The following is a 72,089-nucleotide window of genomic DNA, read 5'->3' as shown; positions in this document are numbered from 1 at the left end:
ACCTTTTATTTATCCCATTTGGAAACGGAAGTGACAATGTCCCTAACTGACGGAAAAATTCGAACTCGAATTTAGATAAAACTCGTGTCAGTGAGGTATGTGGTAAAATCTTTAGTGAGCATGTAATTAACATTGCATTATGTAATATAAAGGAAATGTTTAGTTTCATCATTTCCCGTTTTTCACTCACCCGTAATTTATTTTTATACATCTTTCATCAATGTTATTTTTGTTTTTCCAAGCATATTGATGAGTGGCTTTAAAATGCCATAAAGACTTTTATATTAGTCATTTATCTTCACAAAAAAATCAAATGCATTTGACTTCTAGGTTCCTTTTAAGCCAAAGTGGCAATGTTACTTGACGTACAAGAAAAGAAAGTACAAAATTTATATAAGATACTTTAAAACACATTCAGTAAATGTTCGGCTGAAAATCTAATCAGCATTTTAAAGACAGAATATTATTAAAAAAAATCAAAATAGATGAACAAATTTTGAAAAATCGTCTTTAAAGGGCAATACAACTCCTAATGGGGTAAATTGACAATTTTGGCCATATAATGAAATTGAGAATGGAAATGGAGAACATGTCAAAGAGAAAAAAAACCACTAAAGAGCAGAAAATAGCCGAAGGCCTTCAACACAGCGAGAAAATCCCCGAACAAGACACTATCTCTACACAGTCAATGTAACCTCGCTGGTTGATATGTATGGCGGATGTGAGAAGGTCGTAATTCCACGTGTTTTCGGCAAAGGAATTATTGTATATAATTTTAACCTACATGTGCATTGGTTGAAACATTATATGGAAAATACTAGCATTTCTGCTTTAAAACCTCGGTGCTCATTTTATATTTGCCTTAGTGAGTTTCATAAAAGACCTAAGTTGTCATTCTTTCATTCGTTTTTTAACATTTGCCTCAGTGGCAACTTTAAATGGAAAACTCTGGTATTGATGGCTTTAAGACCTTGGTAGACTTTGGTGGACCGAAGATGACAAAGGTAAAGAAATGGCAACAGAGACAGTGTAGGAATATGTAATATAACATAAGGGAAGAGTTCTGCACGAATAAGAGCTACACCTTTTATTTATCCCATTTGGAAACGGAAGTGACAATGTCCAAAACTGACGGAAAAATTCGAACTCGAATTTAGATAAAACTCGTGTCAGTGAGGTATGTGGTCAAATCTTTAGTTAGCATGTAATTGACATTGCATTATGTAATATAAAGGAAGTGTTGAGTTTCAACATTTCCCTTTTTGCACTCATCCGTATTTTATTTTTATACATCTTTCATCAATGTTATTTTTGTTTTTCCAAGCATATTGATGAGTGGCTTTAAAATGCCATAAAGACTTTTATATTAGTCATTTATCTTCACAAAAAAAAATCAAATGCATTTGACTCCTAGGTTCCATTTAAGCCAAAGTGGCAATGTTACTTGACGTACAAGAAAAGAAAGTATAAAATTTATATAAGATACTTTAAAACACATTCAGTAAATGTTCGGCTGAAAATCTAATCAGCATTTTAAAGACAGAATATTATTAAAAAAAATAAAAAATAGATCAATAAATTTTGAAAAATCGTCTTTAAAGGGCAATACAACTCCTAATGGGGTAAATTGACAATTTTGGCCAAATAATGAAATTAAGAATGGAAATGGAGAACATGTCAAAGAGAAAAAAAAACACTAAAGAGCAGAAAATAGCCGAAGGCCTTCAACACAGCGAGAAAATCCCCGAACAAGGCACTATCTCTACACAGTCAATGTAACCTCGCTGGTTGATATGTATGGCGGATGTGAGAAGGTCGTTCCCCACGTGTTTTCGGCAAAGGAATTATTGTATATAACTTTAACCTACATTTGCATTGGTTGCAACATTATATGGAAAATACTAGCATTTCTGCTTTAAAACCTCGGTGCTCATTCTATATTTGCCTTAGTGAGTTTCATAAAAAAAACCTAGGTGGTCATTCTTTCATTCGTTTTTTAACATTTGCCTCAGTGGCAACTTTAAATGGAAAACTCTGGTCTTGATGGCTTTAAGACCTTGGTAATCTTTGGTGGACCGAAGATGACAAAGGTAAAGAAATGGCAACAGAGACAGTGTAGGAAAATGTAATATAACATAAGGGAAGAGTTCTGCACGAATAAGAGCTACACCTTTTATTTATCCCATTTGGAAACGGAAGTGACAATGTCCCTAACTGACGGAAAAATTCGAACTCGAATTTAGATAAAACTCGTGTCAGTGAGGTATGTGGTAAAATCTTTAGTGAGCATGTAATTAACATTGCATTATGTAATATAAAGGAAATGTTTAGTTTCATCATTTCCCTTTTTTCACTCACCCGTAATTTATTTTTATACATCTTTCATCAATGTTATTTTTGTTTTTCCAAGCATATTGATGAGTGGCTTTAAAATGCCATAAAGACTTTAATATTAGTCATTTATCTTCACAAAAAAATCAAATGCATTTGACTCCTAGGTTCCTTTTAAGCCAAAGTGGCAATGTTACTTGACGTACAAGAAAAGAAAGTACAAAATTTATATAAGATACTTTAAAACACATTCAGTAAATGTTCGGCTGAAAATCTAATCAGCATTTTAAAGACAGAATATTATTAAAAAAAATCAAAATAGATGAACAAATTTTGAAAAATCGTCTTTAAAGGGCAATACAACTCCTAATGGGGTAAATTGACAATTTTGGCCATATAATGAAATTGAGAATGGAAATGGAGAACATGTCAAAGAGAAAAAAACCCACTAAAGAGCAGAAAATAGCCGAAGGCCTTCAACACAGCGAGAAAATCCCAGAACAAGACACTATCTCTACACAGTCAATGTAACCTCGCTGGTTGATATGTATGGCGGATGTGAGAAGGTCGTTCTCCACGTGTTTTCGGCAAAGGAATTATTGTATATAATTTTAACCTACATGTGCATTGGTTGCAACATTATATGGAAAATACTAGCATTTCTGCTTTAAAACCTCGGTGCTCATTTTATATTTGCCTTAGTGAGTTTATAAAAGACCTAAGTTGTCATTCTTTCATTCGTTTTTTAACATTTGCCTCAGTGGCAACTTTAAATGGAAAACTCTGGTATTGATGGCTTTAAGACCTTGGTAGACTTTGGTGGACCGAAGATGACAAAGGTAAAGAAATGGCAACAGAGACAGTGTAGGAATATGTAATATAACATAAGGGAAGAGTTCTGCACGAATAAGAGCTACACCTTTTATTTATCCCATTTGGAAACGGAAGTGACAATGTCCAAAACTGACGGAAAAATTCGAACTCGAATTTAGATAAAACTCGTGTCAGTGAGGTATGTGGTCAAATCTTTAGTTAGCATGTAATTGACATTGCATTATGTAATATAAAGGAAGTGTTGAGTTTCAACATTTCCCTTTTTGCACTCATCCGTATTTTATTTTTATACATCTTTCATCAATGTTATTTTTGTTTTTCCAAGCATATTGATGAGTGGCTTTAAAATGCCATAAAGACTTTTATATTAGTCATTTATCTTCACAAAAAAAAATCAAATGCATTTGACTCCTAGGTTCCATTTAAGCCAAAGTGGCAATGTTACTTGACGTACAAGAAAAGAAAGTATAAAATTTATATAAGATACTTTAAAACACATTCAGTAAATGTTCGGCTGAAAATCTAATCAGCATTTTAAAGACAGAATATTATTAAATAAAATAAAAAATAGATCAATAAATTTTGAAAAATCGTCTTTAAAGGGCAATACAACTCCTAATGGGGTAAATTGACAATTTTGGCCATATAATGAAATTAAGAATGGAAATGGAGAACATGTCAAAGAGAAAAAAAACACTAAAGAGCAGAAAATAGCCGAAGGCCTTCAACACAGCGAGAAAATCCCCGAACAAGGCACTATCTCTACACAGTCAATGTAACCTCGCTGGTTGATATGTATGGCGGATGTGAGAAGGTCGTTCCCCACGTGTTTTCGGCAAAGGAATTATTGTATATAACTTTAACCTACATTTGCATTGGTTGCAACATTATATGGAAAATACTAGCATTTCTGCTTTAAAACCTCGGTGCTCATTCTATATTTGCCTTAGTGAGTTTCATAAAAAAAACCTAGGTGGTCATTCTTTCATTCGTTTTTTAACATTTGCCTCAGTGGCAACTTTAAATGGAAAACTCTGGTCTTGATGGCTTTAAGACCTTGGTAATCTTTGGTGGACCGAAGATGACAAAGGTAAAGAAATGGCAACAGAGACAGTGTAGGAATATGTAATAAAACATAAGGGACGAGTTCTGCACGAATAAGAGCTACACCTTTTATTTATCCCATTTGAAAACGGAAGTGACAATGTTCCTAACTGACGGAAAAATTCGAACTCGAATTTAGATAAAACTCATGTCAGTGAGGTATGTGGTAAAATCTTTAGTGAGCATGTAATTAACATTGCATTATGTAATATAAAGGAAATGTTTAGTTTCAACATTTCCCTTTTTTCACAAACCCGTATTTTATTTTTATACATCTTTCATCAATGTTATTTTTGTTTTTTCCAAATATATTGATGAGTGGCTTTAAAATGCCATAAAGACTTTTATATTAGTCATTTATCTTCACAAAAAAAATCAAATGCATTTGACTCCTAGGTTCAATTTAAGCCAAAGTGGCAATGTTACTTGACATACAAGAAAAGAAAGTACAAAAATTATATAAGATACTTTAAAACACATTCAGTAAATGTTCGGCTGAAAATCTAATCAGCATTTTAAAGACAGAATATAATTTTTAAAAATCAAAATAGATGAACAAATTGTGAAAAATCGTCTTTAAAGGGCAATACAACTCCTAATGGGGTAAATTGACAATTTTGGCCATATAATGAAATTGAGAATGGAAATTCAGAACATGTCAAAGAGAAAAAAAAACCACTTAAGAGCAGAAAATAGCCGAAGGCCTTCGATGGGTCTTCAACACAGCGAGACAATCCCCGAACAAGGCACTATCTCTACACAGTCAAGGTAACCTCGTTGGTTGATATGTATGGCGGATGTACATGTGATACATCCTAATTCTGTCAACATCCAAGCTGTGAGAAGGTCGCTCTCCACGTGTTTTCGCCAAAGGAATTCTTTAATATAACTTTAACCTACATTTGCATTGATGGCAACATTATATGGACAATACTAGCATTTCTGCTTTAAACCTCGGTGCTCATTTTATATTTGCCTGAGTGATTTTCATAAAAGACCTAGGTGGTCATTCTTTCATTCGTTTTTTAACATTTGCCTCAGTGGCAACCTTAAATGGAAAACACTGGTCTTGGTGACTTTAAGACCATACTATGATAAATTTCAATAATGACTTAAGATTATATAGCTACATTCAACAGAGATTGCAGATACTTCAAATCAAAATAGTAATGTGCAATATGACCTGGTGCAATTCTAAAATTTCAAAGATGACGTCAGTTAATTTGTTGAAACATATTGACTGAAGTGCGTGGAAATTTGCACTGACCATTTTAAGCTGATATAATATTTCAAATTTGACAAGGTTAAAGTTATAAGATACGACGCTGTTTATTTAGACATCCCGAATAAAAAGCAGTTTGATAGTGTTTAAATAATAGATTTTGACAAAGGTGAAGTAATTGAACGTGGCTGCGTACTTGTACATCACAAATGAGTATAGCCTTGCGATTTTTAACTGATACAAACAGGTCATCAAAATCAAGAGGAGATGACAAAGGTAAAGCAATAGCAGCAGAGACAGTATAGTAATATGCAATATAACCTATGGGTAAAGCACTACGCGAATAAGAACTACACCTTTTATTTATCCCATTTGGGAACGGAAGTGACGATGTCCCTAACTGACGGGGAAAAATCGAACTCGAATTGGGATACGTGTCATGTCTGTAATGTATGTGGTATCAGATTTAATCAGCATGTAATAAACATTGCATTATGAAATATAAAGGAAATGTTTAGTTTCAATAATTCCCATTTTTCGTGCTAAGAATCACTCATACATATTTTTAATTAATAAATCGTTCATCAATGTTATTTTTGCTTTTCAAAACATCTTGACGAGTGGCTTTAAAATGCGATTTATAATTACTTTTATATTGGTCATTTTTCTTCAAAAATCAAAAAAAATAAATCAAATGCATTTGACTCCTATGGTCCATTTAAGCCATATTGGCAATGTTACTTGACGTACAAGTAAAGAAAATACAAAATTTATATAAGATACTTTAAAAATTATTTAGTAAATGTTTGGCTGTAAATTTAATCAGCATTTTCGACAAAATATTAAAAAAAATATCAAAATAGATGAACAAATTGTGAAAAAGTTTCTTTAAAGGGCAATACAACTTCTAGTGGGATAAATTGACAATTTTGGCCGTATAATGAAATTGAGAATGGAAATGGGGAACATGTCAAAGAGACAAAAAAGAAACCAAAGAGCAGAAAGTAGTCCAAGGCCTTCAATGGGTCTTCAACACAGTGAGAAAATCCCCGTACGAGGCACTATCTCTATACACAGTCAAGGTAACCTCGTTGGTTGATATGTATGGCGGATGTACATGTGATGCATCCTAATTCTGTCAACATCCAAGCTGTGAGAAGGTCGCTCTCCACGTGTTTTCGCCAAAGGAATTATTTAATATAACTTTAACCTACATTTGCATTGATGGCAACATTATATTGAAAAAAATAGCATTTCTGCTTTAAGACCTCGGTGCTCATTTTATATATGCCTTAGTGAGTGAGTTTCATAAAAGACCTAGGTGGTCATTTCTTTTATTTAATTTTGAACATTTGCCGTAGTGGCAACTTTAAATGGAAAACATTGGTCTTGGTGGCTTTAAGATCTTAGTGGACTTTGGTGGACCGAACACAAAGACGCTTGTACTATAATAAAATTTCAATAATGACATAGATTATATAGCTACATTCAACAGAGATTGCAGAGATGCTTCATTTTAAAATAGTTATGTGCAATATGACCTGGTACACTGCTTTTTCAAAGATTACGACAGTTAATTTGTTGAAACATATTGACTGGAGTGCGTGGAAATAAGCACTGACCATTTTAAGCTGATATAATATTTCAAATTTGAAAAGGCTCAAGTAATAAGATAAGAGGCTGCGTATTTAGACATCCCAAATAAAAAGCAGTTTGATAGTGGTTAAATAAGAGATTTTGACAAAGGTGAAGTATTGAAAGTGGCTGCGTACTTGTACATCCCAAATAAGTATAGCCTTGCGATTTTAACTGATACGAACAGGTCATCAAAATGACAAAGGTAAAGCAATAGCAGCAGAGACAGTATAGTAATATGCAAAATAACCTACGAGAAAAGCACTACGCGAATAAGAGCTGTCCCTAACTGACGGGGAAAAAATCGAACTCGAATTTAGATAAAACCCGCGTCAGTGAGGTTTGTGGTAAAATCTTTAGTTAGCATGTAATTAACATTGCATTATGTTATATAAAGGAAATGTTTAGTTTCAACATTTCCCTTTTTTCACAAACCCGTATTTTATTTTTATACATGTTTCATCAATGTTATTTGTGTTTTTTCCAAATATATTGATGAGTGGCTTTAAAATGCCATAAAGACTTTTATATTAGTCATTTATCTTCACAAAAAAAATCAAATGCATTTGACTCCTAGGTTCCATTTAAGCCAAAGTGGCAATGTTACTTGACATACAAGAAAAGAAAGTACAAAAATTATATAAGATACTTTAAAACACATTCAGTAAATGTTCGGCTGAAAATCTAATCAGCATTTTAAAGACAGAATATAATTTTAAAATATCAAAATAGATGAACAAATTGTGAAAAATCGTCTTTAAAGGGCAATACAACTCCTTATGGGGTAAATTGACAATTTTGGCCATATAATGAAATTGAGAATGGAAATGGAGAACATGTCAAAGAGAGAAAAAAAACACTAAAGAGCAGAAAATAGCCGAAGGCCTTCAACACAGCGAGAAAATCCCAGAACAAGGCACTATCTCTACACAGTCAAGGTAACCTCGCTGGTTGATATGTATGGCGGATGTGAGAAGGTCGTTCTCCACGTGTTTTCGGCAAAGGAATTATTTTATATAACTTTAACCTACATTTGCATTGGTTGCAACATTTTTTGGAAAATACTAGCATTTCTGCTTTAAAACCTCGGTGCTCATTCTATATTTGCCTTAGTGAGTTTCATAAAAAAACCTAGGTGGTCATTCTTTCATTCGTTTTTTAACATTTGCCTCAGTGGCAACTTTAAATGGAAAACTCTGGTCTTGATGGCTTTAAGACCTTAGTAGACTTTGGTGGACCGAAGATGACAAAGGTAAAGAAATGGCAACAGAGACAGTGTAGGAATATGTAATAAAACATAAGGGAAGAGTTCTGCACGAATAAGAGCTACACCTTTTATTTATCCCATTTGGAAACGGAAGTGACAATGTTCCTAACTGACGGAAAAATTTAATCTCGAATTTAGATAAAACTCATGTAAGTGAGGTATGTGGTAAATCTTTAGTGAGCATGTAATTAACATTGCATTATGTAATATAAAGGAAATGTTTAGTTTCATCATTTCCCTTTTTTCACTCACCCGTAATTTATTTTTATACATCTTTCATCAATGTTATTTTTGTTTTTCCAAACAAATTGATGAGTGGCTTTAAAATGCCATAAAGACTTTTATATTAGTCATTTATCTTCACAAAAAAAATCAAATGCATTTGACTCCTAGGTTCCATTTAAGCCAAAGTGGCAATGTTACTTGACGTACAAGAAAAGAAAGTACAAAATGTATATAAGATGCTTTAAAACACTTTCAGTAAATGTTCGGCTGAAAATCTAATCAGCATTTTAAAGACAGAATATTATAAAAAAAAATCAAAATAGATGAACAAATTGTGAAAAATCGTCTTTAAAGGGCAATACAACTCCTAATGGGGTAAATTGACAATTTTGGCCATATAATGAAATTGAGAATGGAAATGGAGAACATGTCAAAGAGAAAAAAACCCACTAAAGAACAGAAAATAGCCGAAGGCCTTCAACACAGCGAGAAAATCCCAGAACAAGGCACTATCTCTACACAGTCAAGGTAACCTCGCTGGTTGATATGTATGGCGGATGTGAGAAGGTCGTTCTCCACGTGTTTTCGGCAAAGGAATTATTTTATATAACTTTAACCTACATTTGCATTGGTTGCAACATTTTTTGGAAAATACTAGCATTTCTGCTTTAAAACCTCGGTGCTCATTCTATATTTGCCTTAGTGAGTTTCATAAAAAAACCTAGGTGGTCATTCTTTCATTCGTTTTTTAACATTTGCCTCAGTGGCAACTTTAAATTGAAAACTCTGGTCTTGATGGCTTTAAGACCTTAGTAGACTTTGGTGGACCGAAGATGACAAAGGTAAAGAAATGGCAACAGAGACAGTGTAGTAATATGTAATATAACATAAGGGAAGAGTTCTGCACGAATAAGAGCTACACCTTTTATTTATCCCATTTGGAAACGGAAGTGAAAATGTTCCTAACTGACGGAAAAATTCGAACTCGAATTTAGATAAAACTCATGTAAGTGAGGTATGTGGTAAATCTTTAGTGAGCATGTTATTAACATTGCATTATGTAATATAAAGGAAATGTTTAGTTTCAACATTTCCCTTTTTTCACTCACCCGTTATTTATTTTTATACATCTTTCATCAATGTTATTTTTGTTTTTCCAAACAAATTGATGAGTGGCTTTAAAATGCCATAAAGACTTTTATATTAGTCATTTATCTTCACAAAAAAAATCAAATGCATTTGACTCCTAGGTTCCATTTAAGCCAAAGTGGCAATGTTACTTGACGTACAAGAAAAGAAAGTACAAAATTTATATAAGATGCTTTAAAACACTTTCAGTAAATGTTCGGCTGAAAATCTAATCAGCATTTTAAAGACAGAATATTATAAAAAAAAATCAAAATAGATGAACAAATTGTGAAAAATCGTCTTTAAAGGGCAATACAACTCCTAATGGGGTAAATTGACAATTTTGGCCATATAATGAAATTGAGAATGGAAATTGAGAACATGTCAAAGAGAAAAAAAAACACTTAAGAGCAGAAAATAGCCGAAGGCCTTCGATGGGTCTTCAACACAGCGAGACAATCCCCGAACAAGGCACTATCTCTACACAGTCAAGGTAACCTCGTTGGTTGATATGTATGGCGGATGTACATGTGATACATCCTAATTCTGTCAACATCCAAGCTGTGGGAAGGTCGCTCTCCACGTGTTTTCGCCAAAGGAATTATTTAATATAACTTTAACCTACATTTGCATTGATGGCAACATTATATGGACAATACTAGCATTTCTGCTTTAAACCTCGGTGCTCATTTTATATTTGCCTTAGTGATTTTCATAAAAGACCTAGGTGGTCATTCTTTCATTCGTTTTTTAACATTTGCCTCAGTGGCAACCTTAAATGGAAAACACTGGTCTTGGTGACTTTAAGACCATACTATGATAAATTTCAATAATGACTTAAGATTATATAGCTACATTCAACAGAGATTGCAGATACTTCAAATGAAAATAGTAATGTGCAATATGACCTGGTACAATTCTAAAATTTCAAAGATGGCGTCAGTTAATTTGTTGAAACATATTGACTGAAGTGCGTAGAAATTTGCACTGACCATTTTAAGCTGATATAATATTTCAAATTTGACAAGGCTCAAGTAATAAGATAAGAGGCTGCGTATTTAGACATTCCGAATAAAAAGCAGTTTGATAGTGTTTAAATAATAGATGTTGACAAAGGTGAAGTAATTGAACGTGGCTGCGTACTTGTACATCACAAATGAGTATAGCCTTGCGATTTTAACTGATACAAACAGGTCATCAAAATCAAGAGGAGATGACAAAGGCAAAGCAATAGCAGCAGAGACAGTATAGTAATATGCAATATAACCTATGGGTAAAGCACTACGCGAATAAGAACTACACCTTTTATTTATCCCATTTGGGAACGGAAGTGACGATGTCCCTAACTGACGGGGAAAAATCGAACTCGAATTGGGATACATGTCATGTCTGTAATGTATGTGGTATCAGATTTAATCAGCATGTAATAAACATTGCATTATGAAATATAAAGGAAATTTTTAGTTTCAATAATTCCCATTTTTCGTGCTAAGAATCACTCATACATATTTTTAATTAATAAATCTTTCATCAATGTTATTTTTGCTTTTCAAAACATCTTGACGAGTGGCTTTAAAATGCGATTTATAAATACTTTTATATTGGTAATTTTTCGTCAAAAATCAAAAAAAAAAATCAAATGCATTTGACTCCTATGGTCCATTTAAGCCATATTGGCAATGTTACTTGACGAACAAGTAAAGAAAATACAAAATTCATATAAGATACTTTGAAAATTATTTAGTAAATGTTTGGCTGTAAATTTAATCAGCATTTTCGACAAAATATTAAAAAAAATATCAAAATAGATGAACAAATTGTGAAAAAGTTTCTTTAAAGGGCAATACAACTTCTAATGGGATAAATTGACAATTTTGGCCGTATAATGAAATTGAGAATGGAAATGGGGAACATGTCAAAGAGACAAAAAAGAAACCAAAGAGCAGAAAATAGTCCAAGGCCTTCAATGGTCTTCAACACAGTGAGAAAATCCCCGTACGAGGCACTATCTCTACACAGTCAAGGTAACCTCGTTGGTTGATATGTATGGCGGATGTACATGTGATACATCCTAATTCTGTCAACATCCAAGCTGTGAGAAGGTCGCTCTCCACGTGTTTTCGCCAAAGGAATTATTTAATATAACTTTAACCTACATTTGCATTGATGGCAACATTATATGGAAAAAAATAGCATTTCTGCTTTAAGACCTCGGTGCTCATTTTATATATGCCTTAGTGAGTGAGTTTCATAAAAGACCTAGGTGGTCATTTCTTTTATTCAATTTTGAACATTTGCCTTAGTGGCAACTTTTATTGGAAAACATTGGTCTTGGTGGCTTTAAGACCTTAGTGGACTTTGGTGGACCGAACACAAAGACGCTTGTACTATAATAAAATTTCAATAATGACATAGATTATATAGCTACATTCAACAGATTGCAGAGATGCTTCATTTTAAAATAGTAATGTGCAATATGACCTGGTACACTTCATAAATATCAAAGATTACGACAGTTAATTTGTTACAACATATTGACTGGAGTGCGTGGAAATAAGCACTGACCATTTTAAGCTGATAAAATATTTCAAATTTGATAAGGCTCAAGTAATACGATAAGAGGCTGCGTATTTAGACATCCCAAATAAAAAGCAGTTTGATAGTGTTTAAATAAGAGATTTTGACAAAGGTGAAGTAATTGAACGTGGCTGCGTACTTGTACATCCCAAATGAGTATAGCCTTGAGATTTTAACTGATACAAACAGGTCATCAAAATCAAGAGAAGACAAAGGTAAAGCAATAGCAGCAGAGACAGTATAGTAATATGCAATATAACCTAAGGGAAAAGCACTACGCGAATAAGAGCTGTCCCTAACTGACGGGAAAAAAACGAACTCGAATTGGGATACGTGTCATGTCTGTAATGTATGTGGTATCAGTTTTAATCAGTATGTAATAAACATTTAATTATGTAATACAAAGGAAATTTTAAGTTTCAATAATTCCCATTATCGTGCTAAGAATCACTCATACATATTTTTTATTAATAAATCTTTCATCAATGTTATTTTTGCTTTTCAAAACATCTTGATGAGTGGCTTTAAAATGCCATTTATAAATACTTTTATATTGGTCATTTTCTTCAAAAAGCAAAAACAAAATCAAATGCATTTGACTCCTATGGTCCATTTAAGCCATATTGGCAATGTTACTTGACGTACAAGAAAAGAAAATACAAAATTAATATAAGATACTTTGTACTTATTTAGCAAATGTTCGGCTGTAAATTTAATCAGCATTTTCGACAAAATATTAAAAAAAATATCAAAATAGATGAACAAATTGTGAAAAATCTTCTTTAAAGGGCAATACAACTTCTAATGGGATAAATTGACAATTTTGGCCATATAATGAAATTGAGAATGGAAATGGGGAACATGTCAAAGAGACAAAAAAAACAAAGAGCAGAAAATAATCGAAGGCCTTCAATGGGTCTTCAACACAGTGAGAAAATCCCCGTACGAGGCACTATCTCTACACAGTCAAGGTAACCTCGTTGGTTGATATGTATGGCGGATGTACATGTGATACATCCTAATTCTGTCAACATCCAAGATGTGAGAAGGTCGCTCTTCACGTGTTTTCGGCAATGGAATTATTTAATATAACTTTAACCTACATTTGCATTGATGGCAAAATCATATGGAAAATACTAGCATTTCTGCTTTAAGACATCGGTGCTCATTTTATATATGCCTTAGTGAGTGAGTTTCATAAAAGACCTAGGTAGTCATTTCTTTTATTCGTTTTTTAACATTTGCCTAAGTGGCAACTTTAAATGGAAAACATTGGTCTTGGTGGCTTTAAGACCTTGGTGGACCGAACACAAAGACGTACGCTTGTACTATAACAAAATTTAAATAATGACATAGATTATATAGCTACATTCAACAGAGATTGCAGAGATGCTTCATATAAAAATAGTAATGTGCAATATGACCTGGTACAATTCTAAAATTTCAAAGATTACGACAGTTAATTTGTTACAACATATTGACTGGAGTGTGTGGAAATAAGCACTGACCATTTTAAGCTGATATAATATTTCAAATTTGAAAAGGCTCAAGTAATAAGATAAGAGGCTGCGTATTTAGACATCCCAAATAAAAAGCAGTTTGATAGTGTTTAAATAAGAGATTTTGACAAAAGTGAAGTAATTGAACGTGGCTGCGTACTTGTACATCCCAAATGGGTGTAGCCTTGCGAATATAAACTGGAACAAGTCGAGAAAATCAAGAGATGAAAAATGTTTAGAAATAGCAACAGAGACAGTGTAGTTGTGTAATATAACCTTAAGGAAGAGCACTGTGCGAATAAAAGCTACACCTTTTATTTATCCCATTTGGGAATGGAAGTGACGATGTCCCTAACTGACGGGAAAATTCAAACTCGAATTATTATAAATTTTATGAGAGGGGGTATGAGGGAATAGCTTTAGTCGGCATGTGATAACATGGTAAATCACGTAACTGTGATGTAAGTTGTATATCACAAAGATTATTTCTTTATCGTGCACACATATACAAATTAAAATAAGGGCTTACTTACAAATAAAAGTATTCAATAGTTAGTTTGTAAACATATTTCACTGTACCCTGTCTTATACAGCTTTGTTATATGGGTTTTCCCCCGGTGTATAATTCTTTATTATGATCACCTAGTATTTAAAACCACCATGATTACGCACTGTTTATTAAGGTCAATCATAAATTTATAATAATAATATGTTTGCAAGCATACTAAACGTGGAAAGCCTAAATGTAATCAAATATACTAGATCCGGACTTTGCTGCATAACCTATGCCCGTATGATTTTGTTGATAATACACTTACAATTTAAACAAATAAACACCAACTAAAATAAGTTTGGAGTTAATATTCAGGACGTCCTAGACTCCATGAAGGTAATCTCTTATGATGTATTTTCCCTCAAAGTATTACATATATGTGTAGCTTAAACTAAATTCACGTCATAAAATGACAACTATTATTTAAATAAAAGTGTTATATCGTAAAGTAAATTCAAGGTCATCAACCTTGATATATAAATGTTCTATCAAATGTATACACATCACGTTTGCGCGCATTAGTAATTATATCATTTGAGTGCCATTCAGTTTAAAAGTAAACACACGTATATTATAAAAAGTGTACTTTTCAGTTTCCGTTATTTACAATTATTTATTTTACAAAATTCGTTTAGCATCAATTATGGAACGCCGCAACAGCCTTATGGTACTACTTTTCATTTGAAAAAAATAGCACTCTAGAACAATTCTCACTTTATAGGTGCTCTAAATGATAAACGGAAAAAACTTTCCTAGAGCTGAAAAAATCATCTGACACTCTGTGGAATACACAAATGGAATAAAATATGCAAAGGGAACCTTAATTATCCAAATTATTATATAGACTGCACAACATTAGCCCAATACATGAACTTTCGTCATGATACATTAGAGCTCAAATAGAAAACTCCATACTCAGAGAATTAGATGCAAACGATGCTTAAGACTTATAGTAAGTGATCTTAACCTGAAGGACATAAATTCCACTGGCTGTATTTTTACATTTTATTTTAAATTATATTTACTATTAAAACTGAATAATTAAATTGCATATCAAATAAGGATTTCGAATCTAAATTAAGATTAGGATCACAGGTTGGGGACACTACCACATGTATCATGTATAAACCTTTAAAAGCTAATAAAGCCCCAGTCACAATGTCACGTTTCGACAGCTAGGTTTTAAGTAGGTATAGGAAGATGTGGTATGAGTGCCAATGAGACGAATCACAATTTATAAAAGTAACCATTATAAGTCAATGTGCGGCCTCCAACACGGAGCCTTGGCTCACACCGAACAACAAGATATAAAGGGCCCCAAAATTACAAGTGTAAAACCATTCAAACGGGAACAGCAATGGTCTAATATATGTAAAAAAAAAAAAAAGAGAAACACGTTAAAATTACATAAACAAACGACAATTTCTGTACATCAGATTCCCGACTTACGACAGGTGCAAAAATTTGCAGCGGATTAATGTTATCAAACCTCCCCCCCCCCCTTTTCAATGAGACAAAAAAACATAGAAAAACACACGATCGAATATCAATTGGAAGGCTTACGCCTCGGCGGTCACACCTTAACGGATAGCACGAACGGACGCCTAACTGATGAAAATAAAAGTTGTCCGTTGACAAAATTGTTATCCGTTGGGAGTCCGTTGATGTACTGACCGAATAAACTGGACGTGTAACGGATGCATAACGGACACACACCGGATACGCAACGTACGAGAAACGGACACGTACCGGACAGAACGGATGTCGAACGTACATCCAACGGACGAGTAACGCATTAAACGGACACCTAACGTAAGCGTACCGGATAAAACGGATGTACAAGATATACGGAAAAATCAAAGGCGACAATAATAATACATGTAAATCGCATAAGTATTCAAAATGTTTCTGTGTAACTGGTTTTGGTTTGTTCTTCAAAATTCCGACAAAGGGCAGTGTCTGGCCTGAATAAAAACTGCTTGATTGTGAAGACGTGCCTATACTCTAAGATCGATTATAAATATAAAGAATTCATGAACCTTAATTATGAAATCTGACATACCAATAATTGGCATTTCTGGCGCGAAATTTTCAATAGGCATTTATCCGTTTCAGATCCGTTCATCGTCCGTTTTATCCGTTATACGTCCGGTAGAAGTCCGTTTCTCATCCGATTTATCCGTTAAACGTCCGTTGGTGAATTTATCTTCCAGACCTCCAACGGATGTATAACGGACACGTAACGTATCCTACCGTAGTCTAAGATCGTTCATCTTGTCAGTTCGTTAGGTATTTGTGTTTGAACTTAACACACGGGGAAACTCCGCATTGATGTCACTACGGTACTTCTGGCGTAGAAAAACAGTGCAAAATACGTTTTTTCTGCACTTTTGAATAAAAAAAACATTTTTAAAGGTAAGTTTTCATTGTTGTTCTCAATTATTGCCAAAAAATGCCAATTTTCTAATGCCCGTTTCAATCCCAACTTCCGAATATTTAAAAACATTCTAGAACTTCACAAAATCCCATTTCCGGCCTCCATTGCTTTGTGTACATTCCATTCAGCGTCATCAATCTTGTGGCAGGCAATACAGGTCAAGCAAATCGTATTTTTAGGAATTTAAAAATGACATGCTCCTTACCTCTTTCTCGATTTTCCCGCGAAAAAAGCCCAACCAAAATGAAAGGAAGACTATATGAAAAAACGATGTCCATGCCATAATTTTGAACAGGCATATGGAGTTGGTTAATAAGAAACAATTTACATTTATTTTTCATAGAATTTTCTTTTTATTCATTATAAAAATATCGATATTCTGACCATCTTGACTGTAGGTAAATATTCATACAAAATTCCCTTGATGTCAAAAGGGATGGCAAAAAAAGAGTTTTCCTGTTGAATAAAACCTAGAACTATTGCAAAATATTTTGAAGCAATATCCCAGAAAAAAATAACGTAATTGCCGTAGACTGAAAAATCCCCTAATTGACAGTAGAGCAATTTGATTGGATATAACGAATTGACATCACGTGATTTTGACGCCATTGAAATTTTAATGTAAACAAACAAGGTCAGAAGGTTCCGTATGTGACATCATCGTACATTTAGTTACTGACAAACAATTACGAGTTATCAAGCTTGCCAATGCATGGTTATAAAAAATTAAAGCTAAGTCTACAGAAAAAATAAGAAAAAAATAGCCTTAGTATAACGACTTATCATTACACCTGGATTAGTCCAAATAATTATGACGTCTGGCCTACGTAGGAAGGCGTCCCAGAAAAAAATTAAAATAGCCTTGCCAGACGTCATAATTATTTGGACTACACCTGGATATACAAATGGAAACGAAACGGATGAGTACCGTACAAAACGGACGCCTAACGGACGTTCAACGGACATTTTAACCGTTGCGCGTCCGTTCAAAGTTTAGAACATGCTCAAAATTTTCCACCGGACAAAACGGACGTCGACGGATAAAACGTACGCTTCACGGACATGCAGCGGATACAGACGGACGTCTAACGGATATGAACGAATTGAAAAAAGTTGTCCGTTCGAGCTATCCGGTAAGGTGTGACCGAGGCTTTAACTCAATCAAAAAACGTAAATTAACACACTGTGAACGAACACATTTGAGATTCGATACCTGAATGCATAAACAAAGTTAATAAAGATATTAGGGATAAATATTTAAGGTCAAAAGTAAATAAACAAGTTTAAACAAAGCTATGGTAAGATATCACTGTGAAATATTTAACAATTTAAACAAAATCCACACTTTTGAAAGAAAAAAACGTTTTTCAATTTCTACACAGGTAAATAAAAATGATTTTGTCGTTAAGTATACTAAAACTTCCTATTAGGAATACCAAGGATTTGTATAGTAAGAGGGGAAGATCAAGAAAGTTCTGTAATCTAAATAAACATACTCTAACATTTGGTACATATTGGGTGAATATCAACAATAAAACTATACAATTAAAGCTAGATAAAACTTCCTGTACTGATTTAAGGTGATATGGAATAATTTTGATGTTCATAGTACGAAGTGAAAATTCAAAAAAATCAGAACGGTTATATTGACAAGATCAATAGTAAAAAAAATTACATAAAAGCATTACACATAGTATCAATAGGTCAAATTAACAAGAAAATACGATATGAGAGTACTCGCAGTTACTGACAGCTAGTTAACAGCCAAAACAAATAATAATAAAACATCATGCATCTGAGACTAATATCAACTAAAAATACATCCCAGGGATTTAGTATTTTAACGTCATGAACAGTCAAGAGAAGACATGACTTTTGCATACCAAAAATAAATGTAGCGACAGCTCTAGGATAGTGTAGAGCGAATTATTTTGATTAAAATCAACGTGTGTGTGTCTCTGTGCATCCCGCTTGAAATGAAAATGCAATTTAGTTATGTTTTAATTTGCTAATGACAAAATCGATATCAGTGCCAATTAAACTATATTCAGAGAGTTAATCACAATATTGGTACGATAACACTTACTTATAAGTTTATTTACAGCTAATTTCCTAAAGCCTGTAGAGCAAGACTTTAGTTAGCTTGCTTGCCATGTTTGTTTTTATAGTGTACAATCATTAGAATAACACCCAATTAAATTCAAATATTATATATACAGGTTAAACTTTGCCTATATATATTGTTTAAAGATGTCAATATTATTTACAAAGCTTTTATAAACAATTTAACAAACAAAGCAAGCTAGCCAACCAGAGTTTTGCTTTACATGTATAAGAAATTAGCTGTAAGGGTTCGATGAGTGTACACGGATCACATAGCGATTTCCGCGCTTTAAGTACAATATTACCGTAAAATTTAGGATATGAAATACCATTTTTAATAAGTTTTCTACAGGTACAGCTATATTTAATATTATCGGACCACAGATGAATTATCACGTTGTGATTGGTTAAACACCGTCACGTGGTGACCCCCTATGAGACCGTATGGGGTTAGTAAGTTTCATATGGGGTTCATGACGCGTTAATGGCGACGTCATCTATTAAAGTTGTTGTGTTTCATTGTTTATTTCTCAACAAAACGCCGCAGAAAAAGTCCAACGTCCGATAAATTCGTTATACGGTTAACTACCGACCCCCTACGGATCCATAGAGGGTGAATAAAATTCATAGGGGACTCGGCCTCCGGCCTCACCCCCTATGGATTTTACTAACCCTCTATGGATCCGTATGGGGTCAGTAGCGAACCATATAACTTATAATCAAATCTTTGTGTATCTATGAAATAATTTAGTAAAAGTTTTTAGTAATTTATGGTATCGAAATCCCCGACATAGTAATTAACCAGTGATGCATTAATTACGTTCGTTAAAATCTATGACACTGTTTTGGGGATAAATGTTTTATATAATAACTATTTTCTTTTTTTTAGATCTAATTTTAAAATTGAAAGATAAAATGAAATATAAAAGTACTAGAGGAGGAAATTGTGGATTAAGTTTCCAAGATGCTCTGTATACAGGTTATGCTGCTGATGGAGGAATATTAGTTCCTGAAAGTATACCCGTTTTAGATATGGAAACGCTCAGGTCATGGGCATCATTGTCATACATTGATTTAGCAAAGAAAATAGTGCCTATGTTTGTTGACGAACTTGAAATACCAGCATCAGATTTAAATGGTAATTTTTGTATTATTTTTTAAGAGTGAACTCAGGTGCAATTATAAGGTCAAGAAGAGCTTTAATGAAGTAACATATAAGCTAAAAAGTAAAATCACAAAAATACTAAACCCCGAGGAAAATTCAATACGGAAAGTCCCTAATCAAATGGAAAAATCAAAAGCAAAAAACATCAATCGAACGGATATCAACAATCATATTCCTGATATGGTACAGGCATTTTCTTATACAGAAAATTGTTGATTGAACCAGGTTTTATAGCTAGTTAACCCCCTCACTTGTGTGACAGTCGCTGTAAATTCCATTATATTTACAACAGTGTGTGAACAAAACAAACAATCATAATAGGTAAAGATGACAAAAATAGGGGTACAACTGTCTACATTATGTTATTATCTTGACCACTATAAAACAAACAAATATCTTATCAAACAATATTGACATGGCACAATAATGGAATGTGTTAGTACAGAGCCACGTCACATGTATCGAAGAAACACAAAAAGGCTTATAGACAAAACACTTTGGCAAGACTAAATGGCAAGAATACACAAATTTTCCATAGAACAATAATACAATGACGGGATGTTTAAGTACAGAGCCACGTCAATTAGATACCACCAAAATCAGTTCTAACCAAGCAAAAAATCAAAAAGCATAGAAAACTGTTACATGATATTTTGATTGAAATTGATTCATTTAAAATATACTTAAAGCAAGGGATATATAAGTATTGTGTTCTCAGTGACAAGAATTATGACTTCTTCTTTAAACCGAAAATTTCGGAAATGAATTGAAGTGACTGCACCGATTTTTGTGTTTGATTTGTTCTCATCTTTAAATATGCATGATATTTTTTTCATGATATTAAGCAAAGGACAGTCATATCATTATTTGTTAACTTATAATCAAATAGTGTTTAGTGTTGCTGGGCTTATATAAGAAAGTATAAAGTAGTTTCTGTATACATTTATCATTGTAATTTTCTTCTTAACTAAAAATAATAACAATTCTGAAATATAAAAATGTATTTCTGTTGATTCATTGATATATATGTCACGACAAAATTGATTTACTCAAATTCAGAAAATGAGTTAAAGAAAATGAGTTTTTCAGAAAAAAAAATTAACGAAATCCAAGGAAATTTCAAAACGGAAAGTCCCTTATCTAATGGAAATTGGAAAGCTAAAACACATCAAACGAATGGACACGAATTGACCATCAACCGACACTGATGCCCAAACTACTATTATCTATTATTGTTTTATAGTTCTATCCTTAAAAATTAGTGTTTGACCTGCATCGGACACACCGGTACATTCTTTATAAAATCATAAGCTTTCATGATCTAAGTCCTTCCTCGTGGCGACGACATAAACACATAGTATTGTTTTCCACCGAAACTCTTTTAAAAACGTTTGTTCTTATAATTGATTCAATAATTAAAAGTTCAAAAGTAGCCTATATTTACTACAAGTTTGTTCTTATACTTGATTGAAAGTTCAAAGTTACTAATTAGTGCCCCTAAATTCTATTTACAAAAATTGAAAACAACACGTTTAATAATTTCTTGCGTCCGAAGCGCTTTTCAGAGTTAACCTTCATCAGGAACGCTCAAAGTCAAACATTTGAAATTTGAAGAAGTATAAGTACCGAAACCGTTGAAGAGTTGTATGTCAAAAATACCTAAAATAAATAGCCAAATTCATCTACAGCCAATTTTGCCTGAGTGAGTTGAAACCTTAGTTTCTGAATAATTTATAAACGGACAACTTTAGTAAATTTTGTTAAAAATCATGTCAGTACAGAAATACTAACTACTGAGCTGACGATTATTTAATTTATACGATTATCGACAAAAGCGGTACTTGATCTCGTAAAGCCTTTTTTAGGAGGAAGCACAATGATAAAACTAAGTTGCTTCCATCTTGTAAAGGTTTTATGATTTTGTTATATGCATGCTTCGTGAATTTCATTTACTCTTATAGCATGGGGTCTAACTTTTTCAATAATACAAAATATGCGAATAACTGTATGTAACTGAGCAGATCTACAAAGACAAAATGAAAAGAAGAAAAAAACATATTTGCATGGAACTTTCTTATTGATGCGTCTGCAGCGCTCTAATGCACCTGTCCTTAGTCAGGAATCTGATTTTCAGTAGTTATGTGTATGTATGTACATGTTTCTCGTTTCTCTTTTTTTATATAGATTAGACCGTTGGTTTTCCCGTTTGAATGGTTTTACATTACTATTTTTTGGGACCCTTTATAGCTTGCTGTTCGGTGTGAGCCAAGGCTCCGTGTTGAAGGCCGTACCTTGACCTATACTGGTTTACTTATATATATTGTTAATTGGATGGAGAGTTGTCTCATTGCCACTCATACCACATCTTCCTCTATCTATTTACATTCATCGGTAAAGCTAAAAGCCAACACTGAAAGCCAAAGATGAACAAACCCTTGAACACGTGAGGAGCTATTAGACCGAAAAAGAATCTATAAGGAACAAATTACACTTAAGTTTGTCAGAGGGAGTTAGAACCTTAGTTTCTTAATTTCTAAAATTATCAACGGAAAATTTAAGAAAAGTTTGTAAAAATATTCAATGCCGAAGTATAAAAATTTGAAAAATAAGATTATATTATATAAAACATTGTAATTTGTGTATGCTTCAGGATACACGCGATGTGCATTAGCTGATATGATCTTATCTTGTATCATCATTTATAACTTACGAACATCTTCGGTTAGAATATTTTTGCTCCATTAAATTCCCATCTATTTGTTAAGCGATTCTTATATTATTCGCCAAAAAAAGTAATATTAAAGCGAGAGCACTTGAACGAAATCGGCGATAATCTAATTTGACTTATTTTTTGGGTCACTACCATTCAATAATAGTGTTATCCAGTCGGTCCAGCGGTCCTCTCATTATCATGCCTCAGTGCGGACATTCATCGACCCCACAACATAGATGAATATTGGTTATTTTGCCAAAAACATATAAGGGGTGCAGAAAACTTCAGATTGAGCTACTAGCACTCCGATCAAAATTTGGGGAACCCAGGTGGGTAGTTCTATGCACTTCTTGTAAAAGACCAATTGCAACCAATATATGAAATAAGTATTATACTTTTAAATAATTTTGATAGGTGACTGTTGGTATTAAATGGTCGCTACAGATATAAAACAGTTTAAATGGAAATCTTTTTTTGTAAATATTTGAGATGACCACACAAGCCACTATTTAACATGGCTAACATCGATAGTGAAAATAACAACAATAGTAGAAAAATAATGGGATCAATTTTGTTTAAATGAGTGAACTGTGCCTGGTCAGGAAGTATTATTTGTACTTATGCAGTTATTCTAAAAGTATAATGACATACTACAATCTTTGAGACCCTTGTTGATTAAAAATGATTCGATATGCTAGACATTTACATGTTTTCAAAATGAACGAGAAAAACACTATTATATGTCTGCCACGATATATCAGTTTAGTTAAAAACAAATTTTAAATGACAAACTGGGAGTTAAATTTCATCAAATAATTTTTAATGGTGCATTTCACCTTTTTTTTAAATCTTCAAATAATTATATATTTTTCGTTTTTACATTCATATGGAAATAAAATGCATTTTGTATTTCTACCGCAAGATGATAAATAAGAGGTCAAATTTAGCATCAGTATAATCAAACCACTCAATGTTCTTACTTAACAAAATACTTTTTGTGTTTGATCAAGATAAAAAAGTAAAATATACTTGAAATACTGCCCGGTATCGCTTTATTTTCTGAAATGAACGTGTCGTTAGTTTTAATGTAAGGTATGTCCAATACTTTAGCACTAGTGCTATCAGGTCGTATCCTAAATATAGATATATTCCTACACGTCTGTAGTTTGTTGACGTACATATCCTAGCGTTTATAGAGAGATTGTCATCAAAGATGGCTAGATTTCACGTCTGCTTCACAATGCAGAACACATTGCAACCTCTAATGGCCATTCTATTGTACCTTTTAACGACATGTCTATTAAAAATATGACTTCTTTTGTGAGAGACACAAACTCATTTCCTGTTGTATTAGAAATCAGTAAATCATCACAGAGAGAAATACTGTTAACTGCATGACTTGAAATTAATTTGTAGAACTAGCAAATAAGTTTTATTAGTACTAGGCTTTCTAAACGTGTCATGATTGGAAACTCGACAAGAGACTTTTACCTAACGTCATAGAGCTAAATGTTCAAACTCATTTCTTGTATCCATATTTGAAACTTTGTTTTTAACCTGACTTTTATCCGTAGATTGTTGCTCTTAGGCATTTTACACTATTACAATTTGCCTTGATGACCTTAATTAAGACGTTGGTTATGTTTGTGAATGATAAACATGGTTTTTATTCGCCCGTCAAAATTTTGACGGGACGTATTATGGTATACACATGTCCGGTGTCCGTCCGTCCGTCTGTCTGTACGTCCGTATGTCTGTCCGTCTGTTTGTCCGGCGTAAACATGTCGCACCGTAACTTGAGAACGACTTATCCAAATTTCATGAAACTTAATATAGTTGTTTCTTATGATGGTCAATTGATCTGTATACTTTTTGGTGAAAATTAGATTTGAACTTTTTGATTTACGGCACTTTGTAACTAAAACAGGGGGGTGTTTTTTTCACATGTCGCACTGTATCTCAAAAACGATTCTTGAATATGGCTTAAAACTTTAAACACTTCTTAGTTATATAATATCTTCATATACTTTTTGGTGATAATTAAAAATTTCATTTTTGAGTTATTTAGTATTTTGTAAAAAAGGGGAAGGGTTTTTTTTACATGTCGCGCCATATCTTAAAATCGATTTATGATTATTGCTACAAACTTTACACATGTCTTTGTTATATTAATCTTAAGATCTGTATACTTTTTGATGATGATTCAAAATTTCATTTTTGAGTGATTGAGTATTTTGTAAAAAAAAAAGGGGGAGGTGTTTTTTTACATGTTGTGCCGTATCTCTATAATATTTTATGATTATTGCTTAAAACTTTACACACTTCTTTGTTATATTGATTTAAAGATGTGAATACTTTTTGGTGATGATTCAAAATTTTATTTTTGAGTTATTGAGTATTTTGTTAAACAGGGGAGGTTTTTTTTACATGTCGCGCCGTATCTCAAGAATAATTTATGATTATTGCTTAAAACTTTACACACTTCTTTGTTATATTAATCTTAAGATCTGTATACTTTTTGGTTTGATTCAAAATTTTATATTTAGTTTTTTGTAAAAAAAAACCAACAGGGTGGGTGTTTTCCGCCGTGTCGCAAAAACTATACTTAAAATTTTCTCTGAAACTATTTATGATTATTGCATATAACTTCCACATAAGATGTCGGGCGTATCTTGCGCTCATGGCGCAGCTGTTTATTACATTTTTGATTTCAATATAGTTTATTGTTTTATTTTTGTAATTCCAGATCTTTTAGACAAAGCATTTGCAAAGTTTACTCACCAAGAGATAGCCCCAATACAACGTCTTAAAAATGGTCTGAATATAATGGAACTGTTTCATGGTACAACTTGGGCTTTTAAAGACTTAGCGCTCTCGTGTGTAGGACAGTTTTTGGAATATTTTCTGTCGAAACAGAAGAAGCACTTGACAATTGTTGTTGGTGAGATTAATTTGTTATGTAAATTGGAATTAATGTATACATATTCATTCATTGATTTTTAGCACTTTTGTTCTGCTTTAATATCAACTATATCCGAAACCGAAAAGAAACAAATAGGTCACAGAACAAACTTCCAAATGGAGAGGAATTGAAATCACATGCATACATGGCATAAAAGAACATAGGGCCCAAGTTCAGTGCAAATGGACGCATCACTAAACTCAAAAACATATAAATGAACTAAAACATACACACAAACAAGACTAACAAAGGCCAGAGGCTCCTGACTTGGGGCAGACGCAAAAAATGTGGTAGGGTTAAACATGTTTCGACCGTGATGTCTACACCCCCCCCCCCCCCCCCACCACCACCACCACCCTAATACCTCTAGTCAAGGTAGAATCTTGAACGAAGTATACAAGTAGTATATGAATATATATTATGAATACATTATATCTTTTCTGGGCTGCAAGCAGTGGAAGTCCGACGATTAAAATAAGCTCTAATTGGAAAAAAGCTATTAAATCCTCTAGATCTCTAGAACCAGCATGACAGTTATTTTGCATTAAGCTTCACAGACAGTGTCATTTCTTTTGATATTGTAATTTGTTGAAACTGATTTAATCATTTTTTTTTTTATAAGATCAACAACTTTCAACCTCGACCTGAAATATTAATGCCATGAATTACTTATCAATTAAAGACTTAAATACAAATATGAACAAAACAAAATATGTAACACGTCAACAGACGACACTCACTGAATTGCAGGCGCCTGACTTTGAACAGGCACAAACATACAGAATGTGTCGGGGTATTAAACATGTTAGCGGGATCCCAACCCTCTCCTGACCTGGGACTGTGGTGTAACAGTACAATATAAGAACGAACTATATTAATAAGTTGAAAAAGGCTTCACTCATCAGATGAATACAAATAGAAATACATCTAACAAAAACACAGAGTGGACGTGGCAGGGTACTTGTATATCCCAACAACAAAAAGACACTAGGTAATGATGTGAGAGCACTCGCAGATATCAATGTTGAATTTCAACCGTTTTTGGTGCCCCTATTTCCAGAACTAAAGGGGAAAAAACAAAAGCAAACTCTTATCTGCATTTGGTCCTGGTAACACTTTCCAAGACATCAAGTAAATCAATCCACTGCAACTTCAAAGGATAAGGGGCATTGATGGGCCTTTTTCGTCCTAACATTTAACAACCATTTTAAGATCATCTTACCAAGGTGCTAGAGGGCTTTAACATAAATTATTATGCAACAATATTTGTAAAGATGTCTTGAAGAATCAAACTATAACTAAACATTTAAACGAAGGAATCAGATTTAAAATATTTTTTTGCCTGTTTTGCTTCATTGTTGGACATACCTTGATCCGGTTAACATGGAGCTCACAACAAATACAACTTTAAAAGAAATGTATACTGAGTATATCGGAATCATAACGAACATGTTAATATATAAGTTGTTCTGTACCTGTGCTTTCTACCTTCATGGTATGTTTAAATGTTTGGACCATAATTGATCCTTATCGCCCAAACTACTTTACACAGATGTAGATTTATCGAGTTCTGTTTAGGGGTGTGTGCCTGTATTCATGTAATAACTCATTGGTGTGCGTTGGTAGTCATTAAACCTTTTTCTTCAGTTATAAAATTATCACACCAATGAAATAACGCAACCAATTATTCATTAGAAATAAAACATTATGATAAAATAATCAGCCTCAAAATGCCCTTGTTATCATTTAATCATGCAGTCAAAAACCCTAACATAGTCCCGTATGGTTAAAGACATACAGCAAATATTCCGTCTTGAACTTGCATTGCGTTGAGACCGTTGAAAGCACCACTGTGACTTTGGGATGAAGAACAGCAATAAAACTGCTGTTCCTTTGCTTTGGGCTTTGTCAAGTGTATGCAGAAATGTTGTGTCATGAATTTATACACCATATCCATTGTTTCTTTTACCCAAACAATTATTGACGACAGATCTAGACCTACACATTAATACTATAATAAATCAAATATTTGCATCATTATAGACATTTGGGAAATATGTGTGAAAGATATAAAATGTAAAGGTAGTTTTTTTAATGATATAAAGAATTTTACAGTTCTTCATTTTGTACGAATTTCTGGTACAAGTTTAATAGTCTATAAAAAGAGTCAATTATGATCAACATAAATTAAAATTCAATCTCACATGGAGTCCGGTACTAAAGCGATATCCATTATATCCCGTTTTACCTAACCAAACATTGCTTCTTCAAAAATAACTCCATAGTAGTCGAAGACCTTACCAAAAAGTATTCAAAATCCATCTCATCTCAACTTTGCACGAGTGAGTTGAAACCTAACAAACTTCTTAATTTATAGACAGATAATACAAGATAGGTTTGTTATACTAGTAAATCATGTCAGTTCGGAAGTTTACCCATATGTAGGTGATATTCAATACATCGTCTTCTTTAAAATGCTCTTTGGAAATTATAATCATTACGTCTGCCATATGGTAATGTGTTCAATCAACGTTTGATGAAAGGGCTGCTTATTGAAGCATCCAATATTAATGTAAAAACACAGCACTTTATGCCCAAATAATGAATGAAAGAAAAAACCCTCAGAATTTTTAACATATGGAATGTTATACTTTTTATGAAATTGCTAATAAAGTTAACAAGTATTCCAAAAAATTATTACTTCTAAAAAAAAGCAATGTACTTTAAAAAAATCATATGCAATGAATTTGGCTTACATCATGAACGATTTCAAGCTTTTAGGTGTTTTTTTAATGGAATGATTTATTTAAGTTGAAATCCTGTACATAAAACATTAATGCTTAAATGCTGTTAGACTTTGTATAAGGGAATATAAATAGTAAGAATGATGGATTGATATGCTGTAGTTTCGAGACCTGAGTATAATAAGTATTGCCTTATCGATGTAATGTATCAGTCAATAGACCTATTTTAAGGAAATTGATTGTCATTGTCTGGAGTTTATAATCCTACATTTTAGGAACCTCCGGTGACACCGGTAGTGCAGCAATAGAAGCCGTTAAAGGGTTCGAATACGTTGACATCATTGTACTCCTACCAAAAGGTCGATGTTCCAAGGTCCAGGAACAACAAATGATTACAGCTGTTGAAAAAAATGTACATGTATATAGAGGTAAATTAGATAATTTTATTATTGCTACAATAACTTGTTGGTGCTGTCCATTTGGTAACTAGATGTATTACTCAAACAATTATAACTGACATAGTTACATATACTTTCTTTTTTATTGTAATGAATAAAAATTAAATTTTATACTGAAGTTCAACGCTTTGATAGATTAGTATGATTTTCGATTGGTTTTCTATCCTTGAATGATATGTATTTTATTTTGAAAAAAAATTATTGCTTTCTCTGTTAAGGAAACTTAAATATTCTTTTTGGTTTTATCGTACTGAAACAGGTTTTTGATTCATCGAAGTTAATGGCGGTACGGTTTGAGGTCAATGAGACACCAATCCAGCAGGTACCAATGCGGTATGAAGTCAATGAGACACTAATCCAGCAGGGACCAAAGGATGTAGATGTTAGCAACTGTATGTCACTAAATGTTGTTTTCAACCATTGGCAAAACCAATAGCGCTTAGCAAGCAATAAAAGGAACCGACTTAACCAAATGTAAAATAGCTGCTTTTATTCATATTGCTTAGCTCCGAAATTTCACATGAAATTCTCCATTTGAAGGAAACACTGAACAATACGAACATTCGCTTTTCTTTTTTCACTTATTAAATTGTTTTCTCGTTTAAATTCATTCATGAACATTGAAAAAATATATGACACACACACATATAGTACATAATGTTTCCTTTGTTTTAAGTGGAAGGCACATCAGATGATCTTGATATTCCAATCAAAGAAATCTTCAAAGACGTTGCTTTTACAAAAAAGCACAATTTATCGTCTATCAATTCAATAAATTGGTCCAGAATAATGGTACAAATAGTTCATTATATCTTTGGCTATTTACAGGTAAGTTAGTATAATTACCAGATTTCTTTAAACATGAGCACCACGACGGGTGATACGTGTGGAGCAGGATCTGCGTACCCTTCCGGAGCACCCGAGATCATCCCTTGATTTTGGTGGCGTTCATGTTGCTTATTCTTTAGTTCTCCATGTTGTGTCATATGTTCTATCGTTTGTCTGTTTATCCTTTTCTTTTTTAACCATTGCGTTGTCAGTTTATTTTCGATTTATGAATCTGGTATCTTTCGTCACTCTTTAAATATAAAAATATGACATGTGTCATTGCCTCCAATCAACCATGGTACACAATCTACAAAATTCCTCTATATAAGCTTTGTTTTACATAAATTACATTCATTGAAACCAAAAACGCAACTACTGACACTGGCATAGAGAACACATTTTGGAATAACAATATGTACGAAGTGACGAAAGGAGCACTAGCGTCTAGAAAGAGACAATTGATATAGAGGATCAAAAATAGTTTCTCTTCTCAAAAATTCTTGCATATTGTTTCTAGTGTGTAACTGAAATCTAGAAATAAACTCTGTATAAGATTTATTTAAAATAAGTCCCCTTTGGTTACTTCCAGCAGTGAAATTATAAAAATTGCTCCAAAAAGAAATGTCATTATTTTGTAAAATTAAGCAGTTGTGGTTTGATAGCACTTGTGTTTGATAGCCAATGAGAGATTCTCTGCCAAAAACCAAGTGACCTAGAAATTTCTGGAATATCCAAAATTGTTTGACATTTATAATTGTTGCAGTTGTAAGTCTTGACCCGAGTTTGAAATTAAATCTGGGGAAAATTTCTGTTCTCTTTAAAAATGCATCCGAAGCACTTTAACAGACCGTAATATTGTAACGTCGTCAGGTTCTCTGACATAGAGTACCATATTATATGTAACGTACCAGAGAGCATCAAACAAAGACCATTACTCGTTAGGATATAACTTAATTCGTGTTTTATTTCTTGCATAATTTTACAGTAATTTTATCACGTTTATAATCATTGCAGATGTGTCCACGTTGTGACGGAGAGGTTGAAATAATAGTGCCAACTGGAGCATGTGGAAACATAACATGTAAGTTGTCGGATACAGTGAAACCTGCCTAAACAGAATCCTGTATAAACTGAAAACCTCTATAAACCAAACATGTTCGTTCGTAAGCACAATCATATCAAATTATGCCGTCTACAAGCTATCAATGAATAGATAAAACAATTTTAATTCTAAAATGTTTTTTTATCAATAAAAGCAAATATGGTGTCATATTGATAAAACAAATAGAATTCATATTAACTTTTATAATAATGCAAAAAAATTGAATGTAATTTATATAACATTTTAAGTTTCAAGGCGGTTCAGGCTGCAAGAAATTATAAAGCAAAACCAAAAGTCAATACTGACTAGTTGATGATTCATATGATTCATATCACACAGTCAATTCGCATTATCTGTCAACGAAACATGTGTTTTTGTAGTAAACGTCTTTAGGGTACATTCTAATTAAAAATAGGTAATTATGTACAGTTTGAAAAGAATTGAAAAGAATTGAAAACTCAGAACTAATAATGGAAAAACCAATATTTCCGAGGCCAAGGACTCTTTCATTAACTTTGTGAATTCCTTATTTACTAAATAAATGGGTTGTGGTTCTAGGCGACTGATTTTGAATCAATGTTTTCTGAAAACTAAAGAAATAATCGCAGAATTGTCGATTTTTTTTTTACATAAAAGGCCAGTGATGAAAACGTTTGCTCCAGGAGTCGGTTGTAATTTTCCTTTGCAACAGAAAAAATAATTTCAAAACATCAGCAACATTCATTTAACAACAACGTGTTTTATCTCCTGTGACAATCCTTGATACAGCCGATCTAGCCAGTGGGTTGAATTAGGAGTATTGTAGAGTTAGTTATATAATTGTAGCAAGGGAAAAGGTCGCGTTGATTTTCTCTATCACGTCTTATTTACACATAAAGCCTTAACATTATGAATTTTCCAATTTTCATCTTCAATCATTCGAAATAATATGATAGAGACGTACGCGTATGCTATGCATTGATTTGTTTAACACCTGCAACTTGTACATTTCTGGAATATTTCCCTTTCATTATTTCGATAAATACTCGTTGACTTGACATTTGCATAGTTTAAAAAAACATAGTTATCGTTTTATTGCGCTTAATTAATGCGAATGGAACCTTTTTTTGCAGCTGGGTTTATAGCCAAACTAATGGGTGTTCCAATCAAATTTGTCTGTGCTGTTACACAGAATGACATTGTTGCCCGGGCGATAACCAAAGGTGATTATTCAATGTCAGATACTGTTATTCCTACACTTGCTCCAGCTATGGATATACAGGTAATTGTTTTAGATCTGACACAAATAAGAACTGTATCTTTTTAAGTAATGTAATTTGTTCTTGCTTTTTTTCATCAACCCGTCTTTTAATAGTCAGCTGTACGATTAATTCAGGATCATAAAGTATTTTGCTTTTTCGTATTCCTTCCAATTTTAATACATTATATAAATATAATAAGTTGTAAGTATAAATAAATATGATTAGTTTAGTTTACCTGAAGAATTATCGACAATGTTCTCTCGTTGTTTCTTATTTATCCGCAAACATGGCTGATTTATTTTATTTGGTGTCATTATACTGTTCTTTGAATTTCATTTTTTAATTTCTTTCTTCGGTCAATGATTGTTCTATATATTTTGGTCTGTTTTCGTTTCCTTTAATCTATATTAAACATATGATCGCATGGCTTCTTTATAGAAGCCATGAGCTGAAAACTTGTTTGAAGTTCCTTCAGGTCAAACGGTAATTCAAGAAAATAGTAAATGGATAAAAGCGAAAACACAAATGACATTAAAAGAGAAAACACTGTACATGATGTACGTGTTCTGTATACTGAACATCTCATTGTAAGCTTTTTCGTCAACTTTTAAATCGATTTTTTATGAAATTTATGGTAAAACTTATTTTAACAAGGTCTCAGAAGAGTTCCGGCCATTTCATTCGGGATTGTGTCCCTTTGTTGTCAAAATTATTTCAATGTAGTCTTGTTAGCGATAGCATGGATACATTTATCGTAAGACTGATTCATGAAAAAAATTTAAAGAACGATTACAATTTATTTGGAGTATTGCTTTGTAGACATTAGTGACATTGGGACGCTGTAATTGTATTGTCGTGCAATCGACCTTCCGACTATAAATACAAAATTGACTGTGCCATTTTCTCTCCTTTTCTCAAGCTCTTGCAAATAAATTTAATATTTTATACAATTAAGTACAGCTATTTATAAGAACCAAGCAGATCGATCTGACAAAAAATGATTCAAATATTTTTTTCTAGGAATTCTCATTATCATAAAATTACTGCAACTAAAAAGCAGAATTTTCCCACTTTTCATGTCTGATTTCATCATAAATTCCAACTTTAACACTTTATATGTATCTGATTGAGAAAATAAATTCTTGTTTCTTATTGGAAAATGTATTTTGCCACAGACTTGTATTGTACATATGTGTAATTAAATGTGTCTCAGGTAATGAAAAAGGTTTTTAATGAAATCTAGAATGCTTTTCAGACGCATACAATTCTCCAGTTGATCGTCATCTGTTCGTTATAATGATTTTAAAGATTGATCACGATTTTTCAAATTCGTTATCATAAATTTAAAAGTGGCGTAAAATCTTCGAGTTCCATTAATCGTGTTCCATTACGAACGTAACTGAAATTTAAAGATGAGACTGTTGTAGGTGCATTGTGTGACATTAATAAGGATAAGAAAAGAAAAATAGAAGAAAGTGCTAAGAAATAAAGAAAATGATAATGTAGATAAACGAGATATATTTTTCACTGTATACCTTAAATGCTAATGTAGACAAACTTAGATAAAAGTAACTCTGAAAAGGTTGGATTCGCTTTAAAGATGAGACTGTTGTAGGTTATATTACTAAAAAGGTGAAGACTTCAAGTTCTTTGGTAATTGCATTGTGTGCCATTAATAAGGATAAGAAAAGAAAAATAGAAGAAAGTGCTAAGAAATAAAGAAAATGCCAATGTAAAAAAACGAGATATATTTTTCACTGTATACCTTAACGCTGTACTTAGGTGAGGTTTTGCAATTTGGTTCAAATGTTCGGACTCCTTGGTGTTTTTCCATTCAACACAATGTAAAATATTTTTCCCCATAACACCCATTTATTTTTTCAAATAAGATTAAATACCTCATGAAAGATCATTTTCCAAAATTTAAGAAGATTCTTAATTTTCTTTCTTCTGTTTTGAGACCCAATAATACCAATGCAAATGTAAGGTAAAAGTCCGAGTCAGTCTTTTCCCGCCATATTTTACATCTCAAATATCGCGAAAAGGAGATCCGTGATCTATCAATATTTTTAGTTTATTTGTATCCTTTTTTTATGCTCTGCCAGATTAAAGTATCAATTTTAACTTCTTAATTTATAAATTTTCACCTAACCTCACCTAAGTACATCCTTTAATGATAATGTAGATAAACTTAATTAGAAAGGAACTCTGAAAAGGTCGCATTCGATTAATTAATCACTCTTTCTATTTCCTACCAGATATAATAATGAGAAAATAGAGAATAATTTGTTTTCACTATTACACATTCCTAATGATCTAACAAAAACACGAGATTTATGGGCCTTAAATTTCAGACTAATGATAAATAAAATGAATTCTTACAAAAAACAAAAAGAAAGCTTACGATAGTTACACAAAGAACCTTAAAAGTGTGATAATTCATTGGTATGTCGTCTCCGAGCAATTTATCATGATTTGTCTTTATTATATATAAAAAAAAATGCATCTACAAGTTCAAACAAATCCGATTAAAAAAACGGAAATTTTGGATTCCGGAATACACAAATATATAATATCGATGCCTTATGTGAAATCCTTTTGAACATGCAAAATATTTTTTTTTTGTTTAATGGAATGACATTTTTATTTATAAATATATCTTTTCTATTTTCTCACTTGTTAAAAATGATAAGGAGTTCATCTCTTTAAGAAAATATGCATTGATCTTTTTAATAAGAAAAATAATGAGATTGCAAATATGCGAAGCTGCCGGCGGAGTCGTCCTTTTAGCATAGAATTCGAAAACAGCAATTGGATATAAGAATATTTGTTAAAGTAATCCTTTTGTTTGTGATAGTTCTACAAAAAAAATATCATTTGATTTTATGTATGAAATAGGATTATATGAAGACAAGAAAAAAAATTCTTCTCCACATGTAACGCAAGAAAATTCAGTTAAAGCTTTATGAATTTCGTGCTTTTCAGTTCATTTTAGATATTTTAATCCAGTATGCTACGAAGTGAACTTTCGTTGTGGAGAGTTGTCTCATTGGCACTCACACCACATCTTCCTATATCTATTTCATATTTTTTTGTGTTTAACGTCATTTTCACATTTTGCCTATACATAAAAATATTTCATTTCTATCCTGGTACTTTCGTGTTTTAACATTCTACAGGTTAATATCTTTGATATGTAGTTTAAATTATGTAGCCTCTGAGTATTTAAGAAATGCTCCTATATAGTACTGGTATATTTGTGTTTAAACATTTTGACGATTAACGTTTTTCAAATTATATAGAAATAGCAGCAAAAAAATACGTTCTTTTACTTAAATCATCATATGCAACAAAAAATATTTAATTTTTAAAGAATTTTTAGTAGAAGTTAATACAGCTTATTGTTAAGATGATATTACAAACCGTTTTACAACAATCTACATGTGTTTATCTTTTGAAACAAAAGAGTCTAGTTTTCAAATGGATAGTAACAACAAATGGCAGTTTTTAACGACCTTGACTGGCTATACAGCCCTTGCACGGTCGGTATGGATAGTAATGTCCAAGAAACAGAAATTGAAATCAAATTTCTAAAATTTTGACCTCATTTATCTCTAAATTTAGCTAAAGAAAGCTTGTTTGCAAATTTTCGTTACACATTAGCTGTTAGATGCAGACGACTTCCATGCGTGAAGCTTTGAAAATATTGTAACATCTAATTAGCTAAAATTATGCAATCAATCGTGTTTTGATGCATTATGTTTTCTGGTCTGTGCGTCCGCCCTTCCGTTCGTCTGTTCGTCCGTCTGTCCCGCTTCAGGTAAAAGTTTTTGTTCAAGGTAGTTTTTGATGAAATTGTAGTCCAATCAACTTGAAACTGTGTACACATGTTCCTTATGATATTACCTTTCTAATTTTATAACCAAGTTAGACTTTTGACCCCAATTTCACGGTCCACTAAACATAGAAAATGAACGTACGAGTTTTAGGTCAAATATTTTGGTCAAGGTAGTTTTTGATGAAGTTGAAGTCCAATCAACTTGAAACTTATTACACATGTTCCCTATGGTATGATCTCACTAATTTTTATACCAAATTAGATTTTTACCCAATTTCACGATCCATTGAACATGGAAAATGATAGTGCGAGTGGGGCATCCGTGTACTTTGGACGCATTCTTGTTTTTTGTATACTTCTTTTCAGGTATCACAATCCGTAATCGCCATCTTACTTTCAAAGGGAAACTTTTTGAAATAAAAACAGGTCATTTCCATAAATGCTCGCAAAGTAAAATGTTCTTGTCTTGGTTTTATCGTAAATACCGTGTTCATATCATGTTAAATGCCAGGCATGGAAAGTTTGGCCATCTAGGTTCAAGGTGGTTTGAACGAATTGAAAATTAACGAATATCTGAAATCGTTCTGGTAAACCATGCGCCGTGTCACCTGTATTTAATCGTGGTTAAGACAGAAATACAAAGGAAAGTCTAGTAAAAATGTCTTTTGTACTATTCTATTTATTGTATCTGTTTAGTTAACGCATCAATGTAAGTATAACGGAAGTTTATGAGACTGTCATCAAAGTGAGAGGGTTAGCGCTATAACACTAGGTTAAATCCACCATTTTCTACATTTGAAAATACCTGTACCAAGTCAGGAATATGACAGTTCTTGTCCATTCGTTTTTGATGCGTTTTGTTTTTTGATTTTGCCATGTGTTTATGGACTTTCCGAATTGATTTTCCTCTAAGTTCAGTATTTTTGTGATTTTACTTTTTAAACATTGTTGAAATCCGCTTATATTCGAAGACCATTGGTAATATACTTACGTTATCTTACAGATTCCATATAATATGGAAAGGTTGTGGTACCTGATAACACGAGACAGTGAACTGATTTGTAAATTGATGACCGAGTTTGAATCCAATGGTAAAGTCGAGATCCCAAATTTCTTGAAAAATCAGGTAAAAACCTTTATACTTAATGTAATGAGATTAGAGTGTATGAAATTAATTCATCAATATCTAATAAGACTTCGTTTTCGTGTTGATATTTGCATTTGGTTAAAGAGAAGATGCGTGAAGGGTTTTATTTTGCATCAAATATTGAGGATTATTAAATCATGCGAGTTGTTTTTAAAGAAAAGATTAGTTTGTGCAACTTCTTAAATATGGTGTCTTTATAATCAATGAATATTAATATGGATTTTAAGGTAGCAAGATGGAATAATTTTCATTTTCCTTAAAAGGATGACTAAAAACTTGAATAATTTTAATAAATATTTGCGTTTAGAAAATATCAAGCTAAGAATACGAAAAAGCCAAATTAAATAGCTATAGAAGCAGTGTTGTTAGTTACTATAGTAAACTATTGAGCTTTTTCTAAAATCTTTTTCCTTTTTGAAGACTTTTATATTGCACGAAAAAGCATAAAATTTGAAAATTGGATTTTTGTTTTTTTATTGTAGTACGTAGGGATACACAATTGTAGACTTTTTTTCATAATTTAACAAAACGCAGTTTAATTTTGCTATGAAAAAAAACACCATTATAATAATAAATATTTTGTATCAAGCTACAGATAGTGAAAGAAAAACATTCTGTAACGATGATACGGGAAAGGCATTATGTGATTAGAGATAAACTTTTGAAATAAAGTTTGAGAAGACAGTTCTTTAAATCACTTCAATGAATTTAAAGAAAACGCTGATCACCATACTGTTTTCTTATTGTAATTTAAATAGGAAACAAATTCTGTTTATTTATCTATAAAATAAAAATGTCTGAGTTATTTCCCAATTTCATTATTTAAAAAAACATTAAAAAAAAAAACAATTCTATATAGCGATAGTTTTAATGATATGGTTGATTGAGTTTATTGTTCAGCACTATTTGTAATGTTCTGGTACGGAAAGTTAAGGTATTGGACAGTTTTTCCTTCTTCGCAACAAAATAAAACTAACGAATACTCCAACCCAAAATACCCGTAAAAAATAAGAAGCTACATGACCATAACGAAAAGCCATATTCTTTAAAAAAAAAAAATTTTTTTAGATTCTTTTATTTCAAGGTGCCAAGAAGAGACATAACGCATATTTTCTCTTTTCACTGACAAGTAAGGCAAATAAGACCATTTTCGAACACATGTAATTTTGACATATTAATCATATATATAAAATCCAATTTCAATTGCAACAATCAAGCCAATTGTTTTGTATTTGGAAACGTTTGTAAAAAACAAGATTTAAAAATGTTCAATTTTTAATGCTTTTGTGGAAAAAGTTTTTAGACATGCTAGTGTACAGTTGAAGGTGAAAAACAATGCATGCGAATGAGACGACCAAAAGGATCTATAAGAAAACAGCATATTCGAGGCATAGAGTAGAATGTTACATTCAAAATTGATAAATAATGGTTAATCTTTTTAAGATAAAAGAAATAATCGTAGCATCATATGTAGCTGACAATGAAGACATTAAGACAACAATGAGAAGGACATGGGAAGAGAATCAGTACCAAATATGTCCACATACAGCCATCGGTGTAGCTTATTACAATAGCACGTAAGTTTATCGTTATTCCGATCACCAAATATCATCCACATACAGCCATCGGTGTAGTTTATTACAATATCACGTAAGTTTAACAGGCATCGGTGTAGCTTATTACAATAGCACGTAAGTTTAACAGGAATCAGTGTAGCTAATTACAAAATTATAGCACGTAAGTTTATCGTTATTCCAATCACCAAATATGTCCACATACAGCCATCGGTGTAGTTTATTACAATATCAAGTAAGTTTATCTTACTCTGTCGGAGCACCTGAGATCACTCCAAGTTTTCGGTGGGGTTCGTGTTGCTTGGTCTTTAGTTTTCTATGTTCTGTCTTCTGTACTATTATTTATCTGTTTGTCTTTTTATTTTTAGCCATGGCGTTGTCAGATTATTTTCTATCTTTGAGCAGACTCTTCATCTGGTATCTTTCGTCCCTCTTTTGTCGTTATTCCGATCACAATTACGAAAAACAAATGTATTTAATATGTGTTCTCAAAAATATGATAAAAAAAAATGCCACATCAATTGTGCAAAATCAAACTGAGTTTTAACCAGATAAGATTTTCATATTTCAATACGATACGACATAATAGATAAAAGAAATGTACACTGAACAACTTGGATAACAGAGACAATAAATGAGGAATGTTTCAATCGTTATTAGAGTTATACTAGTCAACAAAAGTAACGATACTCAAAAAATATAATAAATAGGAAAAAGTGTTCAATTATCATATGAAACATATGCGCACATTTGATTAAAATAATCTGACCAGACTGAAAAGTGAGAAAATAAAGAGTAATTTTGCGTAAAATCGTGACAAAAGTCGGCACTAAATTTCCTAAAATATTCAAATATTTGCAAATGCATTCAAAATTTTAAGCAGACCATGTTTAAGTTCAAAGTTTTAAATTCTAATATCGATTTCGTGAAAATACAATTTTTGAAAAAAACTCTGTAACTATTAGACCAATATGGCATTTATTTACCTAAGTATAGTATATCCAATTTTATAAATATGTATATGGAAAAAGCTTCGCCTTGTATCTTTTCTTTACGGCTAAGTTCACATGAAACTCTCGAGTCGACTACAGAGTTTTAAGAGGACCACGTGAACTCACTCGAGTTTGCTATTCGGAACAACTCTAAGCATCTCTAGGATGAGGTCCTGACAAAGCATGACAAAATGAAAAAATCTGATGGTTTGACGCCATCAAGGTTTTCTCGAGTTTAACTCTGATTCAGTTAGGGTTCGAATCAGGGTAAGAGGGGCTAACTCGAAAGCTTCAAGTGAACTTGGTCTAACGTTATGACTAGTATTTAAACAAAACCTGATGTAAACCTTAGTTTGCGCTGAATATTTTTTTTTTTAAATCGAATCATGATGAAAAAACAGGGCAATAAATCAAAATCTTATTAGATTTACATAAAAAAAGAGGCAAATAAATGATATACGTTTGTGTTTCATTTTTTATTCGAATGAAATAGTCAGATAACAAATTGAGCCTTTGTACATTTAATCTAGTTTTGATTTTACCTTGTTTTATAATCACCAATGAAGAACGTGATTGCATGTCAAAGATTGGGTAGGGTACAGGGTCTAAATGATGTAGGTTTTGGTATAAGGTATAAGATTACGAGTCAAGACTTTTATGAAAGCCATTATTGTATGGTTGAACATCAAGTCAAATACATGACCTTTTTTGTCTTGTAAGCTATTGCATTTACTGCATCTGGCGTTCTTTCGTCCACAATAAACACATCTTCTCATTTGAAAAGAATTGTTCATTTTGGAACAAACTTTGGTATAATGCTCCATGAATGCGACCCTTTCAAAATTGTGTCTGGGTAACTACCAGAAATGAAGGGCATGAAGCTTTTAGTTTCAGAAATTTTGGAGACTAGCACAAGCAGCATGTCTAGACGTCCAAAGTTAATAATACGATGTAATAGAAAACCAGGAATGGGCTTATGTAGACACGTCCTGTCAAGTGAGCAAAACCAAAGTGGCTTCTCGTGTCTTAGTTACATCCATTGGTCTGTTTGAAATTCATATAGTTTGCCTTTCCTGACAAATTCGAAATCAGGGTAAAATGTTTTATTTCAGTTTATTAACAGTTTTAGACTATCAGGTTGATGATTTTCTCATGATGTTTCATTCTGTCATTTAAAATCGACTCTAATAGTGTCTCATATACAAATTAAATAAGATATCATTTTACCTATAACTTTTTCCAGAATTCGATTTTGTTTTATTAAAAAACAAGTTTTGTGATAAAATGTCTACATTATTCCGTTTTAATATTTGATCTATAAGAAAATTCGATATAAGAAAGGTAACTCGGAAATTTAGTGTTAGAAAGCAATTTTCTTATTTCTGCATACAATATTTATTTGTTTGTTACAATAGAGATATCCTTATTTTGTATTGTAGTAAAAATGATGAAGACCGATAAAACGTTTTGAAACTAAAACATGTAAGGCATCGTGATGACACTATCAATTTTTTGGAAGGCTTGAATAGATTCCTTTTTAACTTTTGAATTGTCTCAATGAACTTGAACTATTTGAATTTTGCGATTTATTGCTATTCAGGCCTTTTGGTCAGCTAGAAGAAAAGAAAAACAGAAATTCTACAATGTGTAACTACATGTACATTTGTATGATAAGTTTATTATAACCCTGTTGTCAATAAGACAAATATTTAACTAAGATCTACAGGTGTGGACACAGATGAGTGTGGATAGTATGTTTGGATGTTTGACAGTGTCTTATGACAAAAGTAGTTCTATGTTTTTCCTATATGGTGTTATTAACAGTGTTGCGCGATGACAACCAACCTGAGCATTAGAAATGTTGTTTTATATTTAATATTTGTTTTTTTATGTTTAAGACGGCATGGAAGAGACACTAATTCCATTAGCTACCAAATAATTATGATAGAATATGTTGTACATCTTTGATTTTGGATACATTTTGTAGCTAGTTAACTAAGACCAAATATGTATACAATAACTGGTCACATTACGAAGCGTTTACGTTATACTACAGATAAACATTTTAATTTATTCCAAATACATTTTCATAAAAGAAAAACAATTTCGACAGACGGATAGATAAACGAAAACCAGCGGACTACTGTCATGGCTTGGAATCGAGACTTCAGGCGGAATCAAACCTGTCTGTGGAAAGTGTAACAGAATAATGTTATAAAAAAATAGTAAAAATATTTTGAAAAGAAATTTGCTCCTAATCTAATTTTCAGATATATAAAAAACTCAGTTCTTCCGGTTTCACAAAGTTACTATTGGCGTCCAATCATTTTTTCTTCGTACTGATTAAAAAATATATATGACTTACATATATACTTCTGACTTGGGAGATGATTTGCTATTTTTCAGTTTCGATAATGCCATTCCCAGTCTCAGATAGATTTCTTTGCACTGTTTAACAACATATATGGTTTTATGTACTTTCACCATAAAATTGGAGATAATTTTCTTCTTCTCTTAATTTCATTTCTGGTCTCATAAAATGACTCACTTCCACTACCTCCAAAAATAATGGTTTCTGTATACGTTTCTGTCATATAAGGGAGATAATAAACAACTCCCGGTTTACATGCGGATTCTAAGTTTAAATAGTTGCTCAGTATATTTGCTTTGAATAAGTTCAAAAATGTCTACTTCATGTTTGCATAAGGTCACTTCCGTTAGATATTTTTCAAGATCTTGAATCGTTTGAGCCCGTTTGCAAAAGTCACAATAGCTTTATCATGTACCAGAATGAAGTAATATTCGATTTACCTGAAATCTTCACAATTTAGGGGCAATTACTTTGTAATATTAATTATGTTAAATCATCCGATTGCTTTGGACTTAATGTAACATTTCACGTCTCAACAACCTAAACAATCAATCGGCAATCCTCGGTAGAATCCGCTACTCTCCTTCTATGAATCGGCCGAGATGAGACGAATGCCTAAACAATAAGCATTAGTTCTTTTACATCTAACTTTTATAGTATAAGATACTTTGCTTTTCTGTCAAGGACTGGATAGTGGCATCAACAATTGTTAAGTTTTCCGTTGAATTAGTTTGTTAGGAACTAATTGCAATAGATCATTAATATTTGATATGAAGTTTCTATTAGTACACATCAGTTAAACGACTATTTTGATGCCCTGTACCCCATAGTGATCCATAGTCGTGGTCTAGTAACTTTGAATTAATGAACAAATTTCCAATGTTAAGTTTTCTGCGTTGGTTTAATAGGCACTACTTGACTGTGATAAATCAATGCAATTGTGTTTCAAGTTGCATTACTATCAGTAAATGTCAGTATGATGACTGTTTTGGTGCAATGGCCCCTATGACATGGTCTAATGACTTTGAATGACAATTTTCAATGTTAATTGGAGTTAGTTTGATAGGACCTACTTGTATTAGAACAATGAGTTTGATTGGGTTTTGGTATTTTAACACAACTTTTAATCACCGCTTTTGTGATAGTTAGTGGCGGACAGTTTTTATTCGTGAAGGAAGCCGTAGTGCCATGATAGAAAAATGATAATGTGTATGAAGTTGCATTACTGTAATACTATTTGAGTACATCTTAGTTTGTCTACTATTTCTAGGCCCAGCGGTTAATGTTGTATGGTAACGTCGCACAAAGCAATCCCGACGTGTAGAGGGGAATATGAAGTTTTTTTCGACCTCAAGCGGGATAGTTTCAACCAATCAAATGTTGATTTCGTCTTTACATTGTAGGACGCTACCTGATGTAATACATTGTATAGTTTTACTGTGCGTGTATTGCTGTGTGTCTGTTTTTTCTACTTTTGGCTAGAGGTAGGGGTAGTTTTAGATGATTGATGACCTTCGACTGTTTTCTGCTCTTTGGTCGGGTTGGTGTCTTTTTGAAAAATTCCCCATCTCCATTATCATATTCAACGTAAAACAAACACAAACCATTTCCAAAATTAAAAAAACTTGACATGTTTAAAGTTTGAAAGTAAAAATAAATTTATTCGTTGTAATTAAAGAAATACAATATAAATAAGTATTCACATTGGAAAATATTCGTTAAATTTTTTTTAAATTATTTTGTATCGTAAAGTTTATATGGAAACGATAGGTTTGGCAGGTTTTCTTCTCTTTTCTCTTTTAGTCTGAGAGATAGCTAGTTCTACTCTATTTCCTGTCTTTAATTTATTTTCGTTTTTTCTGAGTTTTATTTATTTCGATTATCCCTTCTTTCTTTTGCTGCCTGCCTTCTTCTTTCCGATTCTTTTGCCATTTTTCCTAAATACAACAAAAGAAAATTGTATATTGTATTGTATTGTATAAACATGATAAAGAGAGGCTTCATACATTTATCTATTCGAACAAAACAGCAGTTAAAGTTCCAAATCCGTATATTCAGCTAAATCCCTAGTCGTTTGATTGTACCGATTGTATGGGTTGCTGTTGTTCGAATTTGTATATGTTTGTTTGTTGTATGTTTTTATCTAACAATTTAAAAAAGAAGAAGATGTGGTAAGATTTCCAATGAGACAACATTTCACCACAAGAAACCAAATGACACAGAAATTTAAAACAACTATAAATAACCGTACGGCCTTCAACAATGAGCAAAGCAAATTGGTTTGTGTGCTCCATCTAATTTTGAATATATTTGGCTTCCATAACTCGGCCTCAATACAACATATGTTAATAAAAATGATACCAATCTTTAAAGTCACCGAATTAACTATGATGTGTACATTAAAATGATTTTGCGAATCAGTTTTAGAATTACCTTTATCAGCCAAGGTTTCCATGCGTCGAATCTCGACCATAAGTTCCTTATCTGCATTATCATATATACTACCGATTTCTAAAAGAGAAAAAAAACATGATGCTGTTTAAAATTCGTTTTCTACATAAATGCAATATATACATTTGCTGTTTCCCTTTAAAATCCTGAATAAGAAAGCAGTAATATATTAAAAGAATAAAAAATGCAGTAGATTTTATATAATTATCTACAAACTATGTTTCTTATTCGTGTCTTCATGAACATAGCCGCATGTGTGATGCATAGTATGCTTCACAACTCAAATTCAATCTTCCAGTTAATTCCCAAATTCACATTTCCAGTCATTTCTCAATATCAGCTTCGAAGTTCTCAATAGTTCTCGATAGTTCTCAAATTCAACTTTCAAGTTATTTTTTCTTAATCGAAAGATTACCTTTTGACGTACTAGCCCTGGATTTGTCAGCGAGTCTTCTTGGTGACACTTTAGATACAGAGATAGCTGGAAGTCTCCTTGGTTTTATCATCTCATTTTCTGTTAATGTCTCGACAATAAAGCTCATACCACCTGAACGTACAGAAATAATTCCAACACTCTGTAACTCCTGCAATATTTCTGGAGATGTTCGAGTTTCGATTCTTTTTATTATTTCGATCGAACTTGGAACAATGCCTATTTTGTTATTGCGTATTTTCCCACAGCAGTTGAGCTTGGCAAAGGATGCTCCCATTTTTTTCTTTTGGTTTTGTTTTACTCTGATCCCGAACTAAGGTTTCCAAGTCGTAATTGTGACGTTTTAGATCATTGTTTGTGATTTAGCGTCATGTGTTAATTCGTTGCAATGCAGTTCAGTGTATACAGCTCCATAGCAGATATTCATTTTAAGCTGCATTCTATTAGATTTATTATTAAAGATAGTTTGTATCTTGTGTATCTAAATACAATATGACAATTTTATATCCGAGAAACCAGCAATATATACCCCTTTTAAGTTTCCTCCATACATTTTTTGTTACAAATTTATCAGTCTAAAGATGTTAAACAAGGATCACCAGTCATTTGCCATTTATTTGAAAACTTTACCAATGTATGAGGGTAATTACCGCTATACAAGGCAGGACCCATTCTTGAGGATAACGTGTAGCTTGATTACAGATATTCATTTTCAAACTCCTGTCTATTGCATTATTGCTTGTAATTCGTGTAATAAAATATATACATATATAAATGTAAGGTTAATTTAAAAATTCAGAGAACCTGGTTTGCTATCAATTAAACATGTTCATCGGACAAACTTTTTAAAAAATGTTTAGCTCACCCTGGCTCAACGGACTTTTGTAAACTATTTCCGACACACTTCGTCTTTCTTTTGTTAGCGTTTTAGATGCATGCTCTTTTTCGCTGAAGTAACTAAGGAAATTGGTACTGACAATCATCTTTTTGAGTATTTAGTATAAGACATTTGAAGATTTTGGTCACCATGACTAAATATGAACGCAGGGGTAAAATGCAGGCAAATCATCAAAAATCTTGAACACATCTAGGCGACGTATAGAACTTCAATGTCACTATCTACCTAACATCAATTTAGCCTCCAAAAAGATGGCCCATATGTGCGATATAATTCTTTAAATACTTATTGCCCATAAAGAATGAATTTTCACCGATTTTAGTATATTTGCTTGATAAATAATAGTTGGACAGAAAATACGTAAATTGGAACTGTAAAGAATTGCTTAAAATTATTTTTGATAGTATGAAAAATATAATAGATGGACAGAAAATGTAATAAAAAAAAAAGATCTGCAAAAGGAAAACTACAAATATGTAAAATAGTTTACTCCTTACAGAAATTATTGACCCTAAATGACTATATTTGACTATTTATAGATTTAACTGGTATCTGGAAAATTAGAATAGATAAAAACTTTTTAAAAAAAAGCTTAAATGTTCTGCAAATAAGTCTTGCTGTCTCTTGTGGAGAGTTGTCTCATTAACAATCATACCACATCTTCTTTTTTATACTTATTTTAACTGTCAGTTGGTTCATTTCAGGGATTAATGGCAAACATACAATTTGTTTCTTCTGTTGTTTATTATCTTTAAAAGAGGGCGAAGATCGGCCCAGTGGTTGAAAATAAACTCATTATAGATGCCAGGATTAATATATATATATATACTTAAGATTGAATGAGCAACACATGTAAAAATCAGGGTAATCTCTGGTGCTCTTAAATGTTAAGCAGTTCCAACTCTCCTATAGCTAATGTCACCAACTGTGCTACTAATCCTCAGATAGTAGGATAAAATAGATGGACAGAAACTATGAACAATAGAAAATGATCAGTAATCCGAAGGAAGAAATATGTCATATGATTGAGTTCATTCATCGCCACGTCATAGAAATCATTGACAATAAACGCCAATTGAACCCATTGCTGTCTCGCCCTCGACCACTGTCGATGTATGCGAAACATATGTATCACTATGTGGCGATGGCATAAACTATTGGTATAAATCATTATATTTTAGATAGTAGAAGACCTGGATGCTTCAAATCTTGTATGCAGATACATTATGTTACAAAGTGTCCGCCAATCTATTGTCCTTTACCTCATTTTCACGACCTTGACCTCATTGTCCTTGTTTGAGGTTCATGAACTCATTTTCATGGTTCAGCGACGTTGGAATTTTCTCACTTATGAGTAATAGGACAACTATATTTGGTGTATGGGTTCCTTGCAAATTGGAAACCTTCCAAAGTTTACATGTCCGTCAGAAAGAGTTCACCTGACCTCAACCTCATTTCATGGATTTGTGATGAATGTTAAAATTACGTGATTATGTCCTTTTATCAAATAATATAACAGAAAGTGAACTTGTATGTTGTATGGTAAGATTGTTATGGGTGCATTTCTGTCTGGCTGGTATAATCTTACTTTAATTTGATTATCAATGTTCATTTGACAATGTTAAGTTTCTGTCTCTTTTCAATTACTATAAGGAATCGGTCTATATTTGATGTATGGAATGATAATAAGGTGTACTGTCTGTCTAGTATCATCTGAGCTTTATTTCATTTTCAAGGTTCCCTGGTCAATTTTAAGCTTTTGTCTATTTGTGTCTGTGTTTTCAAGTACTGTAAGCAATACTCAGTGGCGGATCCAGAGGGGGGGGGGGGTTCCGGGGGTGCGCACCCCCCTTTATTTTGGCCGATCAATGCATTTGAATCGGGACATATGTTTTGCACCCCCCCCCCCCTTTGCCCTGGGCTAGCACCCCCCCCCCCCCTTTCGAAAATTCCTGCATCCGCCACTGATACTAGCTCAACTATATTTCGTGTATGAAATGATTGTACGGTATAACCTCTAGCCTTGGACTCATTTTCATGGTTTAATTGTTGTAAGGTCTCAATGTCTATCTGACACGGTTTATTTGTCATTGACATATTGTCATATAACATTAAAATGTTTAGCGTTTGTAAAGCTTTCAGTAAAACCTTGAATGCATTAAGATTTTCAACAATGGTCAGTAATTTAATTAGGCGAAACATTTCAGCGTATGTACTCTTGTTTGTTTTGGTTGTAACCTTCAAAACTATTAAAAAGAAACTGTAAAGACTAATATATGTCAGTTCTTAATTAACTCCTACAGTTTTCATCCCAAATCCACAAATCTGCACACGAAGATTGCACACATGTCAAAGTGCGTCTGCGGTTTTTGAATTATTTTTCCGGCTTCCAATATCCAGACTTGGGAACCAATTATTTTGCCAATTTTCAATAGAATGTACAAATTCTGCATACAGTAATCAATAACTACAACCAAAGATTTGCAACCTTGAAACAAAGATTTCATGCGTACTGGAGTTTTATGCAAACGATTCTGACGAACCAATTCATGCTGACCAGCGTGAAATAGATCAAATTGTCGCATGGCTTTCATGTCACGAGTTTAATGATTAGTGTAATATTCGAACTCATGGTGAAAACTTATTTTTGAGGTATGATTGTACTCTGTAATTAGTATAGGACGGACACGCTAATTCAGAAATTTACCGTGCTAGCCCACATAGCAGCCATCATATATCATCCTACTGATCATAGGATGCACATACAAGCAAAAATATTAATTTAGAAAATGACCTTGACACCATTTTCTTTTTGGTGGACAATATCTCTCATATGGAGTCAGTATTGCCTTGGTTAAAATTAACAAAAGCATCCTGAGGATTCAACAACAGTATGGAAAAATAGATTTGTCTATTTCTTTTACGGTTGCAAAGGAGTTAAGCACACAAGAAAAACACTGTTTGTGGAGATAACTCTTACACAGAATATTGTTCAGATTAGCAAGGTCAAATTTAAAAGTGCATAACCTGTCCGATAACATATGAAAAATACTATATAGCGAGAAATTACGAAACCGAAGTTGAAACATTTGACGCACAGAAAAGTAGAACGACCTAATGAAAAGAACAAAATACGAAGATCTCTCCACAGAAACATGGAAAGACCTAATCACAAATGAGACTAAACTGATATAATAGTACTCGCAGAAACTGAAATCTAGTTTTAAACCCAATTGAAAAGAAAAAGAAATAAATCGATTTTCATCATACTAATATACTAGTTATGGGTTTCTCGTTTCTCGTTTTTTATATAGATTAGACATTGGTTTTCCAGTTTGAAAGGTTTTACACTAGTAATTTTGGGGCCCTTTATAGCTTGTTGTTCGGTGTGAGCCAAGGCTCCGTGTTGAAGGCCGTACATTGACTTATACAGCTATAATGGTTTACTTTTATGAATTGTTATTTTGATAGAGAGTTGTCTCATTGGCACTCATACCACATCTTCCTATATATATTATACCAACTTGGTGATTGTGTTTTTCAGGCTTAAATCAGACCATCAAAGAACAAGTGTAGTTATTGCAACGGCTTCTGTGAAGAAGTTTGAAGAGGCTGTTGTTGCTGCGGGTTTAACGCCACAAAAGTATGAAGAAGTGGATGTTTTATTCACCAGACCTGTCAAATACACAGACATGAACAAAGGAGAGAATTGGGAACGTATCATTAGGGATAAAATTGAAGAAATTGATAGATGAATTTAAGTTAATGGTCACTGCATGAAGACGTTATTAATGTTGTACAACGTTGTAAAGACACTACCTTCCTACTATGTAGGATACAATATTTAATGTTTTCATTCAGATTAAATACCAAATAAATTTTTGTGATGCATATATTAATTGATTACTGTATATTAATGACAGCTAATTCGTTTGGCATGCCTTCGTGCGAAGATCTTTAAGTATACATATTTACCCGAATAAGTCCACTGGTAATTCCGCACACTTTGTAATCAATAAAATTGAGAATGGATATGGGGAATGTGTTAAAGAGACAACAACCCGACCATAGAACAGACAACAGCAGAAGGCCACCAATAGGTCTTCAATGCAGCGAGAAACTCCCGCACCCGGAGGCGTCCTTCAGCTGGCCCCTTAACAAGTATGTATACTAGTTCGGTGGTAATGGACGTCATACTAAACTCCAAATTATACACAAGAAACTAAAACTAAAAATCATACAAGACTAAAAAAGGTCAGAGGCTCCTGACTTGGGACAGGCGCAAAACTGCGGCGGGGTTAAAACGATTTGTTCATGAAAATCAAAGACCTGGATTTAAAAAAAAGTGTCGTTTTGCCTCCGTTCAATATTCATTTCTACATATAATCTACGAAAGGCATAAATACAAAAGATGGGCGTGTATTAAGCGATAAGCTTTATATTAAAAGAGAGACAGAAAGATTATAATTTGACTTTTTGTAAACTTTACAATGTCTAATAAGGGGAGTGGTACCAGTGGGCATATCAAAATAAGAACAACCATGACTACGAAGAAAAACGATCAAAGGACAAACAACATGCAATAACAAAAATTACACGAACCGCATCAAATAACTCGAGTAAATGTATGTGCTATGAAAGGGATAGCTCTTCCAGTGACACCTGTCGTGTTACTCTGGTAAAACAGGGTTGATGAGCCTTATGTTTATTTCTTACGATCTTTAATTTTCTACGTTGTTTCTTGTGTACTGTTGTTCGTATTTGGACCTTTTTCTTTTCTAGCAATGGCCTTTAGTTTTTGCTTTTGAGTTTAAAAGCCCCTTAGGTATCGTTTGTCTCTCGCTGGTTAACTTTAAGTGCCGACCTCGTTGGACTCACAATAGCGGAAAGGTCAATGTTCGTTATATACCATTTAGACATCACTAAATGATTCAACCCTATGTCGGGTAAAATTATTAATCCTAAAATTTAATTGAATATAAAAGTTTGAAGATGAAGAATAGGCACACAGTAACTGATATAACCAAAACAGATCTTGAAAAAATAATATAAAGCAAAATCACGCACACTTAAGGTATTCATACAAACCTTACCAAAGTTTGAATACGGCGAGGTGAACCTTTGTGCTCCACAAGTGGCACTCGTCGTGATACTCCTTGTTAATAAATGCGATGATAAATAAAAGTAAAACTTATAAAATTGGAGCACTTTAGTCCAGTCAAACTAAGATTTAACCTCAAACTAATTGCAACAGAAAATGTTTTAGTTCTAATCTATAACATTATACCCTTTATATACACAGAAAAAAGTCCCATAAAATCTAAAATGAGGAAAACTCAAAATCAACATTTTTAATTTCGTATGGAAATTAACATTGGAAGGAGAGATAACTCAGACAAAAATGAGTCTTTTTTGGTAAGTTTTTGGTTATTTTCTTGAAATTTAGGTATAGTATGATACTTTGATGGGGTGGTAAGTTTGTATTTGACTAAATCATATAAACTTCTACTCATGAAATGTACAAAACCGAAATGTTGTGGGTAGTTTTATTTTTTTCGTGCATTTTTCATTAAAGAAATTGCAAATTTGAAGCTTTGTGACCATTTTGAAAAAAATAATGTGAAAATTTGGTATTGTTTATACCTGCATATTATATTTTTTCAGCAACTTACCTATCTTAAGAAACTTTAAACCACAAAAAGAAGAATACATGCTTAATTATTTTGATTAAATTTGCGATTCTTTACCTTGACATGTTGAAAAAATCAATAAATGTTGAACTAATGAATTACGAAATCGAGATTATAGCTTGATAAAGGATATGAAAACACCTTTAGAGTTGTTTGTTATACTCTAAAGAACACAAAAAAATCAAGAATAAATACATTCTGATGAACAAAAGCGGTAAAAATATAATTTTGTATAAATTTTAATTGATATTTCTGGCTTTTTTGCAATAGTTATCTCCCTTTTCAATGCAAATCTCCATAGGAATTTTAAATGGTGATTTTTTTGTCTTCCTCCAGTTAGATTTTATGGGACTTTTTTCTGTGTATATTTGGGGTATAATGCTAAAGATTACAACTTTAAAATCTTCTGTTGCAATTACTTTCGGGTTAGGGTCAAATTTATGCTAGATTGACTGGACTACTTCTCCATATCTATCTTTAACAGGAATGCTTAAAACAAAAAATGTGAAAGCAAAGTATGTTTAAAAACCTGGAAAAGCTTTATCAGGAAAGGGAACTCCAAGGAATAGTCAATTCAATCTACATTTTTCTTGTTGATAGTTATGTCAAGATATATATGCACGAGTTCGTATCCCGGCGAGGAAAGAACAAAACATTTGCGAAGGCAAATTTACAGATCTATAACATTGTTGGGTTGATGATTAGACGATTTGTATAAATAGAATGTACACAGCCATTTTTCACCATCACTGCTGGTGATCTGATGGATAAATCTGTTGTAGAGTTGTCACTTGTTCAGACGTACTTATATATATAAAGTTAGATCTATATATTTGCTTTCGTAATATATATATATAATGTCTAAAATAGCAACAATCAATATTCAACCTATTTTGGCGTGGATCAGTTTGTGAAAATAAACTGATGATAAAGTAACTGAATTCGAAGAACACATCCTTTCGAGTGTACCATACAAACCCTTGTCTTGGATCCGTTATATTGATGGCATCGACATCAAATAAAACGAAACTGCAGAACATCAACAAGAATTTCTTGATTTCTGTATAATAACTGTCATCAATCTATAAAGTTCACATCTGAAGTTTCAAATGAAAAAAATGCGTTTCTCGACACCGGCACAACTTTAGAAAACGGAGTCATGACAACCGACCTTCACACCAAAAAACTGATAAACATCAATGTCTCTCTCCAAAGAGTTGTCTCCCAAAATACTGTTCCCGGAGCGTCCCGTACAGGCCATCAGGTTAAAACGAATTTGCTCATCGGAATCAAAACTAAACCACCGTTTGGGAAAACTCAGACAGCAACTTAAATAAAGAGGTTATAAAAACAAAAATATTACAGAAGCTTTCGGTAAAGCAAAAGAAAATGACCGAATCTACTTGAATACAAAGAGAAGACGGCAAATTCCATTTGTTGTCAGCTTTCATCCTGACCTGACAAATCTTTCATATATTGTCTTCAAACAATGGCGTCTTATTGAAAATGATCCTTTGTTAAAAGAGATTTTTCTATCCCCTCCCGTCATGACTTACCGTAGACACCCAAAACCTCAAAGATATTCTAGTAACATCCCAATTATCTAAACAGGAGATATCAACAATAGGAGGTTATAATTAATCCATGCGTAAGGGGCAATGGTAAGTGCTGCAAAGTTGCCAACATCGAAACCCAATTCATCACCACAGTCACAAAGAAAAAAAACACATTTAATTATAACATCGAATTTCAAAACGCAAAATTGTATTTTTTTTTAAACTTGCAAGATGCAATATGTTGGTGAAACGGAAACATCATTTATCATCCGAATAACTTGATAACCATCAGTCCTTTTGTACAAGAGAAAGAAACTGCCCAATCACATGCCATCTTTTAAGGGCAGGGCATGATTTTGAAAACGTCACATTTCAAATCATTGAAAAAAAACAAAAATTGGGATACACATGGAAGACAAAAAATTTTGGATTGCGGACTCTTGAACCTGTTGGACTCAACGAGAGACACGAAAAAAGATTTAGAAACAAATCTGCATAACAATCTTGAAATCATACAATTTATCGAACATCAATAAATATATTAAACTTTGACTCCATAGTAAGGGGACGACCATTTGATATTCTGTGGGGGGGGGGGGGGGGGGCAGGAGAATTTTGAGTTTTGAGAATAAATAACTCAGCCTTGATAATCACAAAAATAAATGGTTTGTTCTTTGGTAGTTTGAAAATAAATTACCTGACTTGCAATGTATTGAAAATAAATAACTCAGCAGGTCTATAGCTTCTTGGGCCCTCAGCGGTTCCAAAACCCTTCAAAAAAAATTTTGCCTCTCTCCGCTCGGCGAAATATGTTTCATAATACTTTTGAAAGAGGCTAAGTGAAAACCAAACTTTAATACTATTTATGTATGCAATACATGTATATTGGTTGGGAATATAAATGATTCATTTCGTGAAGAAAAGTATAAAATAATTAATCTAATTATACCAAGTGTCTTTTATAATATACTATGTATTTGTGTTTCGTTTGTCCTGTCCCGCTATGTATAATACAAGAGGACAATATATAATAGTATTATCTTAATATGTTTGTATATATTGTCCTCTTGTTCACAAGTAAGTGCCTCAGGTTATGAATAAATCTTGAATCTTAAAATTTGTGTAGGGTATAATGATTAATTTTGATTGAATGGTACACAAAAACTTTGACTATACATGTTTTATTCATATTTTACAAATTATCTAAAAATTGTATGTTTTTCGAATATCATAAATATGATTGTGAAAATGAATAATCAGTCCCTTCCTTTAACTTAAACTGACATTAGTATACTGCCTTATATTTGTTAACGACATTAAGACTGAAAATGACATTAGTAAACTCTCCCGATCACATTTAAAAGACTTAAAATGACATTAGTAGTCTCCCTTGTATTTGTCATAATATTGGTAATAACGTCGATCAATTGTTTGATAGGATCTGTATACCTATGTAAACAGTGTGTATACCTATGTATACAAGTCACATTACCTGAAGATCTGTGAAAGCAGTGAAAGTACTAGTAAAAGTGATGAATTGAAACTGTTATTATCTTATAATAATTTTCTTATATATGTATGTTCCGGGCCATATTAGTATTTGGACCAGACGCGAATGTTGATATGGTCGGACCATATGAGTATATACTCGCATGGTTATAAACGGGCTGGACCATATGAGTATTTTCACCATATAGGTATTTTTCCCCCAATATACATAACAAACGTTTCGATAATACAAATAACTTAATCTAAAAAAATAAAACAATGATGGTTTTTACATCATAATGAATTAATTTAAAAGCTACGCTAAAATTAAATATTGATGCCAAAGTTAATTTTCATCGCTTATCACATTGCATATAGGCTTATGGTGAAATTTACCTCCAAACGGTAACAAAACTTTTTCGCATTAGACGTTATGGTTGTGCACGATCCTTTACAGAAAACCTTTTGTTTGCAAGTGAGAAGATAGCCTTCTTTGAAGCTGCGTGCAGTGATGCCGAGGTTTTTTGTTAATCCGATGTGTCTAGATGTGTCTACGGTATCGAAGAAGCAAAACAAAAACAATGATAAAAATGTATTGGAAACCCCTTGAATGTTTTGACGCACTTTAAGAGCCATCTTGCACGGAAAACCCCCATGGACATTTTTAAAATTTGGCAGGTATGGTACCGGATTACATCGATTTAACATGATCCAACAAAAAAAATGAAATAGATGAACCCTTCCAGACAGACATGTTCACCTTACAATCATTCCATGCATCAAATGTAATTGACCTATTGCATATAGTATCTAAGAAACAAACTTATAATTGTTAATGTTTGTGTCATTTTGGTCTTTTGTGGATAGTTGTCTCAGTGGCAATCATACCACATCTTCTTTTTTATATTAAACAGAAAAACTTAACAGAGTTCTATGAAGATGTGGCCATAAGAAACCTGCAAGATAGACATATGCGCCTCACAATCATTATATCAACCAAATATAGCTAACATGTTGCGTGTTAGAACAAGAGTGCACATGCTGAAATGTCTCGCCTTCTTTACTAATAATTGATATTATGTTCATAGTCCCTAAATTAAAGCTTTATTACAACTGTCACATACACTTAACATTATCCAAGAAAACTAATACTGCATCTTCTTTTTTTATATAAACATTGACCAATGAACCATGAAAATGAGGTCAAGGTCAGATGAACCATACCTGACAGACATTAACAGCTAACAATTCTTCCATACAACAAAATAAATATAGTTGACCTATTGCTTCTAGTTTGAGAAAAACAGACCAAAACACAATAAAACACTGAGCAATGAACCGTGAAAATGGGGTGAAGGTCAATTTAAGGTCAATTTAAACCCGTGCAACAGACATATAGATCATTAAATATTTCCATACACAAAATATAGCTGATCTATTGCATATAGTATTAGAAAATGTTACCAAAACTCAAAAACTTAACTTTGACCACTGAACCATGAAAATGAGGTCAAGTTCAGATGACACCTGCCAGCTACACCTTACAATCATACCATATACCACCGAATATAGTAGACCTATTGCATACAGTATAAGAAAAACAAACCAAAACACAAAATAAATTAGCTATAAACAATGAACCATAAAAATCTGGTCAAGGTGAGTGCCAGTTCAAATTCCAGTTCCCCCCGACCTCAGTCAAGTTCTTTCCAGGCGGAGGGCCTATATAACAGCCCTACCCGTTGTACTTGTTGTTAATTTCTTCTCTAGGGGAAGGCATTAGGAATTGTAAATGCCTGATACTCGTCTTTTTTACTCGTTGCTCGGGTCTTTGAATTGAAAATGCCTGATACTCGTCTATTTACTCGTTCGCCGGGTTGTTGTCTCTTTGACACATTCCCCATTTCTATTTTCAATTTTATTACATTTATCTCCAACTTGCATCTATGATGCCCAGAAATTGAATGTCGAATGAACAGCCTTAAAGATGAGTTGGTTGATTACGAAACTACAATCTCGACTTCTGCCACACCTCGTAGGACTAACAGGCAAAGAACATTGGTAAACAGTCAGAAACAATCGCTATTGATAATCCTTCCACGCATTGCAATAGTCAAAAACACAAGCTTCCGTTTTCCTTTGTTAACAACAACTAGACCGAGATTGAATACTTACTTTTGCGCAAGCTCATGTCGTGACGTGGTTTCGTTAAATATTCTATACTACATCAAACACTCAAAATAGTTGATAACTGAAGGAAGGCTTGAATATAGAAGTACGAAATATGTTGTATATTTTTAAATATCACAACTATCAGCCAAAGACAAAACGATTGTGATTCAAACAAACAAGTTGATATACGGCTTTCAACAATGATCAATAAATACCATAATATGTGGAAATGTTAAGTTTGACGGGTTAAGATGAAAACATTATACAACATATGACAGGAAAAATAAATACATGTAGTTGTACGGCAACGAGAAAATTTCACTTAGGCTTACTACGTACGATTAAGCATCTTTGTTAATATTATCTTTAGATTGTCCTAAAAGATACATTTGATGGACTGACTTACACACCTGCATTATAGGATTTTACAATTGGCATGAACGTATAATAAATAATTCATTGTAATATTTATTGTTCATTTATGCCATATTTCATAATTTCATAGAATGAGTGGATTATATATTTGCCAATAAGATATGTTGTCAACCATTTAGCAAAAAGTAGGCATACTATTGTAGATTTATCAATTTATTCTAGTTTATAATAGTTTTAAAATAAGTAATACGAATGGAGAAAGGTGTATATAAAGTTACATGATTTTTTTGAGATCCTCAATACCCCCTAAAAATGATCCCTTGACAATTATAGAATTTTTGAATGTAGAATATTAGCATGTTACATTGAATAGCTGCTATGGAAACACACACATACTAGAGTGTCAATCCTTTTTTTTTTACATTTTTTTAATTCAACTCCATTCAAATATTTATTGTCATATAAACCCTGAACAATAAATTTGTGACAAATAATATAAACATACACAAAATACATTTAACAAACAAAACCATGAAAACAAAAAAAGCAAAAAAGCAAAACAATCTATCTATATAATATATGAATATATTTTATAAATAAATCAAGAGTCCCCTGTCCTCAGTTCTAATGCCTGTTTAAAATATGACCCTAAGCTTTCTACTTCTTTTGAGGTTGATGGACAAAGAAGTTTATTTTTTTATTTTTCTTGCCAGGACATAAAATCTGGCATATGTTTAATTACATTTCCTATAAAGTTATCTCTTAGTTTAGCAAGTTTTTTGCAGTATAAAATAAAATGGGCTTCATCCTCCATTGTATTACAGGATGTGCATAGTCTTTTTCTCTAAATGTCTTCCTTTTTCTGTCATTAAATTATGATCGCTAATTCTTATTATGTCACCCGATCGACAACCTTGGGTGACATATTGCTTTTCCTCTGTTTCTTTTTCTGTATTATCATTATTCTTCCACCTATTTTGTCCGGCAGTTTTCTCGGAGCCAATGGAACCATTCGTAATGCTAGTTCACTATAATGAGGAACACCAAATTTCGGGTTGCAGTAGGGTCTAAGACCATAAAAAATGGCTGCCGTTACCATGGAAACGGAACAATTGTGAAAAATTCCAGTTTTTGGTTATAATGTATTATTTGGAGTTGCTTTAACTTAGAATCATTATATTTTGATACAATGTAGGTGCCGGGCATATACTGGTTTTGGATGATTTTGCCAATCATTGGAACTATCATGTTGCCATGGAAACTACATCAAAAATTTCCAAAATATCAAAATGCTCCAAATTTAATAAAACTCCACAGTAACGATGAGCAACATTGTAAGATGTGCAATTTGGCATTGGAATTTCAAAAATGTCTGCTGTTACCATGGAAACAACTCAAAAATGGTCAAAATGCTTCAAAAACCTTAAAGTGGCATTTACTTTCTTAAAATGGTAGGTCAAATCCATTGAAACTTTGATGGTATGTTCCTTCCCATGTACCAATGTGGTATCTGCCATTAGAAATTTGGAATGGTATCTGTTACCATAGAAACCAGCCAAAATGTCAAAAATTTAAAAAATTTCAAAAGGCTCCAAAATTGGTGAAACTTAATATATATGTTGACTGTCAAGTCTGCATGAGATTTTTGAAGTTGGAATTTCTAAAATGCCCACTGTTGCCATGGAAACTGCAGAAATATCAAATATTCCTAAAATGCTTCAAACTTAATGAAACTTAATATTATTGTTAACTAGCATGTATAGATGAGACTTTTGACTTCAGAATTTTCAAAATGGCTGCCGCTGCCATGGAAACAAAAGAAATGTGAAAGTTTTGACAATGCTTAAAATGTACTCAAAATTTACAGAAAGATAATGTCATGAATGTGTTGATCTGCATTCACTGTTAAATTGTTTTCAAATGGCTGCCGCTTAGAGGCAATAGGGGGAAGGGTGACATCCGCTATTGCTTGCAATGGCAATTCTAGTTTTCGTTATGTTACTTCTCTTTTCAAAAGATTTACAGTTTAAGTAGTTTTTCATTTCTAAATTATGCTTTAAACTTTTATATAAATACAATTTACCTTTTACGTCTATTTTTTCAAATTTTGGTCCAAATATATTTTTTAAGAAATTTAAGAATTGATGTTTTAAGGGTTTTTTTTAAACAACTTTGAGTATTTTTTTCTTTTGTTTCCCTCAAGAATACGTCCATGTTTACCTCTTTCAAAATATTTTTAACATATGTAAACCAAGTATAGCAACCTAAATTATCTAAACTTTTAGAAAGTAAAAAGGATTCGTTCAGAGAAAGTATACTTTGAGTTTTTACATGCATCTCTATTGGGTATCTCTCTAGCTCTGTTCTCACAGCTATGTTTGATTTAGATTTTCTTGTTCCGAGGATATATTTACAGAAAGACAAATGTATTTTTTCTAAATTTGATTTATCAGGAAAATTAAGAGGGTCTATATTTGTTTTGGAGATATTTGCACGTTTTCTGCTCTAAATTTTGAAACATAAGTATCCATATAAGTAATCTCTGAATTATAAGTTGCTATTGGTTTAACAATAGAATAAAAAAAAATGCAAGCTACTTTAACTGTCAGATTATTTAAGGAACCAGTATAAGTTTTAATGGCAAACATCACTGTTCTTGCTTTATTTACAAGCTCTTCAGAGCTATGCAATAAGTTTCCATTTGATTTCACAAGAATGACAAGAAATGAATACTCAGAGACATTTGACAAATTTTCATTTTTATATTTTGTAAAATATATTAACTGATAGTGAAGTGATTGATTCACTATATATTTTAACTTTTCCTTTCTCAATTTTAAAGACATGTCATAAATTACTCTCTGCATGATTCTTAAAAGACCAACTAAAATGCATTGGTCAATATTACATGTATATATGCATACTAAGTTTACAAGAGTATACTGCAGGTTCTCGGGGCCTCGTGATTGTATGTTTACGGCTGTCTTACATGTAGATTAAAACTTTTACTTTAGGGGTATGCTTTAATATCTGAACCAAAGTCTGTTACATAATTTAACCAAATTCTGTTACATAATTTGGTGAAATACCTTTGTCAGGTAAAATCATTTTTGTACACAGTCAGAGTTATTCAAGTGTGAAGTGAGTAAATATGAGTGAACAGATTTATTACTAATATGATCATGTGATCGAAAGGCTAGAAGATGGCTCCATTTTAGTTTGATCTTTACTTGGACAATAACTGAGATATGCATTTCATATTAAGAGTTTTTTGAGGAGTTAAAGGTAGTTACAATGTTATATGCTTAATGAGTGGCTTCAAGTTAACTGTTAAGAATTTTAAACTGTTTAGTTTGAAGGAAAAAAATGCTTTTGAAGAAACAAAATATTTCAGTTTGACTTGCCCCCATTATGAAACTACATTTATGGTTAATATTAACTTTTTGACAGTTCTACTCCAATTTTTTCTTGTTTTGGTAGTGGTTAAGAAAAAAATGTTTGGCCTTTTTAAATATTGAACACAGTGGCGGATCCAGGGGGAAGGTTCCGGGGGTTGGAACCCCCCTTTTTTGGACGAGCAATGCATTTGAATGGGGACATATAGTTGGATCCCCCTTTTGTCCTGGGTTGGGAAGCCCCTTCTTAAAAATTTAATGGCCGGATCCGCCCCTGAAACATTTCTGTAAAGGATATAAGCCAATAACAGTCTATTCTGTAAAAAAATGTTTTAAGAATAAACTTTCTATCGCATATGTTGGCCCCTTTAAACACAGTAGCTCGTCTTAAACAAATTCAATACACAAAAATTAAAAAAAGTACAACTGAAAGTGAACAACATGAATATTAGGATATACGCCTAATGCTATGTTACATATAGGTAGATATCCGAACACACCCCGAGACACAATGTATGTTTATATATCTGCGTGCGCAAAGGACCTAAATAATTTCAGTGAATACCTTTACTGTTTACATGCGTTTTATGTTTTAGGGATATAGACAATGGAATTGTAATTTAAGTGCAAAAAAACGGAGAAAGTGATGTCGTTATTAGTGATTGTGTTGCTTCAAACTGTGGATTAAAATCAAAAGTGTTTACAGAAATATATTCGATTTCATTGTGGATTACAAAAAGGATATAGTTCTAGTAGCAGCTAATAATGGTAAGTTTTATAAATATTATATTTTAAAATGCTGTCCTCTGCTATTAGTTTCTTGTCTACTCGGGTTTTATTTCTTACAAGAGTGACAAAAAAACGTGAATACATGTTCACGATTAAACCATATCGAGTGCACCGCAATTTTTTAAAATTTCAAATAATTATGAACAAATGAAGAGAAAACAAGTTGCAATCATTTTGAATTATTTTGCTGTTCATCGTTATTTTCGGCAGAATGTAATTGTTTTCCAAAACAGATCCAACTCAATATACCCCCCTTTTGTTAGCTCACCCTCACCTGTCCGGCATTCGTCTGTCGTCCGTAAACTTTAACAAAAATTGCCCCCATTTTCTTCTAGGTTGTGAGGTCTAGGCTGGGCCGTATCAGGTATATATGTTATTGTTAAGGTCGTTGTGTATGCCTCATGTGTACCTCTTTCCCCCACATTTTCCTCTAGTTTGTGAGGCCAAGATGGTGTCATACCAAGGTATATATCTTATTGTTAAGGTCGTTGTGTATGCCTCATGTGTCCCTCTTTGCCCAACATTTTCCTCTAGGTTGTGAGGCCCAGGTGGTGTCGTACAAAGGTATATATTTATGTTATTGATAAGGTCATTGCATATGCCTCATGTCCTCTTTGCCCCCATTTTTTTCGTTGTGCACTTTAGGTTGTGCAGCCCAGGACTTCACCATACCAGGTATATATGTTATTGTTAAGGTCTTTGTGTATGCTTCATGTCCTCTTTGCCCCCATTTTTTCCTTTAGGTTATGCTGCCCAGGACTTCACCATACCAGGTATATATGTTATTGTTTAGGTCTTTGTGTATGCCTCATATATCCTTTTTGCCTCTATTTTTTTCCTTGAGGTTGTGCCACCCAGACCTTGGCCATACCAGGTAAATATGTTATTGATAAGGTCTTTGTGTATGCCTCATATCCTTTTTGCCTCTATTTTTTTCCTTGAGGTTGTGCCACCCAGACCTTGGCCATACCAGGTAAATAGGTTATTGTTGAGGTTTTTGTGTATGTCTCATGTCCTCTTTGCCTCTATTTTTTTTTCATTTAGGTTGTTGCTCAGGACTTGGCCAAACCAGGTATATATGTTATTGTTAAGGTCTTTGTGAATGCCTCATGTCCTCTTTGCCTCTATTTTTTTTCCCGTTAGGTTGTGTGTTCCAGGACTTGGCCATTCCAGGTATATATGTTATTGTTAAGGTATTTTTTTTCATTCATTTAGGTTTTTGCTCAGGACTTGGCCAAACCAGGTATATATGTTATTGTTAAGGGCTTTGTGTATGCCTCATGTCCTCTTTGCCTCTATTTTTTTCCTTTAGGTTGTGTGGCCCAGGACTTGGCCATACCAGGTATATATGTTATTGTTAAGGTCTTTGTGTTTGCCTCATGTCTTTTTTGCCCCCTTTTTTTCCTTTAAGTTGTGCGACCTTGGACTTGGCCATATCAGGTATATATGTTATTGTTAAGGTCTTTGTGTATGCCTCATGGTTTTTTTTGCCCCATTTTTTTCTTTTAGGTTGTGCGGCCCAGGACTTGGCCATACCAGGTATATATGTTATTGTTAAGGTCTTTGTGTTTGCCTCATGTCTTTTTTGCCCCTTTTTTTTCCTTTAGGTTGTGCGACCCAGGACTTGGCCATATCAGGTATATATGTTATTGTTAAGGTCTTTGTGTATGCCTCATGTCTTTTTTGCCCCATTCTTTTTCCTTTAGGTTGTGCGACCCAGGATTTGGCCATATCAGGTATATATGTTATTGTTAAGGTCTTTGTGTATGCCTCATGTTTTTTTAGCCCCCTTTTTTTCATTTAGGTTGTGTGGCCCAGGACTTGGCCATACCAGGTATATATGTTATTGTTAAGGTCTTTGTGTTTGCCTCAAGTCTTTTTTGCCCCCATTTTTTTCCTTTAGGTTGTGCAGCCCAGGACTTTGCCATATCAGGTATATATGTTATTGTTAAGGTCTTTGTGTATGCCTCATATTTTTTTTTGCCCCCATTTTTTTATTTTAGGTTGTGTGGCCCAGAACTTGGCCATACCAGGTATATATGTTATTGTTAAGGTCTTTGTGTTTGCCTCATGTCTTTTTTGCCCCCTTTTTTTTCCTTTAGGTTGTGCGACCCAGGACTTGGCCATATCAGGTATATATGTTATTGTTAAGGTCTTTGTGTATGGCTCATGTTTTTTTTGCCCCCTTTTTTTTCATTTAGGTTGTGCGGCCCAAGGCTTGGCCATACCAGGTATATATGTTATTGTTAAGGTCTTTGTGTTTGCCTCATGTCTTTTTTGCCTTAATTTTTTTCCTTTAGGTTGTGCGGCCAAGGACTTAGCCATACTAGGTATATATGTTATTGTTAAGGTTATTGTGTTTGCCTCATGTCTTTTTGGCCCAATTTTTTCTCCTTTAGTTTGTGCATCCCAGGACTTGGCCATATCAGGTATATATGTTATTGTTAAGGTCTTTGTGTATGCCTCATGGTTTTTTTTGCCCCTATTTTTTTCGTTTAGGTTGTGCGGCCCAGGACTTGGCCATACCAGGTATATATGTTATTGTTAAGGTCTTTGTGTTTGCCTCATGTCTTTTTTGCCCCCTTTTTTTTCCTTTAGGTTGTGCGACCCAGGACTTGGCCATATCAGGTATATATGTTATTGTTAAGGTCTTTGTGTATGCCTCATGTTTTTTTTTGCCCCATTTTTTTCTTTTAGGTTGTGCGGCCCAGGACTTAGCCATACCAGGTATATATGTTATTGTTAAGGTTATTGTGTTTGCCTCATGTCTTTTTGCCCCAATTTTTTCTCCTCTAGGTTGTGCATTCCAGGACTTGGCCATATCAGGTATATATGTTATTGTTAAGGTCTTTGTGTATGCCTCATGTTTTTTTTTTGCCCCTATTTTTTTTCGTTTAGGTTGTGCGGCCCAGGACTTGGCCATACCAGGTATATATGTTATTGTTAAGGTCTTTGTGTTTGCCTCATGTCTTTTTTGCAACCTTTTTTTTCCTTTAGGTTGTGCGACCTTGGACTTGGCCATATCAGGTATATATGTTGTTGTTAAGGTCTTTGTGTATGCCTCATGTTTTTTTTTGCCCCATTTTTTTCTTTTAGGTTGTGCGGCCCAGGACTTGGCCATACCAGGTATATATGTTATTGTTAGGGTCTTTGTGTTTGCCTCATGTCTTTTTTGCCCCCTTTTTTTTCCTTTAGGTTGTGTGACCCAGGACTTGGCCATATCAGGTATATATGTTATTGTTAAGGTCTTTGTGTATGCCTCATGTCTTTTTTGCCCCCTTTTTTTTCCTTTAGGTTGTGCGACCCAGGACTTGGCCATATCAGGTATATATGTTATTGTTAAGGTCTTTGTGTATGCATCATGTTTTCTTTGCCCCCTTTTTTTTCATTTAGGTTGTGTAGCCCAGGACTTGGCCATACCTGGTATATATGTTATTGTTAAGGTCTTTGTGTTTGCCTCATGTCTTTTTTGCCTCCATTTTTTTCCTTTAGGTTGTGCGGCCAAGGACTTAGCGATACCAGGTATATATGTTATTGTTAAGGTCTTTGTGTTTGCTTCATGTCTTTTTTGCCCCATTTTTTTTCATTTAGGTTGTGTCGCCCAGGACTTGGCCATACCAGGTATATATGTTATTGTTAAGGTCTTTGTGTTTGCCTCATGTCTTTTTTGGCTCCTTTTTTTTCCTTTAGGTTGTGCGGCCCAGGACTTGGCCATACCAGGTATATATGTTATTGTTAAGGTCTTTGTGTTTGCCTCATGTCTTTTTTGCCTCCTTTTTTTTCCTTTAGGTTGTGCGACCTTGGACTTGGCCATATCAGGTATATATGTTATTGTTAAGGTCTTTGTGTTTGCCTCATGTCTTTTTTTGCCCCATTTTTTTCTTTTAGGTTGTGCGGCCCAGGACTTGGCCATACCAGGTATATATGTTATTGTTAAGGTCTTTGTGTATGCCTCATGTTTTTTTTTGCCCCATTTTTTTCTTTTAGGTTGTGCGACCCAGGACTTGGCCATACCAGGTATATATGTTATTGTTAAGGTCTTTGTGTATGCCTCATGTTTTTTTTTGCCCCATTTTTTTCCTTTAGGTTGTGCGACCCAGGACTTGGCCATATCAGGTATATATGTTATTGTTAAGGTCTTTGTGTATGCCTCATGTTTTTTTTTGCCCCATTTTTTTCTTTTAGGTTGTGCGACCCAGGACTTGGCCATACCAGGTATATATGTTATTGTTAAGGTCTTTGTGTATGCCTCATGTTTTTTTTTGCCCCATTTTTTTCTTTTAGGTTGTGCGACCCAGGACTTGGCCATACCAGGTATATATGTTATTGTTAAGGTCTTTGTGTATGCCTCATGTTTTTTTTTGCCCCATTTTTTTCCTTTAGGTTGTGCGACCCAGGACTTGGCCATATCAGGTATATATGTTATTGTTAAGGTCTTTGTGTATGCCTCATGTTTTTTTTTGCCCCATTTTTTTCTTTTAGGTTGTGCGGCCCAGGACTTGGCCATACCAGGTATATATGTTATTGTTAAGGTCTTTGTGTTTGCCTCATGTCTTTTTTGCCCCCTTTTTTTTCCTTTAGGTTGTGCGACCCAGGACTTTGCCATATTAGGTATATATGTTATTGTTAAGGTCTTTGTGTATGCCTCATGTTTTTTTTGCCCCCTTTTTTTTTCTTTAGGTTGTGCGACCCAGGACTTGGCCATATCAGGTATATATGTTATTGTTAAGGTCTTTGTGTATGCCTCATGTCTTTTTTGCCCCCTTTTTTTTCCTTTAGGTTGTGCGACCCAGGACTTGGCCATATCAGGTATATATGTTATTGTTAAGGTCTTTGTGTATGCATCATGTTTTCTTTGCCCCCTTTTTTTTCATTTAGGTTGTGTAGCCCAGGACTTGGCCATACCTGGTATATATGTTATTGTTAAGGTCTTTGTGTTTGCCTCATGTCTTTTTTGCCTCCATTTTTTTCCTTTAGGTTGTGCGGCCAAGGACTTAGCGATACCAGGTATATATGTTATTGTTAAGGTCTTTGTGTTTGCTTCATGTCTTTTTTGCCCCATTTTTTTTCATTTAGGTTGTGTCGCCCAGGACTTGGCCATACCAGGTATATATGTTATTGTTAAGGTCTTTGTGTTTGCCTCATGTCTTTTTTGGCTCCTTTTTTTTCCTTTAGGTTGTGCGGCCCAGGACTTGGCCATACCAGGTATATATGTTATTGTTAAGGTCTTTGTGTTTGCCTCATGTCTTTTTTGCCTCCTTTTTTTTCCTTTAGGTTGTGCGACCTTGGACTTGGCCATATCAGGTATATATGTTATTGTTAAGGTCTTTGTGTTTGCCTCATGTCTTTTTTTGCCCCATTTTTTTCTTTTAGGTTGTGCGGCCCAGGACTTGGCCATACCTGGTATATATGTTATTGTTAAGGTCTTTGTGTATGCCTCATACTTTTTTTTGCCCCATTTTTTTCTTTTAGGTTGTGCGACCCAGGACTTGGCCATACCAGGTATATATGTTATTGTTAAGGTCTTTGTGTATGCCTCATGTTTTTTTTTGCCCCATTTTTTTCCTTTAGGTTGTGCGACCCAGGACTTGGCCATATCAGGTATATATGTTATTGTTAAGGTCTTTGTGTATGCCTCATGTTTTTTTTTGCCCCATTTTTTTCTTTTAGGTTGTGCGACCCAGGACTTGGCCATACCAGGTATATATGTTATTGTTAAGGTCTTTGTGTATGCCTCATGTTTTTTTTTGCCCCATTTTTTTCTTTTAGGTTGTGCGACCCAGGACTTGGCCATACCAGGTATATATGTTATTGTTAAGGTCTTTGTGTATGCCTCATGTTTTTTTTTGCCCCATTTTTTTCCTTTAGGTTGTGCGACCCAGGACTTGGCCATATCAGGTATATATGTTATTGTTAAGGTCTTTGTGTATGCCTCATGTTTTTTTTTGCCCCATTTTTTTCTTTTAGGTTGTGCGGCCCAGGACTTGGCCATACCAGGTATATATGTTATTGTTAAGGTCTTTGTGTTTGCCTCATGTCTTTTTTGCCCCCTTTTTTTTCCTTTAGGTTGTGCGACCCAGGACTTTGCCATATTAGGTATATATGTTATTGTTAAGGTCTTTGTGTATGCCTCATGTTTTTTTTGCCCCCTTTTTTTTTCTTTAGGTTGTGCGACCCAGGACTTGGCCATATCAGGTATATATGTTATTGTTAAGGTCTTTGTGTATGCCTCATGTTTTTTTTGCCCCCTTTTTTTTCATTTAGGTTGTGTGGCCCAGGACTTGGCCATACCTGGTATATATGTTATTGTTAAGGTCTTTGTGTTTGCCTCATGTCTTTTTTGCCTCCATTTTTTTCCTTTAGGTTGTGCGGCCAAGGACTTAGCGATACCAGGTATATATGTTATTGTTAAGGTCTTTGTGTTTGCTTCATGTCTTTTTTGACCCATTTTTTTTCATTTAGGTTGTGTCGCCCAGGACTTGGCCATACCAGGTATATATGTTATTGTTAAGGTCTTTGTGTTTGCCTCATGTCTTTTTTGGCTCCTTTTTTTTCCTTTAGGTTGTGCGGCCCAGGACTTGGCCATACCAGGTATATATGTTATTGTTAAGGTCTTTGTGTTTGCCTCATGTCTTTTTTGCCTCCTTTTTTTTCCTTTAGGTTGTGCGACCTTGGACTTGGCCATATCAGGTATATATGTTATTGTTAAGGTCTTTGTGTTTGCCTCATGTCTTTTTTTGCCCCATTTTTTTCTTTTAGGTTGTGCGGCCCAGGACTTGGCCATACCTGGTATATATGTTATTGTTAAGGTCTTTGTGTATGCCTCATACTTTTTGTTGCCCCATTTTTTTCTTTTAGGTTGTGCGACCCAGGACTTGGCCATACCAGGTATATATGTTATTGTTAAGGTCTTTGTGTATGCCTCATGTTTTTTTTTGCCCAATTTTTTTCCTTTAGGTTGTGCGACCCAGGACTTGGCCATATCAGGTATATATGTTATTGTTAAGGTCTTTGTGTATGCCTCATGTTTTTTTTTGCCCCATTTTTTTCTTTTAGGTTGTGCGACCCAGGACTTGGCCATACCAGGTATATATGTTATTGTTAAGGTCTTTGTGTATGCCTCATGTTTTTTTTTGCCCCATTTTTTTCTTTTAGGTTGTGCGACCCAGGACTTGGCCATACCAGGTATATATGTTATTGTTAAGGTCTTTGTGTATGCCTCATGTTTTTTTTTGCCCCATTTTTTTCCTTTAGGTTGTGCGACCCAGGACTTGGCCATATCAGGTATATATGTTATTGTTAAGGTCTTTGTGTATGCCTCATGTTTTTTTTTGCCCCATTTTTTTCTTTTAGGTTGTGCGGCCCAGGACTTGGCCATACCAGGTATATATGTTATTGTTAAGGTCTTTGTGTTTGCCTCATGTCTTTTTTGCCCCCTTTTTTTTCCTTTAGGTTGTGCGACCCAGGACTTTGCCATATTAGGTATATATGTTATTGTTAAGGTCTTTGTGTATGCCTCATGTTTTTTTTGCCCCCTTTTTTTTTCTTTAGGTTGTGCGACCCAGGACTTGGCCATATCAGGTATATATGTTATTGTTAAGGTCTTTGTGTATGCCTCATGTTTTTTTTGCCCCCTTTTTTTTCATTTAGGTTGTGTGGCCCAGGACTTGGCCATACCTGGTATATATGTTATTGTTAAGGTCTTTGTGTTTGCCTCATGTCTTTTTTGCCTCCATTTTTTTCCTTTAGGTTGTGCGGCCAAGGACTTAGCGATACCAGGTATATATGTTATTGTTAAGGTCTTTGTGTTTGCTTCATGTCTTTTTTGCCCCATTTTTTTTCCTTTAGGTAGTGCGGTCCAGGACTTGGCCATACCAGATATATATGTTATTGTTAAGGTCTTTGTGTTTGCCTCATGTATTTTTTTGCCCCCATTTTTTTCCTTTAGGTTGTGCAGCCCAGGACTTGGCCATATCAGGTATATATGTTGTTTTTAAGGTCTTTGTGTATGTCTCATGTATTTTTTTGCCCCCATTTTTTTCCTCTAGGTTGTGCGGCCCAGGACTTGGCCATACCAGGTATATATGTTATTGTTAAGGTCTTTGTGTTTGCCTCAAGTCTTTTTTGCCCCCATTTTTTTCCTTTAGGTTGTGCAGCCCAGGACTTGGCCATATCAGGTATATATGTTATTGTTAAGGTCTTTGTGTATGCCTCATGTTTTTTTTTGCCCCCATTTTTTTATTTTAGGTTGTGTGGCCCAGGACTTGGCCATACCAGGTATATATATTATTGTTAAGGTCTTTGTGTTTGCCTCATGTCTTTTTTGCCTCCATTTTTTTCCTTTAGGTTGTGCAGCCAAGGACTTAGCCATACCAGGTATATATGTTATTGTTAAGGTCTTTGTGTTTGCTTCATGTCTTTTTTGCCCCATTTTTTTCCCTAAAGGTAGTGTGGTCCAGGACTTGGCCATACCAGGTATATATGTTATTGTTAAGGTCTTTGTGTTTGCCTCATGTCTTTTTTGCCCCCATTGTTTTTCATTTAGGTTGTGCGGCCAAGGACTTAGCCATACCAGGTATATATGTTATTGTTAAGGTCTTTGTGTTTGCCTCGTGTCTTTTTTGCCCCTTTTTTTTCCCTTTAGGTTGTGCAACCCAGGACTTGGCCATATCAGGTATATATGTTATTGTTAAGGTCTTTGTGTATGCCTCATGTTTTTTTTTCCCCCATTTTTTTCTTTAAGGTTGTGCAGCCCAGGACTTGGCCATACCAGGTATATATGTTATTGTTAAGGTCTTTGTGTTTGCCTCATGTCTTTTTTGCCCCCTTTTTTTTCCTTAAGGTTGTGCGACCCAGGACTTGGCCATACCAGGTATATATGTTATTGTTAAGGTCTTTGTGTTTGCCTCATGTCTTTTTTGCCTCCATTTTTTTCCTTTAGGTTGTGCGGCCAAGGACTTAGCCATACCAGGTATATATGTTATTGTTAGGGTCTCGGTGTTTGTTTCATGTCTTTTTTGCCCCATTTTTTTTCCTTTAGGTAGTGCGGTCCAAGACTTGGCCATACCAGGTATATATTTTATTGTTAAGGTCTTTGTGTTTGCCTCATGTCTTTTTTGCCCCCATTTTTTTTCATTTAGGTTGTGCGGCCAAGGACTTAGCCATACCAGGTATATATGTTATTGTTAAGGTCTTTGTGTTTGCCTCGTGTCTTTTTTGCCCCTTTTTTTTCCCTTTAGGCTGTGCAACCCAGGACTTGGCCATATCAGGTATATATGTTATTGTTAAGGTCTTTGTGTATGCCTCATGTTTTTATTGCCCCCTTTTTTTTTCCTTTAGGTTGTACGGCCAAGGACTTAGCCATACCAGGTATATATGTTATTGTTAATGTCATTGTGTTTGCTTCATGTCTTTTTTGCCCCATTTTTTTTTCCTTTAGGTAGTGCGGTCCAGGACTTGGCCATACCAGGTATATATGTTATTGTTAAGGTATTTGTGTATGCCTCATGTTTTTTTGTACCCCCATTTTTTTCTTTTAGGTTGTGCGGCCCAGGACTTGGCCATACCAGGTATATATGTTATTGTTAAGGTCTTTGTGTTTGCCTCATGTCTTTTTTGCCCCCTTTTTTTCCTTTAGGTTTTGCAACCCAGGACTTGGCCATATCAGGTTTATATGTTATTGTTAAGGTCTTTGTGAATGCCTCATGTCTTTTTTGCCCCCTTTTTTTTCCTTTAGGTTGGGCGACCTAGGACTTGGCCATATCAGGTATATATGTTATTGTTAAGGTCTTTGTGTTTGCCTCATGTCTTTTTTGCCTCCATTTTTTTCCTTTAGGTTGTGCGGCCAAGGACTTAGCCATACGAGGTATATATGTTATTGTTAAGGTCTTTGTGTTTGCCTCGATCATGTCTTTTTTGCCCCATTTTTTTTCCTTTAGGTAGTGCGGTCCAGGACTTGGCCATACCAGGTATATTTGTTATTGTTAAGGTCTTTGTGTTTGCCTCATGTCTTTTTGGCCCTGATTTTTGTTCCTTTAGGTTGTGCAGCCCAGGACTTGGCCATATCTGGTATATATGTTATTGTTAAGGTCTTTGTGTATGCCTCATGTTTTTGTTTGCCCCATTTTTTTCCTTAAGGTTGTGCGACCCAGGACTTGGCCATATCAGGTATATATGTTATTGTTAAGGTCTTTGTGTATGCCTCATGTTTTTTTTTGCCCCATTTTTTTCTTTTAGGTTGTGCGGCCCAGGACTTGGCCATACCAGGTATATATGTTATTGTTAAGGTCTTTGTGTTTGCCTCATGTCTTTTTTGCCCCCTTTTTTTTCCTTTAGGTTGTGCGACCCAGGACTTTGCCATATTAGGTATATATGTTATTGTTAAGGTCTTTGTGTATGCCTCATGTTTTTTTTGCCCCCTTTTTTTTTCTTTAGGTTGTGCGACCCAGGACTTGGCCATATCAGGTATATATGTTATTGTTAAGGTCTTTGTGTATGCCTCATGTTTTTTTTGCCCCCTTTTTTTTCATTTAGGTTGTGTGGCCCAGGACTTGGCCATACCTGGTATATATGTTATTGTTAAGGTCTTTGTGTTTGCCTCATGTCTTTTTTGCCTCCATTTTTTTCCTTTAGGTTGTGCGGCCAAGGACTTAGCGATACCAGGTATATATGTTATTGTTAAGGTCTTTGTGTTTGCTTCATGTCTTTTTTGCCCCATTTTTTTTCCTTTAGGTAGTGCGGTCCAGGACTTGGCCATACCAGATATATATGTTATTGTTAAGGTCTTTGTGTT

At 33.6% G+C, this 72,089-nt stretch overlaps 2 protein-coding genes across 2 annotated transcripts; one reads left to right on the top strand and one right to left on the bottom strand.

Annotated features, from left to right (window-relative positions):
* The first annotated feature begins 14,580 nt into the window (after window positions 1–14,580).
* Window positions 14,581–49,731, top strand: LOC134715397 (threonine synthase-like 2). Its single transcript, XM_063577549.1, has 10 exons — window positions 14,581–14,711; window positions 19,805–20,053; window positions 25,540–25,734; window positions 28,775–28,927; window positions 29,634–29,785; window positions 30,800–30,866; window positions 32,000–32,148; window positions 36,970–37,092; window positions 38,557–38,690; window positions 49,377–49,731. Exons 2-10 carry the CDS (start codon window positions 19,831–19,833, stop codon window positions 49,585–49,587), a joined length of 1,407 nt encoding a protein of 468 aa, XP_063433619.1. The 5' UTR covers window positions 14,581–14,711; window positions 19,805–19,830; the 3' UTR covers window positions 49,588–49,731.
* Window positions 43,753–45,275, bottom strand: LOC134715398 (uncharacterized). The gene is made up of 3 exons (XM_063577550.1): window positions 44,917–45,275; window positions 44,484–44,561; window positions 43,753–43,987 (listed from the first exon to the last, which is right to left on the bottom strand). The coding sequence occupies exons 1-3, from the start codon at window positions 45,209–45,211 to the stop codon at window positions 43,917–43,919; spliced, it is 444 nt and encodes a 147-aa protein (XP_063433620.1). The 5' UTR covers window positions 45,212–45,275; the 3' UTR covers window positions 43,753–43,916.
* Window positions 49,732–72,089: the final 22,358 nt, after the last annotated feature.

This window comes from Mytilus trossulus, chromosome 4 (assembly GCF_036588685.1).
Source record: "Mytilus trossulus isolate FHL-02 chromosome 4, PNRI_Mtr1.1.1.hap1, whole genome shotgun sequence".
In the NCBI taxonomy this organism is placed as follows: Eukaryota; Metazoa; Mollusca; class Bivalvia; order Mytilida; family Mytilidae; genus Mytilus; species Mytilus trossulus.
This window is presented reverse-complemented; position numbering and strand designations above follow the sequence as displayed.

Bases quoted from the DNA above. Each gene is read 5' to 3' on its own strand.
- LOC134715397 (XM_063577549.1), top strand. From the start codon at position 19,831: ATGAAATATAAAAGTACTAGAGGAGGAAATTGTGGATTAAGTTTCCAA. The intron at 25,735-28,774 runs GTGAGATTAATT...CCTACATTTTAG, and splicing joins GCACTTGACAATTGTTGTTG to GAACCTCCGGTGACACCGGT. The intron at 30,867-31,999 runs GTAAGTTGTCGG...CTTTTTTTGCAG, and splicing joins AGCATGTGGAAACATAACAT to CTGGGTTTATAGCCAAACTA.
- LOC134715398 (XM_063577550.1), bottom strand. From the start codon at position 45,211: ATGGGAGCATCCTTTGCCAAGCTCAACTGCTGTGGGAAAATACGCAAT. The intron at 44,562-44,916 runs GTAATCTTTCGA...TTTCTCTTTTAG, and splicing joins CAGGGCTAGTACGTCAAAAG to AAATCGGTAGTATATATGAT. The intron at 43,988-44,483 runs GTAATTCTAAAA...TGTTGTATTTAG, and splicing joins GGAAACCTTGGCTGATAAAG to GAAAAATGGCAAAAGAATCG.